We start from the raw sequence: 72089 nt of genomic DNA, 5'->3' as shown, positions 1-72089 counted from the left end.
GGAGCCTTTACATTATCATGTGCTCTTTGTGTACTTAGTGTCTTAACTAAAGGAATACCAAACTCATCATCCCATCTCTCTAAGCCACTAGAATCTCCATTAAATCCCAAATAACTAGCAGATATATCATTACCATCTGATACTTTCTTCTTTCTTTGTCTTTACCTGTAATACTAGTAGATGCACCTAAAGATGTGGGACTACACCTTAGTCTTCTAGACCAAGGACTAACTCTAGATGTAGTACCAGATGATGTTTTTGGTCCACTAAGGCTCCATGATTCTTGCTTTTCTTTCTGCATATAACTATCATCAACATCCAATGCATCACCACTAGATACATACTAATTGTTGATCTCACCAAAAATAACATCCCAGCTCACTTTGAACTCACTACGACACGGTTATAACAATGTATCCTTTTTTTGTCTAAAGAGTATCCAATGAAAATACATTTTTCAACCTTTGGATCTAGCTTCTTTTATAACTCATATAGCACATGAACATATGCAATACAAGCAAATACTTTCAAGTGTGACACATCAGGCTTCTTACCTATAAAGCATTCTTCAAGAGTCATCCCATGAACTGCAACTATGGGTGTTTTGTTTATAATATAGACAACAGTATGAACAGCTTAAAACCAAAAATGTTTTGGAAATTTCTTTTCAACCATTAATGCCAATGTAACTTTTGCAATATGCCTGTGTTTTCTTTCTACAATCCCATTTTGCTATGGAATATACCTACATGTAAATTGTCTCTTTATTCCATGAGACCTTAGAAAGTCACTAAACTCATTGGGGAGGTACTCTCTCTCTCCATTTGACCTCAAGAACTTAATTATCAAGCCTATTTCTGTTTCAACTATAGCCTTGAAAGTTTTAAAATGCTCAAATACATCACTCTTTTCCTTCATGAAAGTCGCCTATTGTTTTCTTAATAAATCATCAATAAATATGATAAAATATTTACCAACACCAAAAGATATGTTTTTTGTAGGCCCCTAAACATATTTATGCAAAACATCAAGTTTATTCCTACTCATATCTCTATTATTCAAAAAGGGTTGTCTTACATGCTTACCAAACTAACATGCTTCACACACTTTATGAAATTATGTAACTCTAAAAGTAAACAACCCTGTAACCAACTCTTGGGACTACACTAATTTTAGTCGTTGCACGTTTGCATGTCCAATATGTTTGTGGTATTCCAATGTTTGCAACCACTCCTTTACGCCTCTTTAGCATACATAGCACCATTCATAGTAGGAATTCTAGCATCTAAAGTAAACATACAGCCAACTCTATTTCCTTTTGTGACTAACCTACACTTATCATTAAAGTCTTCCACAAAACAATCTTTTGCATTAAATGGAACTTGCAGCACTTACCATCTAGCCAACAGACACTAAATTCTTTGTGATAGATGTCACATATAATATATCTTACAAACTCTTTATCTATGGCCATCATGCAAAGACAAGGGAACTTTTCCAATGTGTGAAATTGGGTGGCATGAATCATCACCTATCTACACATAGCCTAGATTGTGTAAATTTTGCATCTCTCCAAACCATTCAACATGGTTGGTCATATGATTAGATGCACCTAAATCAATATACCATACATCATCATGTGTTCTCTTTCCTATAATATCATATGTGACATAATAAATAGACCCTCATCTTTGTCTTCATTTTGTCTTGAGACAATGCATAGTTTCCTTGTGACAATTTACCATTGTAGATATCATCCTTCTTAGCATAACAACAATATGACCTATTTTTCCACAATAATGACAAAAAATGCCAAATTTACTAGAATGTATGTTCTGCCATCCAGCTCTTCCTTTAGAGCTCCCCTTGCCTCTAGAGTTGCCACGACCTCCAGAAACCTACAAACTGTTGATTTAACATGTTTTGTCAATTACCACCTGCATATCCTATGCCACAGTCTCTTGAAGAGGATTAGCTATGTCCCCTTCCTAAACTTGAGTAAAATTCTTGGACCTATTCATCACTTCTTTCAAATGACTCACCCTACATATTGATATCTTCAATGATCATGAGAAAGGCGCACTCATCAGAAATTGGAAACAATTTTCGTACGTATACAAAAGTAACAAGCTATTTTCAAGCCTTCTCATTATTAAGGCCGCCCAAAGTAGATGAAACCAAATCATAATTATTAAACATTGCATCAATAGCTATTAAGGTATTTGCAATGCTTCTCACCTTCAAAACGTACTCATTTACAAACATCTTCCCTTTCTTCAAGGTATTCAGAGTTGAATCTTCTATGTCCTTGCATTTACTGAAAACATATTCCCAAAGCTTGTCCAAGCTATATGTAAAGTTTTTATATTTTTTATATGCCCTAACATAGTGTTATTAATGACTGTAGATAGACAATACATTATATTTTTGTCATTTGCATTCCATTCTTTCCACACCTTTAATTCTTCTACAGTCACAAGATTACTTAGCTCTAGCTTGTTTTTTGCACGTGAAACAAACTCATAGAGGCCTTTTCCAATAAAGAAGTTTGTCACACAAAACTTTCATGATGGGTTGTTGTTCTTGTCTAGCTTCTCAATGATAGGGTTTCCACTATTCTCTACCATTATCACAAAATTGATACAAAACAGCAAGCATGTCTTCTACAACCTTTTACAATAAGTGCATAGCAATACACCAAGTAGCCTCTTTCACTGATTGCTCAATAGTACATGTAATCTATAACTTATTTGCATATAAAACTTGTATTTCTTCTTGCAAACATCTCAAAACTTACAAATTTGAAATTTGTAACCTATACACCCACTTTCAATCGACAAATCTAAAATTGCAATATACCCCGAAACTATTGTTCACAACATTGCAGGTCTAAAGCAAGGCCCGAAACAATCTCAACTGGCACAAAAACTAGCTAGGTATCCTTAAAAGGCTAATCTGCAGAATATATAATGCTCTGCTTGCACACCAAATCTCATAGCAATCTAAGATTTTTGTGCTGCCTTGCATTTGATACCTCCACATATACTATCCACCAAGAGAAAGAGTAGAAGAATGGGAGAGCTTCTTACCCATTGCTTGCTTACTTGAATCCTTGCTTCTCCTCCACTTCAGCCCCTTCAAAACCAGCCTCTCTCAATGGTGCTGCTCTAATACCATGTCATGAATCACATGGTGAGGGACCTTGCTTAAGCTCCTATGCTAAACACACACATTCAAGAACACAAGAAGAGAGATGGAGATTAAAATGTTTTCTTACTACGCTATAACTATGCCAGTTGTAGGTATAAGCAACAACCCAAATATGATAAGTGATAAGTCAGTAGCCATGTGAGGATCATAATGACCATTGATGTGCTAAGTGTAGACATGTGGATCCATCTAACCAAGTGATCCATCATCAATGTCCACATGTGCCATCTTAACATATTTTCAGTATTTTCAAGCCTTATGATGGCTCGAAAAATAAAAAGCTTAGGTGGCTTTTACAAGGTGTCATGCGTATTGTTTTGGCAACTCATAAGTATTCCATTTCTTGCTTTGTTCAACCAAAGCATATATTGATATTTTTCTCAGTTTTCCCCTTCTATTTTATAACATTGAGTCCATTCAAGCTTTCTAGCTTTCATTGTGTGTCCTAGAAAAAGGTAACGCTAGCTAAAGGGTAGCTTGAGATAGCAACATGGAGAGAATGGACTCCTTTTACTCATATTTAACATAATTATTGTGCACCCTTTGATTTTATTAGTCCTTTGACTATGCCATGTTTTCAACTATCTCAAAGTTGCATTGAATCTCCTCATGCCCATATTTTTGTAAATGCAAACATTGGCAAATTATATACTAGCTAATATGGGCATGTGGATTTTTCAATAACAAGATTATCCATGCACATTCATTATTGTGTCACTACGTCCTACAAAATCGGTCAAAACACTTGATTGCATTGATACACTAGTTGTTATATAGAAAAAATGCATAATAGGTTGTGAATAAATTGGCTTCAATGGGTGATTGCATTGACATGATTGTTATTCTCATACAATCCATGTCTATTTTCTCTTGATTAGGTCATAAAAAATAAATTGCATTACCTTGAGAAAATTCACATAGCAATAATCATTATTTACACATTCATAATCACAAGATCATGTTACAAATTAACTTACACATTGATTTAAAATAGGGTTAGCCTTGCTAAGTATTGTCATTGATACATATTTTTCAAGAATCCAAGAAGAAGAACGATTAATTCGGGAATAGGATTAGTTGTTACATTTCTATCTTTTTACTTGTACTTGCAGTAGTCATGGATTCCATGATGCTAAGATTAATGGTAGTCTAGCATTTTCGGTTACATTTCTTGTTTAGTGGCATTAAGTGTCAATTTAATTCAACTAGAGGAGGCCTTCATTACAAAACCATATGCTTTGCAATATAAAGTGCTTTTAAAGGAGATGAGATTTGAGGACACAATTACAATACACATGCATTTAAACATCTCTATCTCTATGGCTTTTGGATGTTGCACTTGTGCAACAATTCCATCTACATTATAAGAGCTCCAATATCACTTGCTTATAGCTATTACCTCCCACTGCCTCCAAATAGCTCTATTGGCTATGGCTAGAACTTCATCACTTACACCTAGATCCCCTCCATTATGCAAGTGGAAGGCTTGTTCAAGACCTCTTTTGGTAAGAATATCTAGTTGATTTTGTGAATTAACATTACCCTTATGTAGAAAACATATACGTGTGGAATTTAAAAACTCGTTCTATGGATAAACTTGCACATTTTATTTATGTATGTAAGTCTATCTTTTTTTATATTCCTATATGTAAGTTTATGTCCCTTGGAGCTAATGAAGTTGGTCCATCAATACAAGAAAATAGATATATTGGCATTGACAATCCATATTAGATTATCTCATTGTAAGATGTGGATATGCTTTCTTTAGTGTCCATAACTTGTTAACATCATGAATATGTATTTCAAGTGGAAAGTTGTTTACAATGGCACCTTGTGCCCCCTTTATACTAACCCCTACAATCCCAAATTACGGGTAATACAAAGATTTGCGAATCAATTTTCTACATTACAAACCATCCTTTCCTTAAAAGCTTTATCCTCAAAGCTAGAGAAACAAAACTATGAGAATTTGCATGTTGTCCTAAAAAAGGATCTATAAGACAAATGGCCATAACTTGTGATATTCTCCTCCAAATGAGGCAAATGAGGTGTCTAAATGTATAAGACACTTCATAGTCCCCATCTAAACCATAAAATCCTAATTTATAGATTTTCACCAATTATTTTTAATGTAGGAAATTATTACAACAAGTTGTATGTATTATGAGGGATATGCGAGTTTTCTAATATGATATTCAGAAAAAAAAGTGTTAGGTTTGCACTTGGACATAGAGCATGAATACCTATTGTATGCATTTTGAAGCTCACATGAACTAGAGCTTCTGAGATCCAATATAGACTTTGGGAGTATACCATAACTATCCTCTATTTGCTCCACAAATGTAACTTTTTGATTGCATATAGACCAACATTGATTGCATGCTCTCACTTTGACATAGATACATGAAGAGAAATTTTACTAGCTTAGACCTTCCATTCTTACATCAAACACTACTAAATTATCAATCATCTAATGATCTGGCATTCCTATGATTGGAGGAGATTAAAAGTTATTATGTTAACAAAAGGTAATTCACCTATAGAGCAAATGCAAGAGACATAGTTATTATGATGTCTAACCAAAAAGGGGTATTATGTATATGTCCTCTTTGTGTAGTCTTTAGTGCTATAGTTGGACTTGCTTGAAATTCCATCAATGCCACTCAAAGCATGAAGCTCTATTAAAGTTCTTGAGTTACAGTTGCCCGTAGTTTGTAGCTCCTACCCATAACATGCCCAATCATTGTAGAGACAACATAGTAGGAGGCTTGCCACAGAAGTGCTAGAGCAAATATCTCAAAGCTACAAATTCAAGAAGTGAGAACATGTCCTTTCTTGGAGGATATATGCTAGCAAGGCAGTTATACCACCCAAGGAATGGCCACTTCAATCATTACATCAAATTGCAATAACAATATGATCATTACAAACAAAGGCATTCACTTGTAGTTGGTTTCTACTACCATATTCATGTTAGAGGAGCATATTTGAGCTAGCATTGTGGGATAATATCCCTAGCTTGTGTCTTTGAAGCTATGAAGAACATTTGTTCTTGAGACAATTAACTCAAACTTGAGCCTTGGTGATTTGGGACAAATAATTTATAGTGAACAAAGGAACAAACTTCAAAGCAACATCTCTCTTTCTGCAAACTATCCATATATTATGTGGACCACTAGTAGTGTGGCATAGAAACAATAGGGTAGTACCTAAGCAAGTGGCAACAACCTCACAAGCACAATCATCAATGTGTATGGTAGGAGTAGAGTATAAGAGATACATGATTGAGAAGGACAACATGGTCTTGTGCTAAATATTGGTGATGGCAACACAAGAGCGTGCATTTTGTTATGCTCTTAAACATATTTGGACATAACAAGAAGTTCAATTTGTCATATCATTTTATTCTATATTAACATGTGTTGGAATGACAACACCACTTATTATATGTCTCTTAGATAATCTTCAAGTAGTTGGTGTTAGATATGATCAATGCCCCACCCTCATTAGGTGCTACCAATGATCCATGGTGCTCAAAGTTGTAAGGCCCCCATTATGAGGAGAAGCCAAATGTGAGCCTAGACATTGGTTGAGTCCTGACTTGTATATCAGATGAGGTCTATGTGACCGGATGGCAAAAAGGTGACTGTTGTGGGTCTAATCTTTGGGTTAGACGGAGTGGTTAAGCTGGTAGCAACTCGAGGAGCATTGCATCGAGCCCGATGGTAAAGGGAATATTCCCTAGAATATTCCCTGGTCGACTAGTGGAGGCTCATATGGTAGGTCGCCGACCTAACGACCTTCGCAGGCTATAAAAGCTAAACCCTTTCACAGCCATCTCTCACTCATCTTTCACTCAGTCAGAGTTGTTGTTCCAGCTAGCATTAAGCTCTTCACCTATCTTCTGTCTAGATCGCCATCTAAGCTTCACACAGTGGAAGCGCACGGGTGGGTAGAGCCATCTTTGTATCAGTTGTTTGAAGTTGAAGAATTTACCGATTCTCCTCTTATCTGTTGTGTACTCTCTATCTCTTTCTCAGATTCTGTTCACTGCGCCGTGTAATATTTTACATGGTATCAGAAACCAGGGGGCTCTAGAGATCGGAGAGCGTGCAAGAGGCAAAGGCTTCAACAGCAAAGAGAAACTATGTCGACTTCCGGAAGTGGTGCAGGAGGTGGTGTTGCTGTACCGGCTATTCAAACACTGAGGATTCGTCCACCAACCTTCAGCGAAGGCAAGTTAGATGGTACAAACTACACCTTGTGGAAGTTCAAAATTACAACTATCCTTGATTCTTATGAGCTCTAGAGAATGTGCTGGGGACTGACGCAGAACCACAACCTACCCCTGACCCATCAAATCCTAGTGTGATGATTCCTCCGAATGCAGATCTTCTACGAGCTTGGAAACGAAGGAATGCAGATGCATTGTGTGCCTTAGTTACAAGCTGTTCTGACAGTGTTTTGACTTTGATTCAGCATACAACCAAAGCGTCAGAGGCTTGGAATGTACTAAGGAGTCAGTATGAAACATGAAACCAAACAAGGATTCAAAACTTAGAGAATCAACTAGTAGCGAAGAAGTTTGCTGAAGGAGAGACCGTTGAAGCATTCATCACTCGGATTAAGAATCTGCGCGACCAGATGGCTGGCGCTGGGATACAAAAGACTAGCGAAGAGCTAGCTCGGAGGTGTCTTCGGATTTGTCCACAAAAGTTTGATGGACTAGTAACTGCCCTTAATACTCAGGTGAGACCTCAAGCTTTGACTTTTGAGGAGTTTTGTGCATTATTAATGGAGGAGGAGTTGAGGCTGAAAGCCCGAGAAGGAACCAACAATGGAGATGCTGCATTCTCTGCCAATGCAAACGGCAAAGGTGTTTCCTCCACCAAAAATGATGGTGACAAAAAGAAGAAGGGCGGCAAGAAGAAGTTTCAAGGAGAGTGTTTCTACTGCAAGAAGAAAGGACATGCAATTGCAGATTGTCGTGTCAAGAAGGCAGATGAAAAGAATGGTACCCTTAAAAGTAAAGGGAAAGAGACAGCCAATACAGCTGAAGCAAAGTTGGAATTATTCATGGTGACCATTGAGGAAGTGTGCTCCTCGGCGCAAGAAGAATCTACCACTGACTCATGGGTGTTGGATAGTGGGGCCTCCCGTCACATGACCAACAAGAAAGGTCTATACAGTTCTATGCAGCCTCTACAAGAATCCATCACTGTGACGGATGGAAATGATGCTAAATGCCCTGTTGTGGGCACATGTACTATTTCTTTTGTTGCTACAAATGGTGAAGTCAAAAAGCTTTCAAATGTGTTGTATGTTCCCGAAATCAGGAGAAATCTCTTATCAGTTGTGCTGCCATAACTGATCTTGGTCATGAAGTGAGGTTCAAGAAGACAGGTGCAGAAATTATTGATAGTGCTGGCACAATTGTTGGCAAAGGATAAAGAAGGAACAACCTGTATGAGCTAAGTGCTCTTACAGCCACCTCTAGAGTGGGCACAAGTAAGCTTTGGCATGAAAGGTTTGGACACATCGGATTTGCAGTATTGAAGGAGATGCAAAAGCAAGGTATGGTTACTCACCTACCTACAATAACTGAATTGAAGGAACCATGTGAAGCTTGTATGATAGGCAAGCAACAGAGAAAGGCATTTCCACAAGAAAGCAAGAATAGAGCACAGGCTCCTCTAGAGTTGGTGCATGCTGACTTGTGTGGTAAGATGCCTACACAGGCCTTGGGGGGATCTTCTTATTTTATGTTGATTGTCGACGACTACAGTAGGAAGATGTGGGTGTACTTCCTTCGTGATAAGGCTCAAGCTTTTGGTAAGTTTAAAAATGGCTAATACTTATTGAGAATGAAACAGGGAAAAGTGTGAAGAAATTTAGAACAGATGGTGGTGGTGAGTTCAACTCAAAGGAGTTTGAAGGCTTTTGCAAGAGCAAAGGGATCAAGCGTCAATTGACGACGCCTCACACGCCTCAGCAGAACGGTGTTGTGGAACGCAGGAATCGCACCATTGTGGAGATGGCAAGATGCATGATAAAGGGCAAGGGATTGCCTAACCATCTTTGGGCTGAAGCTGTTAATACTGCACTCTACATTCTAAATCGGAGCTATACAAAGGCTCTCAAGGGAAAAACACCTCATGAGGCTTACACTGGTAAGAAACCATCTGTCTCACATTTTAGAATTTTTGGATGTGAATGTTATGCACATGTTCCAGATGAGAAGAGAAACAAGTTACAACCAAAAAGCAGAAAATGTATCTTCTTGGGTTATAGTGATGAGCAGAAGGCTTACAAATTATATGACCAAGAGGCAAAGAAGATCATCGCGACTCGTGATGTGGTGTTCAAGGAGGAGCCGCATACAGTGGAGGAGGAGAAGGCAAGTTCTTCCACTTTATCATCAAGCGAAGAAGTAGTCCACTATGAACCTGTCCCAAGAGCTATCCCTATCCTTAAGGAGGAGGAAGCATCATCTTCAGATGATGAGGAAAAAGTTCACCAACCTAACATCACCCCACCGGAAAAGCCATTGCCGCACTGGGTGAAGCAGCTCTATGACCACAATAATCCTATGCCTGCATTTGTTGAGGAGAAGGCAGACGGACCAAGGAGGTCTCAGAGAATAGAGGAGCAAAGGAGGGCTTCTGCTCACATAGTCAATATGGCCTTGATGGTTGAGATTATGAGAGAAGTAAAGGAGCCAACTGATTTAGAAGAAGCACTTCCAGGTCCATCATGGAAGGCTGCTATGCAGGCAGAGTATGACAACATAATGAAGAATGACACTTGGGAGCTAGTGGATCGACCAGCAAAGCGGAAGGTTATTGGCACCAAATGGATCTGGAAGGTAAAGTACAAGGCTGATGGTACTTTAGACAAGTACAAAGCTAGACTAGTTGCCCAAGGATTTTCACAAGTTAAAGGGTTTGATTTTCAAGAGTCGATTGCCCCAATTGCCAAAATGACCACTATTCGCACGGTACTTGCAGTGGCTGCCCACAAGAAGTGGCCAGTGTACCAAATGGATGTTAAGTCAGCGTTCTTAAATGGTGACCTCAAGGAGGAGGTATACGTGGCTCAACCACCAGGGTTTGAGGCCCCCCATTCTGAGAACAAAGTGTGTAAACTGAAGAAGGCATTGTATGGGCTGAAACAAGCCCCCAGAGCATAGTACCAGCGGATAGATAGGTTCTTTTTAAACCTAAACTTCAAAAGATATGCCTCAGATGCTAAGTTGTATGTTTACAGGGATGGTAAAAAGTCTATAGTGATTGTCCTATATGTGGACGACCTTCTTATTACAGGTGACTATGAAGATATGATCAACCAAGCTCAAAAGGCTTTGAGTTCTGAGTTTGAAATGACAGACTTGGGCTTGCTGCGCTATTGTTTGGGGATTGAAGTCTGGCAAGAGCCAGGAAAGATCTTCATCTCTCAGAAGAAGTATGCATGGGAGATCTTGAAGGCATTTGGCATGACCGAGTGCAAGGAGATAGCTACACCTATGGAGGTGAATGCAAAGTTATCCGTCGAGGATACATCAACACTAGCAGACATTGGGAGGTATAGGAGGTTGGATCTACTTGTGTAACACTAGACCAAATATCAGTTTTGCTGTTGGTGTTTTGAGCAGGTTCTCAAACAAACCTCATGAGAGTCATTGGAAGGCTGGGATGCGGGTGCTCAGATACTTGAAAAAAACTCTTGACTATGGTATCACATACAGTTTCGGAACTTCTCTTGTGGGGAACTGTGACTCAGATTGGGCAGGAGACATTGATTCCAGGAAGTCAGTTTCTGGTTATTGTTTCTCTTTGTGTTCAGGAATTTTTTCTTGGATTAGTAAGAAGCAACCAACAGTGGCATTGTAGAGTACAAGGCAGCTTGTTTTGCTGCATGTGAAGCAGTATGGTTGAGAAGGATTCTATGGCATATGGGAGTGTAGGATGAAGAACCAATTGTGCTGAGATGTGACAATCAGAGTTGCATCGCTATTGCCAAAAATCCAGTGTTTCATGCACGCACCAAGCATATAGAGATCCAATATCACTATGTGCGTGATTTGATAGAGGATGGGATAGTGGAATTGGTCTACTATCCAATAGAGGAGAATGGAGCAGATATCTTTACCAAAGCACTTACGAAGGATCTGCTTCAAGTTCATCTTCAGAGACTCGGCATTGGGCCGAGGAGATAGTTCACCTATGGGTGGACATTGAGGGGGGGTGTTAGATATGATCAATGCCCCACCCTCATTAGGTGCTACCAATGATCCATGATGCTCAAAGTTGTAAGGCCCCCATTATGAGGAGAAGCCAAATGTGAGCCCGGACATTGGTTGAGTCCTGACTTGTATATCAGATGAGGTCTATGTGACCGGATGGCAAAAAGGTGACTGTTGTGGGTCTAATCTTTGGGTTAGACGGAGTGGTTAAGCTGGTAGCAACTCGAGGCGCATTGCATCGAGCCCGATGGTAAAGGAAATATTCCTTGGAATATTCCCTGGCCGACTAGTGGAGGCTCATATGGTAGGTCGGCGGTCAGCAGGCCGACCTAACAACCTTCGCAGGCTATAAAAGCTAAACCCCTTCGTAGCCATCTCTCACTCATCTTTCACCCAGTCAGAGTTGTTGTTCCAGCTAGCCTTAAGCTCTTCACCTATCTTCTGTCTAGATCGCCATCTAAGCTTCACACAGTGGAAGCGCACGGGTGGACAGAGCCATCTTTGTATCAGTTGTTTGAAGTTGAAGAATTTACTGATTCTCCTCTTATCTGTTGTGTACTCTCTATCTCTTTCTCAGATTCTGTTCGCTGCACCATGTAATATTTTACAGTTGGAACTATAGTAGGCTATCAAGATTAACAGATGTTGAGATTTGGACATTATGATATATTGTATTTTGGATGTTTAAGGTCCCTACTCCAAGCAAGCACATAGTGTTGGTGGCTACTTTATAAGAAGTTGATTTGAATCCATGGTGAAGCACCTTCAAAATTCAAAATATCAACACCTAGGTGGCAATCAAGATAGGAGAGGGACTAGATAATTGCTTCTAAGAGTGATTAGGTAGTGAGATGCAAGGCATGAACCCTAGCTCAATGTTTAGAAGCTAGACTCGAGGCAAGGGGACCATCTTTAGAGACTTTTATGTAGTGTGGAAGGAGCCATGCACTGTGAGTGTATGCAACATTAATTATTATTGAACATGCTTGTACACGCTAAAAATTCAGGGGGAGTAGCATAGTAACCATAAAGCATATGTTTTGACTTACAGCTTTTTGATCCGATCGTAGCATGAAAGATGGTAATCTCCTGGTTGTTATGTTGTTCTAATGCAAAAAGCTAGGATTTTTCCCGTAGCCAAGTAAAAATCATCACATTTGCTACTAGAGACGGTATGTAATCTATCTCACCATGAATCATTGGCCTTTCACTAGTCTTCCATGCTTTCTGGTATGGTGGGAATCTTACCTTCCAATATTCTTGTACATGCAATTGATGTCGCTTTCAGCCCGCCCTCTTCCCAAACTCCTACCACTTTGGGACCAAGACATCGATGCTCTTGCATACAAGTTTTGCGACACTACACTTCAAAGAGCATTGTGGAATTTGGACTATCTTTGGCATCCATGTTCCATGATAGAGGGCCCGTAAGCATGTTTTGTTGTTGACAAAAGATAGTCCACAATGCATGCAAAAGTAGGTAGTAATGTCATGGAACATAGAGAGAGAGAGAGAGAGAGAGAGAGAGAGCATGCTTTTATTGCCCTTTATTTTAAGTATCTCAATTTGTATGTCCTTGCCTTATAGGCACCTTCACCCAAGCATACATTAATGGCTACAACATACTCTGCCTCTATAGTAGTAGATAGGGCTATGCATTTCTGCACCCTATACATCTAAGAAACATCACCTCCTAGCAAAGGTGAAGACATAGCTAGAGGTGGACTTCCTACTGTCTACATGTGTTGCATAATTAGAGTCATTGTATCCCACAACTCATGTATCTTGGCCACATAATAGATGCACATAGCTATTGTGCCCTTCAAGTACCTCATGATGACCTTGATGACATCCCAATATCGTCTACCATTTATAACCATATAGCATGCCACAAATTCCATTGCAAATGCTATGCTAGAACAAGTGGCTATTGTGGTATATACCAAATTGCCCACTGTGGACGCATAAGGGATCTTGGCCATCTTGGCCTTCCACTCATAAGATTGCAAACAATTGGCCCGAGTAACCTTCAGGGGAAGGTTTTTTTTTGCAACCCCTCTATTCTTGTTCCACATAGTTCACTTATTCCAGCCTTAGATGTACCCATCTCCACTTCCACTTCCACCACCACCGTTGCCACTGTCATTGCCACCACTACCGCCACTAGCTCTACCACCACCACTACCATCATTACCTTTACCACCACCTTCACTCGCTCACACACACACACACACACACACTCTCTCTCTCTCTCTCTCTCTCTCTCTCTCTCTCTCTCTCTCTCTCTCTCTCTCTCTCTCTCTCTCTCTCTCTCTCTCTCTCTCTCTCTCTCTCTCTCTCTCATGTTTGCAATATGGAAACATTTGTACAAGTACTCCAATTTGATAGAACTTATATTACATTGGATTGTGACATGTATTGCAACGAACAATTCTCTCTTTACTAATATATAGAGCTCTCTCTCTCTCTCTCTCTCTCTCTCTCTCTCTCTCTCTCTCTCTCTCTCTCTCTCTCTCTCTCTCTCTCTCTCTCTCTCTCTCTCGTTTGCAATACAAAAGTATTTGTGTGAGTACTCTAGGTTTGATAAAACTTATTTTACATTGGATTATAATATGTGTCATAGCAAATAGTTTGCTCTTTACTTGTAAATAGCTCTCTCTCTCTCTCTCTCTCTCTCTCTCTCTCTCTCTCTCTCTCTCTCTCTCTCTCTCTCTCTCTCTCTCTCTCTCTCTCTCTCTCTCTCTCTCTCTCTCTCTCACACAATACAAAATAATTTCTACAAGCAATCTAGATCTAGATTTATATTGCATTAATCTTTGGCAAGTGTACTATTGTTCCACAAACTCATAGACAATGATAGTAAAATATTATCATAAATTTGATCATAGCTAACCAAGCAAGGTATGTCTGTATTTTCTCAACAAAATAAAATGCATTTACTCTAAGTATTAGCAAAGTCTTTGCTTTGCTAGTCACACTATGGGTGATGTTAAAAAAGTTTTTCTCTTTTCAAATATGAGATGTAAGTTCTCTTCCGTAAGTATGGACTAGTGTATAAACATGTCTATATTTGCATCTATTTCAAATACTCACTAAATATTTTTCTTTATACATGGCTCTAGCAACCTCATTAAACATTGGTTAAAAAATAAAAACTCATTATTAAAGCTTGTACATTTGTGGATTATTTATTATGGTGGCAAGAAGGGATATTGATTGGTGAAAATAAGTATAAATTTAACGCTCAATCAATATGCTTAATGAGAAAGAGTGAGAGAGAGACCATCATCTTAATTTCTCATTGTGCATGTCTTTGCAACCTTGGCATCATGTTGTTGTAATATTACTATTTATAGGCTATAAAATATAGTTATACTTCTTTGAACTAATCATATGTGTGTACATGTGTATGTGCGCGTATTAGGACTTCCAATATACACACATAAATACATGCACACATATATATGTATATATATTAATAAGAGAAAGGGATTGAAAGAGAGATTTTTAGTGATAGTAGTTTTTGGATAAGAGAGAGATATAGAAACAAGTTCTTAATGAGACACACACACTCATGCATGAGTGCACATGCACATACACATAGAGAGACAAATCAAGGTATTTGAATAAGAGAGAGATGTAGAAACAAGTTCTTAATGAGACACACACGTGCGTGCGTGCATACACATGCACATACACATAGAGAGACAAATCAAGGTAGGTTTGTCTATTGTATATTACAAAACTAAAGACATAGCTCTAAATATTATTGCTCATACAAACCCTAATCCACCTTGACTAAGTAATTCATTAATGGTTTCCCTAGTCTTTAAAATAAAAAATACATTCTAGATACTTTGAATGTAAGGAATTTCAATTAGAAGGGTATTAGGACTCAATGGAGAAGAGAGAGAGGAGAAAGAGATAAAAATGACTTTTGGATGAGATATATATATGTATGTATGTATGCATGCATGCATGTATGTGTGTGTGTGTGTGTGTATATACATACATATACATATATCTATATATGTGTATGTACACACACACTCTCTCTCTCTCTCTCTCTCTCTCTCTCTCTCTCTCTCTCTCTCTCTCTCTCTCTCTCTCTCTCGTGGTGTTAAATAATTCTAGTAGCTCTCTCTTGTAATACCACAATACTACCTTTAGACTTCTCCTATATTAATAGCTTTGGACCTTTATCACCACACACACACACATATTGTGTGTGTAGCTTTAAAAAATTCATTAAACTTTCTCTTACAATACTACATTTGGGCCTTTTCTACACATTAATAACTTTGGATCTTTATAAACACACATATACTACCTTTGGACTTATCCTATATTAATAGCTTTGGACCTTTATCACCACACACACACATACTATGTGTGTGTGTGGCTTTAAAAATTTCTTTTAACTTTCTCTTACAATACTACATTTGGGCCTTTTCTACACATTAATAGCTTTGGATCTTTATCAACACACATACATATGCACACTCACTCACTCACACACACACTCTCTCTCTCTCTCTCTCTCTCTCTCTCTCTTTGTGTGTGTGTGTGTGTGTGTGTGTGTGTGTGTGTGTGTGTGTGTTAAAACAATTATAGCAACTCTCTTCTATAATACTACAATACTACCTATGGGTTTCTCTTACATTAATAACTTTGGACCTTTATCAAAATATACACATACACATTCTCTCTCTCTCTCTCTCTCTCTCTCTCTCTCTCTCTCTCTCTCTCTCTAACTTGAGATCAACTTCCTCTATTTAAAAGTCTTTGGCCCACTAAAAAGTTGTATTTTAATTGTAATATCAATAGTATAAAACTTTTTTAAATATTTGATAAAGTCTTTATTTTTCCAAATACACAATGCAAAAGACAATAGCCGTTATATGTTATGTTAATTATTAGTTTTCTATGTTAGAATTAAAAAGTGTTTCAAAAGAGAGGATTGTTTTTTATTCATAAGGTTCAAACATTTCAATATAGTTCACTCAAAAAGTCTCAATCTACTATGTCTCATATTAAAGCATATCATAAATATATACATAATTTGATAATTATTTTTTATATCTTCTCTCTCATCAAACAATATTTTAAAACTTTCCTCTCCTCTTCTCTCTCATAAAAAAATTATATATATATTCTCTCTTTCGCTATTGTCTCTATTGAGTCCTAATGACTCTAAAGAGAGAGAGAGACACACACACACACACACAAAGTTGAAAGAGATACACATAGTGAGAAATGAAGATAAGGGCCATGCACAAACACGTACACATACACACATATATACATAGAGAGAGACACGTACACACATGCACTACTTAATTTATTACTTAGTTAATAACTTAATAATTAATTATTTTCAGTTAATTACTAAATAGAAATATAAAGAGCGGAGGGAGAGAGAGAGAGAGAGAGAGAGAGAGAGAGAGAGGAAGGGAGATTATGTGACTTACTTTGACTTTTTTTTAAATCGAGAAGGGGGTTGCTAGTAACTCGTCAAGAAGAGGGTTGCTTGCAACCCCTTCTCGAGATGATTTTTTTTTTCACAAGTCTCCTCCATCATTTCTTTAAGGGGACTTGTGAAATTTTTTTTTGCCAAACAAGGGCAATCCCTTCTTTCTCGTTTTTTTTTTTTTCACAAGTTCTCTCTATTTTTTTTCACTAAACATAGAGCAGTCAACAACCCCTTCCCAACCAAAAAAAAAATCATGTCTCCTCAGAGAGATGGAGGCAACTTGTGAATTTTTTTCACCAAGAAGGGATTGTCGGCAACCCCTGTCTGGCGACAAAAAAATTCATGTCCCCTTAGAGAGATGATGAAGGGGAGTTGTGATTCAAAGCTCTCTCTCTCTCTCTCTCTCTCTCTCTCTCTCTCTCTCTCTTGCAGAGAAGGGGTTGCCAGCAACCCTTGTTTGGCAAAAAAAAAAGTCATGTTCCCTTAGAGAGATGATGATTAAGACACATAATCTCTCTCTCTCTCTCTCTCTCTCTCTCTCTCTCTCTCTCTCTCTCTCTCTCTCTCTCTCTCTCTCTCTCTCTCTCTCTCTCTCTCTCTCTCTCTCTCTCTCTCTCTCTCTCTCTCTCTCTCTCTCTCTCTCTCTCTATGAGGAAACTACTACAACATTTAGTTGGACAAAGATTTGTTCTTCTCGTTCATATAAGAGTTCACATAGGAGATAAAGAGAATTTCAAACTAGACGATGATATTGAGTCTCAAAGGTCGTGTAAGTTAGCAGCATGGAGGCTTCTCCATAGGCATAACTCGGTATCATTCTATAGAAGTATATTTGCAATGGTATCTTGTCGATGTGTTCTCTATATGTAATAGAACTATGAATTGTAGGTTCATGTGTGGGTAATCAGAGAAGGGGATATTGCAAACTTTGCCAAGAAAATGCATAACTTAGGTGCACCTGAAGGAGGAGTAGCTAATATATAAGGATCATCAGATTGAGCAACAACAAAATGAGGAGGTGTATGAGAGATGTCCTATCTTCCTCGACTACTTACAGGTGAATTCCCCTTCAACGAGAAGGCATTATACTAAAAATACTTGAAGAAAAAAAAGTGTAAAAGACATAAGGCTCCAGATTTCTGTAAGTAATTTCACATGTATTCTTTACAATATGTTACACTTTTATGTCTTCTTCTAAAGAGAATATGGCTGATCATAAGAAAGTGATACCTCAAGTGCATTTATTTTCATAACTCATTCTTCGGTAAGAAGTCAGGGTGAAGCCACAATTTCTAAAATGTTTTGATGATATTGATTGGCTACACTTTAGCCCTACAATGATACTATTTGTGGATAATAGCATAAAAAAGATACAAAGTAAGCCCCCTAACTCCTTTACATATCCATTTACATTTCAAGAAAACCCCATGGATACCATCCTCTTCAAACACATGCTTCCCTACTTGACTGAGGAAAATCCCATCAATACTATTGTCTTGGAATACATGCTTCCATGTTTGATTGAGCTAGCACGTTTTCATAAAGAAGTCTAAGAGTTTGTTAGAGAACACCCATTTCACCCTCCAGCAATGGACATCTGGATTGTAATTTAATGTTTGCAATAAATATATTCATTTTCTTTGCGCATAGTAGTTCACTAACTCGCAAATGCATTTGTGGATTTAGTATATTTTAGTGTATTTTTTATAGTAAGTTCATGCAATATATGTGAAATATATCAATATATTAAAATATTTGATTACTAAAGTCCGGAGTCTAAATGAAGAATTCTTGAAAGGAATAACATCTACAAGTAATAAAGCAATATGGAGCTATATTTATGGAGATTGTGAAGCAATTGCTTGCAAGGGTCTATTGTAAATGAATGCATAACTTTAATCCATATGTAAGCCTAATCAAATGAAGAAGAGAGAGAGCAATGTGCAAGCATAAGTGGATGTGTTTGTAGCTCGTTTGTAGTTTGCTTGTGTGTGCATAATTAAAGTACTAACACATCAAGATGTAATTATAAAATACATGTAAAGAAGGGAGATGTAAATGTATATATAGTGTGATATCTCATATATATGCATAATTGAACCATTAACATTGTGATAATATTATCAAAGTTAAGCACATTAGCTTAATCTAGTTATGCAAATAAGTTAAGGAGAGAGAACTACTAATGCATTGTTAGAGAGAGAGAGATAGTGAATGACAGAGTTGGGGGTGAAAAAGAGAGAAACAGAGAGAGAGAGGAGTCTGTAAGTGTATCTAGTTTTACTCATGTGTACACAATTGAAGTACTAATACATCATGATGTAATTATAACATGTATGCAAATAATTGAGAGAGGGGGATGTGAATGTATTGGTGCGCAGATCAGACGCAGATAGCTCACGTGGTGAATCCCGGAAGGTCCCCAAGAACAAAGTACTCTACTTTTTAGCACAAAAACCCATGTAAAAGCAAGCACGACAAGAGGCAAGAGACAAATTGGGTTCAATCTCCCCCATGCCTTGTGTGAGCGCTTCACAAAGCATGTATTTAATGTATATTTCCAATCTTCATGCTCAATAATAGACCAATTACAAAAATATGACAAGCTTTTAGCTTTTTGAGTTTGCTTTCTATCAAAAATAGGAAAATAAAGCTAATGGACGGTGTCCATAGAGTCTGGCACGCCCAATCTCAATGTCCAAATAGAAATAACATATCCAGGCGCATAAGCGCATACAAAATAATAATAAATAATCGATGTCTCTATAGACATAACAAAATATAGGCGTGGCGCCTATCAAAATATAGTCCAAAGTCGAAAACCCGCTAGACTCCAATGCTTTCCTCCGCCACTGCTGCTATCTCTACACATCAACTGAAGCATTCACAATCGTTAGTAAAATAACACAATTAAACCGACAAAAGTGAATACCTAGCAGTCTTCAGCTACATAAATAAATCAACTGGTTAGAAATAAATCCTAACCTTAATTTATTACGAGTGCGCACTCTAAACTCATAAACGTTTATTAATTTAATATGCATTTTGCGGAATCACCCGCTATGGAATCACCCATGTACACACTAAATTAATGAAACGCCCGAAAAGGACAGGCGTCCCCATCAACTTCTCGCACAAAGAATCCTCTTTGCGTATGAGCCCCGGTCATCTAAGTTTACGGAATCCACCGTAAAACCTCACGGAATCCACCGTAGAATATGCCTCCTGGCATCATACCCCCGGGGTGGGATAGCAATTGACCTCAATTGCTATTAGCTCAATGTGGAGCTAACAGAGTGGGAAAAGCATTTAAGTATCTAGCGTGAATCCATTGTGCTTCCTCTACAGGATGGTTCTTAAATTTCACTAGATATCTAGAATACCTTCGGCCAGTTCTAGTGGTCATGTAGTCAATGTCTATAATGGCTTCTGGTTCAAGTATTTCAGTCTCTTCTTCTAGTAAAGGTGGGTTTTCATAGACAGGGTGGATAGGTAATTGGCCTTTAAATGGTCTCAATAAACTAATATGAAATGTATTATGAATTTTCCAATGAGATGGCAATTCTAACTTGAATGCATTGTCAGTCTACGCTTTTCTATTCTAAGCCAAACATAATCATCAACTTTGAAATTCATGGCTTGTCTTTTCTTGTTGGCTTGTTTGGTATATGATTGTTGGGCTTTAGCAATCATATCCTTTACCTCATCAAAAATAGTGTTATGCATAATAGCAATATCATCAGCACTTTGTATTCTATTAGACAAAGATGCAACAGGTGTAGATAATCTATATCCATAAATAACTTCAAAAGGTGCTTTCTTTGTAGATGTGTGCGGTGTATTGTTATATGCAAACTGTAATAAATGTAAATGAGTATCCCATGTCTGAGGTTTAGAGATAGTGTATGCACGTAAAAGATCTAGAATGGTGCTATTTGTGGCTTCTGTTTGTCCATTTGTTTCTGGATGAAATGCAGATGAGAAATCAATCTTTGTGCCTAAATTTGCAAACAGTGTAATCCAAAAATTATTACAAAATCTAGAATCTCTATCTGAAATAATCACTTTCGGCAATCCATGGTTAGTAAAAACAGTTTTCAAAAATAACTGTGCTGCTTGTGTTGCTGTTAAAGTTTTCTTACATGCAATGAAATATGCTTGCTTACTAAATCTATCTACAATTGTCCAAATCATGTCATGGTTAGATTTAGTATTTGGTAAGCCAGTAATGAAATCCATAGATATATGTTCCCAAGGTTTAGATGGAATAGATAAAGGCATTAATAGTCCATACTATTTACCATGATGTCTCTTTATTCTTTGACAAATCAAACATTCAGAAACAAAATTAGATACATCTGCATCCATATGCGGCCAATAAAAATCTTCAGTTAACATGCGTAATGTAGAGATGATACCTCTATGACCTTGATATGGGGGACAATGAATTTCATTCAAAACAAAAGATCGGAATGGAATAGTAACACATAGTCTCTTTTCAAAAAACATGAATCCATCATTATATGACAATGAATCAACAAGAATGAAATTATTTTGAACTAATTTTTGCCAATCAGAATGAAAAGTAATATCCTGGTGATATGTGTTTTTCATGGCAATCAAAGAATCAAAAGATATGATAGATATATTATGAATTGCAGGTCTTCTACTCAATGCATCAGCAACTACATTTTCTTTTCCAGGTTGGTATTGAATGATAGGATGGAAACTTTGAATGAATGAAGCCCATTTGATATGACGGTCAGAAATTTGGGGTTGGCTAAGTAGATGTCTAATGCTTTGCTGGTCGGTCTTTATCATGAATTCTGAACCCATTAAATAATGCTTCCATTGTTTTAATGCTTGTACAACTGCTAAGAGTTCCTTGTCATAAGTGGAATATTTAAGCTCAGAGGGTTTCAGCTTAGAACTAGAATATGCTATTGGATGGTTGTCTTGCATTAGCACGGCTCCTATTCCTGATCTGCTAGCATCAGTCACAACTAAAAAGAATGGTCTGTTAAAGTCAGGCAATTGTAGAACAGGGGCATTGGTTAATGCACGTTTGAGTAAGTCAAAGGATTTCTGTTGGTTTTCAGTCCATTGATAAACAATGCCTTTCTTAAGAAGTTTGGTCAATGGTAAAGCAAGTAATGAGAAATTACGTACAAACTTCCTATAGAAACTAGCAAGACCAAGGAATGAGCGTAGTTCATGTACATTTTTAGGAACATGCCAATGCAATATTGCATCAATTTTCTTAGGATCAACTTTTATTCCTTCTTTTGATACAATATGACCTAGATATTCTATTTCTGTCTTAAAGAATTCACTCTTGTCAGGATTTGCAAACAATTGATTTTCTTTCAGTAATTGAAAAACTAATGATAAATGCTCATAATGCTCTTTTTCACTTTGACTGAACACTAAAATATCATCAAAGAAAACAATCACACAATATTGATATTTTAGAAAAATACGGTTCATCATTCTACTGAAAGTGGCAGGTGCATTAGTTAATCCAAATGGCATGACTAAGAATTCGTAATGGCCAAACTGTGTCCTGAATGCAGTCTTAAATATGTCGGATCTATCAAGCCTCACCTGATGATATCCAGACTTAAGGTCAATTTTACTAAATATAGAAGATCCTTGCAGTTTGTCCATAAGGTCATCAACTCTAGGTATAGGATACCTATTCTTTACAGTGATCTTGTTTAATGCTCGGTAGTCAATACACATCCGATAAGTATTATTCTTTTTCTTGACTAAGAGCACAGGTGCACCGAATGGAGAACTGCTAGGTCGAATTAAGCCTCTATTTAGTAATTCTTCTACTTGACTCTGGATTTCTTTTTGCTCTATTTGATTGTGCCTATATGGGGCTTTGCAAGGTGGTTGTGTGCCAGGTATTAGGTCAATCTTATGGTCTTCTCGACGTGATGGAGGTAAACCTGGTGGTAGGTCTTTTGCAAAACAGTCCTTAAAATATGCAAGAAATTCCTTATGCCTAGGGTGCATATGATTTTCCTTTGCATGCAATTCATTCACCCAAATGAGATATGATTTAGTGTTCTTGCGTAGTGCACGTTTTGCTTGAGTATGCGAAAGCAGTGGAAAAATATGAGATGCATGCATCCCAAACAATGTAATAGATTTTCCTTGAAAATTAATATTCATTGTGTGCGTGGAATAATCTATATTGGGATTATGTTGGTGTCTCCATGGCATTCCTAGAATAATGTCGCTAGACTGTAATGGGACAACTAAGAAATTTCTTCTTTCAATATATGGACCAATTTGAATTTCTAAATCTTGAACTTCTTGTGTGCCATTGTACCTAGTGCCTAAAAATGCAGCTTTTATGCGATAGTGCGTAAGTACAGTATGCAATTTCAATTCCTTTACCAATTTTGCTGAAATAAAGTCATGGGTACTACCGTCATCATGCAATATAGTTCTTTCTTTTCCATGCACCATACATTTCATAGTCAACAATAAATGTGAAGTAGGCATACCTGGTAAAGTGTCGGAAGTAGTAGTAGGATCATCTTCTTCTTCAGTGAAATCTGGCATATCCTCATGCTCGTCTTCGTCCATAGCTCCAAGGTAGTTGATATGTGCTGGTGGCTTCTTTGAATGACAATTTGCTACGAGATGCCCTGGCTGGTGACACTTGTAGCATACGATGGGCTTGGCTTTGGTCACATTATTTGCAATGGCTGGGAGTCTGGGTATATTTGGATTTGCTTGTGGAATAGGCTTAGGATTTGGATTGACAGTGGATGGTAATGCAGGTGGTTTAGGCCAATTCTTGCGGAAAGATGGTGATGAGAAACGACCTGGATTAAATCTTCTGAAATTGGAATTGAATTGTTTAGATCCATAATTACCATTTGCTTGGAATGGCTGTGGTCGTCGATCTCTTCCACGTAACTTATCTTCAGTGTCGTGAGCTAAGGAGATGGCGTCTTCAAGGGTAACAGGCTTGAACATATTCACCTCAGCATAGTAATGTCCAAGAAGTCCAAACATGTACTTCTGCTTATGTGTCGTCTCTGGTACGTCTTCAAGCATGCGTAGCTATAGGAGTGCATTCCAAAAACGCTCTGTATACTGTGGAATAGGCTCACGATCGTGTTGTTGAAGTAAATCCCATTGCTTGATAGCCTTCTCATGAAATTGCGGTGGTAGGAAATTTTGCATGAACTTCTTCTTGAAATCTTCCCATGTAGCAGGACATTCTATGCTCTTGCGGACTACAGTCCACCAAAGTGATGCTCTGTCTATCAGATGATTAGTAACACACTTGATTTTATCTTTCTTGGGATAAGTTTCCTCATGGAAATAGTCATCAAACTGGCTAATGAATGATAAAACAGTCTTTCCTTCTCTTATGCCATTGAAAGTGCGAAACTTGAAACTTCGTTTACTTATCTTGGATTCCTTGCGAATGGTTTGTGCTTCAAGAGTGGCGTCGATGGTACGGCGAATCAAATCTTCAGCTTGAGGTTCTTCTTTATCAGTGGACGCTCCTTGTAGCTTTGTCAATTGCGCTTGCAAGGCTTGCCTAGCTCTTCGCTCTTCTTCCAATTGCAACATGATAAGATCCAGCTTTTGTTCCATGGTAGGCTCGAGTAGATCGTCTTCAGCCATAGGATCATCCATATGTGGGGTAGTCATCCTGTAAAACTCAACAAACCTTTCTCACTCAAAATCAGTTAGCGGGATGAGCGTAGCTCAAATTTGGGGTTACAAGGCTATGTATTTTTGGGTATTTTTCTTCTTCAATTTTCAGAAATTCTGCAATATTTCTGTCTCCATTTGCTGAAAGTACTTCAACGAACTTGTAGATAGGTAGAACAGCTTGCTGCGAACAACTTTCCAGTTCAGAGTTTTTGCATACGAACAAGTCTTCTATGAGTTTTAAGCACTAGTCAGTTCTGATTTAGTCTGACTTGCAGAGTTGCAGACTTAACAGACTTGCAGAGTTGTTGACTTGCTGGACTTAGGCCGACTTGCAGAACTTGATTCCAAGTGACTTACTGAACTTGACTTCTGGAGCGCAGGACCCGGAGTATATCGACTTCTCTGCCCTGTGTAACTTGCAAAGTATTCTGTGACTTAAGCTTAATGAATTAAGCTTAAGCTTAATAAGCTTAGTAGATTAGGCTTATGAGAGAAGAAGAGTCGACTGAAAACGGCGTGATTCGTGGAGGACGAGAGGAGGTGTTTGATGACGACGCGGATTTTTCGGACGTCCTCAGATACCTCGTGGAGAATTTTTGTGGAGCTTCTTTAATTTCCTAAGTCTTTTAAGCTTGAAGACTAAGCTTTTTGAAGAAATAGATATGGCTTCTTACTGTTTTATCCACGACTTGTTCATGGAGATGAGGGAGTGGTCCTCCGCCTGCTGAGATTGGTCCTTCGCGATCTGACAGTGGAAACAGGGGTTCTTGATCGCGAGAAGTCTGCCTGTATCGACGGTTCGCGATGAGATTGACTGTAGAGGCCGTTTGTTCCTGGAGCTCTACCTTCGCCCGAGATTGGTAGCGATTGGAAGCTCTTGATCTCTGCTCCGCTCTGATACCACTGGTGCGCAGATCGGACGCAGATAGCTCACGTGGTGAATCCCGAAAGGTCCCCAAGAACAAAGTACTCTACTTTTTAGCACAAAAACCCATGTAAAAGCAAGCACGACAAGAGGCAAGAGACAAATTGGGTTCAATCTCCCCCATGCCTTGTGTGAGCGCTTCACAAAGCATGTATTTAATGTATATTTCTAATCTTCATGCTCAATAATAGCCCAATTACAAAAATATGACAAGCTTTTAGCTTTTTGAGTTTGCTTTCTACCAAAAATAGGAAAATAAAGCTAATGGACGGTGCCCATAGAGTCTGGCACGCCCAATCTCAATGTCCAAATAGAAATAACATATCCAGGCGCATAAGCGCATACAAAATAATAATAAATAATCGATGTCTCTATAGACATAACAAAATATAGGCGTGGCGCCTATCAAAATATAGTCCAAAGTCGAAAACCCGCTAGACTCCAATGCTTTCCTCCGCCACTGCTGCTATCTCTACACATCAACTGAAGCATTCACAATCGTTAGTAAAATAACACAATTAAACCGACAAAAGTGAATACCTAGCAGTCTTCAGCTACATAAATAAATCAACTGGTTAGAAATAAATCCTAACCTTAATTTATTACGAGTGCGCACTCTAAACTCATAAACGTTTATTAATTTAATATGCATTTTGCGGAATCACCCACTATGGAATCACCCATGTACACACTAAATTAATGAAACGCCCGAAAAGGACAGGCGTCCCCATCAACTTCTCGCACAAAGAATCCTCTTTGCGTATAAGCCCCGGTCATCTAAGTTTACGAAATCCACCGTGGAATATGCCTCCTGGCATCATGTATACAGAGTGTGATATCACTTGTGCAAATAATCACATAAGCTTAATGTAGTGAATGTAAAGCAATTAAGGAGAGAAAACTACTAGTATTGTGTGTGTGTGTGTGTGTGTGTGTGTGTGTTGGGGGTAAAAAAGAGAAAGAGAGAGAGATAGAGAGTGAGGATTATTGAGGGGGAGGAGGAGAGGAGATGCATATTGTGGGTCTCCAAGAAATGAGAGAGAGAGAGAGAGAGAGAGAGAGAGAGAGAGAGAGAGAGAGAGAGAGAGAGAGAGAGAGAGAGATGTTATTGAGGGGAGTGAGATATTGGTGGTTGTGGTCTCCAACATATGAGGAGAGAGAGAGAGAGAGAGAGAGAGAGAGAGAGAGAGAATTGGTTATGGTTCTGATGAGGAGGAGAGTAAGATGTGGTGGTATAGTGGCAATGCTAGTGGTGGTAATGTTATTGAGGGAAGTGAGATATCCATGGTTGGCTCCCAACATATGAGGAGAGAGAGAGGAGAATTGGTTGTGGTTCTAATGAGGAGAGGGAGAGTAAGATGTAGTGGTGGCAGTGGTTGTGCTAGTGGTGGTGGTGGTGGTAGGGGTGGTGGAGGTGGTGGTGGCAATGGAGGAGCAGCATTGGTGCTTGAATATGCCCAAAAGAAAGAGAGGACCAAGTGGACTATGTGGAATAAAACTTGAGATTGCCAAAAAAAGCTTGCTTCTTGCATGCACTCTAACCTTCACATGACAAGGTAAAGGGCATCCAATAGGCTTAACATCCTATAGATGAAATTCCTCAATGACCTTCTAGATGCACTTATGTGGCAAGTAAAGGAGCCCCTTAGAGTGATCGTGTGTAATGCACATCCCAAGAATGTGTGAGACATGTTTCATGTCCTTCATCTCAAAGCTCTTCTTGAGCTGATCTTTCAAGGCATTCAGCTTATCATCAGCACTCCCAGCAATCATCATATCATCCACATAGAGTATCAAAATCATAAGGCTACCATCATGAGCCTTTTTTGTGTATAGACACGGATCTATATCACTATAGAAATATCCATGTGAATGCATAAAAGCATCAAACTTGTAGTACCATTTACTAGGTGCATGCTAAAGGCCATAAAGACTCTTTCTCAATCGGCACACTAGGTGGTCCTTGTCAAGTTTTGTAAAGCCCTTAGGCTGCTCCATGTAGATCTCATCATATAAGTCCCCATGAAGAAAAGTCGTCTTGACATCCATGTGATAAAGATCCAAGTCAAACTGAGCAACCAAAGCCAATACTAAGCATGGATAGTCATCTTTACAACATGAGAAAAGACTTCATCAAAGTCCACACCATGCTCATGCTTGAAACCCTTAGCAACTAATCTAGCCATGTATGTTGGCTTCAGGTGTCCAAGGGTACTTTTCAACTTGTACACCCACTTGTATGGCAAAGCATGCTTTCCACTAGGCAAAGGAACCAAATCCCATGTATGATTTTTCTACAATGAGTCATACTCTAATTACATAGCCCTCTTCCAAGAGTGACTATCACCTCTGCACATGGCCTCATCGTAAGTGTAAGAGGCTCAATAACATCTATTACTATAACATAATCCATAGAGGGCACAAACCGCTCAGCTATCTCTAGTAGATCACCTCAAAATAGGTAGTGGGGTATGTACATCCTATGGAGCATCAAGGACTTGGGCTATTGGAGCATCAGCCCCATTGTTATAGATTATATAGTTGGTTGTATAGTAGTAGGAGGCTCCTCCTGAAATATCACCCTACGTACCTCAACGATACGCTCAAGCTACTTAAGCATTTTCTCCTCATAGAAAACAACATCATGGTTGCTTATAATGTAGATCCCATAGGTGATAATGTTGAGATATCGAGCTCCACTATATGCCAGGGTGACGTTTGTGCATTTATGTCACCGACGTGTTAGTTGCAGATGCGGTTGGTACACCTCCCATGAATAATAGCTACATGACAGCTATCCTTATTTACTCTAGTTCGTGGCTCAGTTAGTATGCCACCTTAGTTAGTTAAGTTTGGTTTTGAGACCCATATATAGGGTTCTTCTATTTCTTTGTATGAGAGTTCTTTTGGCTTACACAACTAAGAAGAGGAAAACTGTTTTCAGCCTCCACCCTTGTGTGTATTTCCCCATTGTGCAAGCAAGAAAGCTACAAGTGAGACTCCTTCCTTCTCTCCCACAATCTTGACATGGTATCAGAGCCTTGTTCGTGGTAAGGAGCTCAAGAAAGCAAGCCAAGCTCACGGTGTTCTGGTAAGAGGAGCAGTGTTGCTTTCATTTTCTGTTTTGGAAGCAGATCTCTGCAGGTAGCACAGCCGAAAATTGCAAGAGTGCATTGTCTCAGGTTGAGACGCCCTTCGCAGTGAAGCAAGAGGGCAATATATGCTGCGGGAAAAGGGCTTTAGCCCTTGGCGACCCTGTTTTTTTTATTTGAGGCCATTTCGGGGCCTGTTTTGGAGGCGGAAGTTTTCTGCATGCACTCAGGAAAAGGCCCAGTTTTATGCTGTGCAGCCACTGTTCTACAGGTCGGTGAAAAGTTACTGTAGAAATTGCATCGTATGCTTGTGCGCAGAGACATTGGGAGTTATAGAATCATCCTTGTTGCCTGTTGATACAAAATCGTCACTGAAAGTGACTGTGTGGTCAAATACCACTTTCGCCAGTTTTGCAGATTTGCCCTTATGAGGGTAAAGCTGTGTTTTTTGCAGTGACAGAATTTTTTGCAGTATTCTGTAATGACGTCTGATTCTCTTTCACAGATTGTAACTGAAAAGCTTGACAAGAACAACTTCCAAGCATGGAAGTTTAGAATGACGAATTTCCTTATGGGAAAAGGATATTGGAAATTTGTTGCAGGAAATGAAGAAGAACCAGTTCTTCCTGATGTTCCCAATCAACAGCAAATGCAGGCATTCAAAGCATGGCATGAGAGAGCCAGGAAAGTTATGTACTGGCTGTCTATCAGCATTTCAGACTCTATGATTGTGCATATTCAAGATGCAAGTACGCCAAAGGAGGCATGGGATACTTTGTCAAAAATGTATAGCACAAATACGCAAGCCAGGAAAATGCAGCTCAAGCAAGAGTTGCACAATGTGCAAAGAGAAAGTATGAGCATCAATGACTACCACATGAAGGTGAAGAAGATTGCAGATGCACTTGCTTCCATTGGGTCGCAGATGATGATTTAGTCTCAGTGACCTTGAATGGTCTAGGAAAGGATTATGCACAGTTCCGAACATCCATTTCCGTCCGTGAAAGATTTCCTGATTTTGAGGAGTTGATTGCTCTTCTAATTTCTGAGGAGCAGAGAAATGGTGGTGCATCTTCTTCAGGAGGAACTTCAAAAGAAGCTGTCTTCTACTCAAATGCTGGAAGAGGTAGAGGCAGAGGTAGAGGAGGCCAATATAGAGGCCGTGGTAGAAATCAGAATATGCAGCAAACTCAAGAAGACCAGTCCTATGGAGGAGGACGTGGTAACTCTAGAGGCAGGGGGAGCCAAAGAGGTCGTGGTGGATGGCAAAGAGGCCAAAATGCAAACAGTAATGTTGAATGCTACTACTGTGGTAAAATGGGTCATATGGCTAAAGACTGCTATAAAAAGCAGAATGACATCATGAATGGAAAACTGCAACAAGGGAATTATGCATCTTCTAGTAGACAGGGTGATGATAGAAATGAGCATTTGTTTATGGTGCAGCACATGAACAATTCTGTGACAAGTGTAGAAGAAAGCAATGATGTGTGGTATGTTGACTCAGGTGCATCAAACCACATGACAGGTCATGCAGAATGGATGGAGGATGCAAGGAAAATGGAAAAATCAGGATTTGTGGAGACTGGTGATGATACTGCACATCCTATTGTGCAGATTGGAAAAATTCCTTTGTCTATGCAAGATGGGAAAAAGAAATACATGTCCGATGTATTTCATGTCCCGAATATCACCAAGAATCTAGTTTCTGTTGGTCAAATGGTTGAGCAGGGCTTGCAGGTCAGATTTAATCCTCATGGATGCTTTGTTGAGGATATGAAAAATAAAGGTCGCTTGATAGCAAAAGGAAAGAAGAAGGGCAGAATGTTTACGTTGGATGCAGACATGCCTGAATTGAGTGCAATGTTTGCACATGGGACCGGTGTAGTTGCAGATATTGATATCTGGCATAAACGCATTGGTCATGTTAATGTACAGCGACTTAAATCAATGCAGGCCCAAAATATTGTTGCAGGATTGCCTAAATTCAAGGTTGCAGAAATGCATAAGGTATGTGAAGCCTGTCAATTTGGAAAGCAGGCAAGGAAACCATTTCCTAGACATGTTCAAGAGAGTAAGAAGCCATTGGAATTAATCCACTTTGATGTGTGGACTGCTAAAGCTGCATCTCTTGGAGGCTGTCATTATTTTGTCACTTTTATTGATGACTATAGCAGAAAAGTTTGGGTGTATTTTATGAAAAAGAAAAGTGAAGTTTTTGGGCATTTCAAAACTCTTAAAGCTATGGCTGAAAAAGAAACAGGTCTGCAAATAAAATGCCTAAGGTCAGATGGAGGGGGAGAGTACCTCTCAAATGAGTTTGCAAGGTTCCTGCAGGAGCATGGCATAAAGCAGCAATATTCATGCAGTCATACCCCACAACAAAATGGAATTGCAGAAAGGAAAAACAGGCATATTGGAGAGGTATCTCGTGCCATGCTCAATGAAAAAGACCTGCCAGATTTTTATTGGGCTGAAGCAGTTACTACAGCAGTCTATATAATGAACAGGACTCCCACTGCAGCAATACATGGGATGACTCCAGAGGAGAAGTATACTGGTAGGAAACCAGATATTTCTCATTTGAAAATTTTTGGTTGCATTGCCTATGTACATGTGCCAGATGAGCTAAGATCCAAGTTGGATCCAAAGCTGAGAAGTGCATCTTTATTGGTTACTCTCTGCAGCAAAAAGGGTATAGATGCTATAACCCTTCTACTCGTAAGTTTACAGTGAGCAGAGATGTTGTTTTTGATGAGATGAGTAGTTGGTATAAACCAGTAAATGTGATTGATGATGTAGATGCACAAAATGGTAATGCTGCACAGAATTCACAGCAGCAGTCACAAAATATTAGTGGACCTGGAGCGTCCTCTAGCAGTGGTTCACATTCTTCGCCATGGATAGGCAGATTGAGATCAGGATAATCTTCTCAAAGTAATGCAGATAGTGGTATGCAGGTATCACGAAAAGGAAAAGAGAAGGTTGATCAACCCATGTTTGATGTGAATGCAGGTCACTCTTATGTGGATGGTGAATCCAGTGGCTCAGAATAGAGCATTGATGATGAGTTGGGAATTCCTTCTATTGTTACACCTGGAGTAAGGAAGATCAGGGATGTTTTGAGAGCACCTGGGAGTGAACCTACTTTGCGCAGGTCTACCAGAGCTAGGTATCCTGTGGATAGGCTGAAATATGATGGATTTACAGCCATTCACTATGCATATATTGTTAAAGTGATACAGGAACCAGAACTCACTTCTTTTGAGGAAGCCATGGGAAAAGAAAAATGGGAGAAAGCCATGGATGAAGAAATGGATGCCTTGGAAGCAAATGCTACATGGGAATTGGTACCTTTGCCTAAAGGTAAGAATGCAATTGGCTGTAAGTGGGTTTATAAGGTGAAGCACAATGCAGATGGTTCTGTGAACAGATACAAGGCAAGATTAGTAGTCAAGGGGTATGCACAAACATATGGCATTGACTATGAAGAAACATCCAGTCCGGTTGCAAGGATGGCAACCGTAAGAGCAGTCATTGCTATGGCTGCATCAAAGGGATGGTCTTTACATCAGATGGATGTAAAGAATGCCTTCTTGCATGGTGATTTGCAAGAAGAGGTCTATATGGAGCAGCCACCAAGTTATGTGCATGCTGTTCATCCTGAGTTTGTTTGCAGGTTGAAGAAAGCATTGTATGGCTTAAAGCAAGCACCTAGAGCATGGTCTGACAAGATAGGACAGTATCTTGTCACTATTGGCTTTCATATTTCCAAGACAGATTTCTCACTTTATGTGAGAAAAACAGAGAAAGGTATTATGCTGCTTGTCATTTATGTTGATGATTTGATTATCACAGGTGACAGTGATGAAGATATCCTTCATGTGAAAATGCTATTAAAGCAAAAGTTTGAGATGAAGGATTTGGGAGAGCTGCGTTATTTCTTGGGCATTGAGGTGATTAGATCACCAAGTGGGATACAACTCTTGCAGAGGCAGTATGGATTGGACATGCTGTCCAAATATGGGATGACAGGCTGTAAGCCTATTTCAGTTCCTTTGGAGCAGAATGTGAAGCTAAGCACAAATGCAGGTGAGCTTCTGGAAGACCCTACTATGTACAGACGCATAGTAGGAAGTTTGATTTATATGACTATTACCAGGCCAGATTTGAGCTATGCTGTTGGATTGGTAAGTCAGTTTATGCAGGCTCCAAGGAAACCACATTTGGATGCGACTAGACGCATACTCAGGTATGTGAAGTCCACATTGCAGTATGGATTATTTTATGAGACTGAGGTTCAGATACAGTTGCATGGATACACTGATGCTGATTGGGCTGGTAGATGATCTACCAGTGGATATGTGTTCTCTTTTGGGAGTGCTGCAGTCACTTGGAGCAGCAAGAAACAGCCTACAGTTGCCTTGTCGAGCACAGAGGCTGAGTACAGGGGTGCAGCAATGGTTGCATGTGAGGTAGCTTGGTTGCATAAGCTACTTTATGATATGCATCAGTCTACAAATGGGCCAGTTGTCATTTATTGTGACAACATGAGTAGTATACATTTGGCAAATAACCCAGTCTATCATGCTAGAACAAAGCACATTGAGGTGCATTATCACTATGTGCGAGAGAGGGTTTTACTAGGTCTTATTGATCTAGTTTATGTCAGCACAGAGGATCAGGTAGCTGACATATTCACGAAGGCATTGGGCGCAGAGAAGCTGCGCAAGTTCAGAGACCTGCTTGGTGTGCAGGAATTGGGATTGAGCTCGAGGGGGAGTGTTGAGATATCGAGCTCCACTATATGCCAGGGTGACGTTTGTGCATTTATGTCACCGACGTGTTAGTTGCAGATGCGGTTGGTACACCTCCCATGAATAATAGCTACATGACAGCTATCCTTATTTACTCTAGTTCGTGGCTCAGTTAGTATGCCACCTTAGTTAGTTGAGTTTGGTTTTGAGACCCATATATAGGGTTCTTCTATTTCTTTGTATGAGAGTTCTTTTGGCTTACACAACTAAGAAGAGGAAAACTGTTTTCAGCCTCCACCCTTGTGTGTATTTCCCCATTGTGCAAGCAAGAAAGCTACAAGTGAGACTCCTTCCTTCTCTCCCACAATCTTGACAGATATCCCATCTCACTTGCATCTCCATAACCAATAAAGATGTATTTCACAGACTCAGGATCCAACTTATTGCACTTTTCCTTGGGAACATGGAAAAAAGCTTCACAACCAAAAAGATGCAAATGAGCATATGATGGAGGTTTTCTAGACTATACCTCCTTCTCAACTTGATAGTCAAGAGTAGTACATGGGAACCGATTAATCAAGCGTATGACAATGGTAATTGCATTAGCCCGAAAATGTTATGGTAAGCATGTCTAGCTAAGCATACTATAGACTCACTCTTGAATTGTCCTATTCATATGCTTAGTCAAACCATTCTAGGATGGGGTGTACGGGGTGGTCAATTGATGCTCGATACCCCTCTTATCACAAAACTGCTCAAAGGCTTTAGAGACATACCCACCTCCATTATCTAACCTTACATATTTCAGCCTATTGGTTCTCAACCAAAGCAAGCCAATGATGAAATGTAGCCAAGACTTCTAATTTTTGCTTATAGGATATGCCTAGACCTTATGTGTAAAGTCATCAATGAAGATAATGAAATACTTCGCGCCACCTAATGACTTTGTATAGGAAATGGGACTGCATACATCCAAATGAACAAGAGCCAAAGGCTCACCCATGTATGTCATACCAAACTTTTTATGTGTATTATATCTCTTCCTGCCATATAAACAATGATCACAAGACTCAAAGTACCTATAGTCAAGGAGCGGAAGATATTGGAAACGTGCAAAATTTTGTATTTCTTTCAAGGACATGTGCCCAAGGTGACAATGCTAAAGAGGTATATGTGAAATTGCATCCACTCATAACATGGTCAACTGACCTAGATACAAGCAAAGGGTAGTGAGTATTGGACTTAGCACCACATACAATGACAAGATTCCCATTCTATGAGGGGTCACATGAAAGGAAGCCCCCGAATCTATCAATTGACACTAAGTATATCTTGATAAGGCATCAATCAACTATGAAGTATTAAGAGAAGAAGTTATAAGTATGAAATTATCATTAGAATCAGTTTGCATGGCATTAATCTCTTTAATCTTAACATTGGACTTGCTAGGGACAATGTTGCGATCATCGCTTTTGTCCTATATTTTACCCTTGTCCTTTTCTTTGTGCTTGTTCTTATACATTTTATGGCACTATGACCGAATGTTCTGCTTTTCCATGGTAACGACAAGTTGATGAGGACTTATAACCATGGGACTTGTTGTGAGACTATCCACGTGACTAAGAGAATGAGATTGCCGAGAGTCTCTCCCACGGTGGTTATTACCACTCCTACCATTACTGCCTCTAACTGTCAAAGCATGAGAGGTGTGGGAAGTATCAACATTCTTTTTGTTAACCTCTTCATTCAATAGTGCACCCTCTATATCTTGTAACTTTAATCCTTTAGTAGGCATGTTTACACGCATAGTGGTATGAAATGTATCCCATGATTTTGGCAATGTAACTAAGAGGAATAAGGGAGAGAGATTACCCTTGAATTCAATCCCTTGCAAATACAAATGGTTGAGAATGGAATGAAACTCATTTAAGTGGACTAATATGGAAGTGCCCTCCTTCATGCAAAGATCCATGAGTTGCTTCAACCAATACATCTTAGAAGTAGGGCTCTACTTAACATAGACATTGCAAATCTTATCCCATAAGTCCCAGGGGATTGCCCATCAGAGACAATATTATAGAAAACCTACTTAAAGAGGGAAAAAATGATTGTGGACTTACATAGCTCATCCATTTAAGCCCAATTATCTACATCAATACATTTGGGCTTGACATCCTCATATTTCAAAGGCTTAATCTACATTTTCTTCACTAAAACTGGCTAGATTTGGGCCTTTCAATAGTTGTAGTTGGTGTCATTCAACTTGCCATTATTAAAGATAGCACTGTTATGAGAACCACTAGCCATAATGAGACCAAGAAAGTGCACAAAAGGGTAAAACATGTTACTATAGTAACTTGTGAATCACCCCCAAAAACTATCACCAAATCAAGCTAAAAAACAAGGGGTACTACCAAAATAATGAGCTATCTACTACTTGTAGGCAAGAAACTATCAAATCCAAGTGACTACCCTCAAATAGAATACATTAAACTCAAATGAAAGGTTCCTGTAATCAATTGTAGTAATATGCAAACAATCAATTGTGAGCAACCAAGAAAAGAAAGCTAGGAACAACTAGCATGGAAGACTATCATAACTGTAATGTATCTGTAACCATATATACAAGAGGCATAGATGTGATGCATAGGGTAGGTCTCAAGGTAAATGAAGAGAACTACCAAATGCATAACCCACTGAGCAAGGCTCAACACATAACCAAGAAGCATATAAATACCATTGACAATACTCTAACAGATATAAGTGCCAAGTCCAAGACAAAAGATCAAATCAGCCCATGATAGGATAACTGCATCCAATGAGTATCAAGAGAGCATGTACATGCCACAATGAGTTCCATTGTCTCACTATAATGAGCTCAAGCTCAATTGTATAACTAGACGCTCTATAGTATATCCAAGTATCAAGTAGTGGCTCCCATTGGAATAAAAGTTAGAGAGCAAGCAAAGCTCAAAACCTCATGTGATTAGCATCCATAAATCCAAGATACATAGAGTATACATTCGGTAGCATAAAACCCAATATGTACTCTTCAAGCCCTTAATAGCTAGGAGACAAAAGCAATGAAAGCATAAAACTAAGGTACTAAATCATCCAATGTGGCTCAAAATGGAGCCTCCAAAGTCACCATAGACATGTCCAAGCCCATACATTAGTGCCAAGTATATACATTAGAATTTATCGGACCTGAGAAGCATATACACCTTCAATGCATAAAGCTTTCAAGTAAAATACTGGCTATCCACTATATATACAACAAAGAACCTTACTTCAAATTGAGCAAAGAAAGCTCAAACCTATCCAAGAAGCATCTCAAGATATGTACATAGCATGTTAGCATCCATGCATAGGTGTATGAGCATCAATGAAGCTCAAACAGTGAAGTAATGGCTACCCCTATTTGTACCACAACAAAATATCCTAAATGTACAAACAATGATTGAGGTATGCACTTGCAAAGGAGGCTCCAATGGGTCCTAGATAATGCAGGGAGAGATGCTAAACCTTTGTAAGATGCTTTAGGAGCTATAAGAGGTGCCAATGTCTGCAATAGTACTAGGGACACGAGTTGGAAAACTGGTGTAAATCATGTTGATGATGCTATTGGTCTTGTTGCTTGCAATGATTACTATTGAGTACTTACTAAGGCTCAAGCAAGGGTTCTCGAGTTTTGGAACAAGCCTTGAGTGGAGGGAGCAACCGGGGAAGAAGTGGGAGCAAGATTCATATATTGGGAAGAAGAGGGCTTGAATTGCCATGGAACCTTGAAGTTGAAGCTTTTCTTGAGTTGAAGCAAACTGAAGGGAAGAGCTCTTCAATGATGATGCAATTGATTTAATACCAGTTGAAGGGGGTGAGCCTTGAAATGGAAGCATGGAGCAGAAGTAAGAGCTATGGTGAAAGAAGCAAGAGCAAGAGAAAGAGAGAGAGAGAGAGAGAGAGAGAGAGACAAGATGTGGGAACTTCAACAATCACAATGTGTGATCAGTTTTTCCTTTATTCAAATGTCACTGAAAGAATAAAGAATGAAGTGACAATGATAGGTGCTTGCCACCTGTAGGGTATAGGTAAGCGGGTAACTAATACACGATGTGGTTACTGCCAGTTTAACTAATACACAAGCGGCTAGGCATAGGTGCCTTTACCCCCAACAATTGGAGCATTTAGTAAGTTCGAGAGAGTAGAATTGGAGTAGATATGCCAAATATAGGGATTATTCATTATTGAGAATAAGTTAGTAACTCTCATGTAAGAAAATTGGTCATTAATGTATGCTTGGTGCTATTTTGGTTGGGGAAGAACTTGCAAAAGAGGATTCACAAATGTCATGTGTAGATGTAGTAGAAAAGAATCACTAAAGCACCTCTTTTGGGATGGATGTTTTGCACCAAGTGTGTCGCAAAAAATCATTCCTTGACTCTCCATTTGAGGGACTGAATAGGAGAGAATGGAAGCTTGTATTTTTGGGAATTTTATGGTGTATGGAAGGCTCAACAAACTTAGTTGTCAAAGAATTAAGGATTTTGTGTTCAAGCTATTTTTAAGAGGCTAGGATCAAATTGATCGTAAAATCAACTAGGGTTGTTATTAAGTGGGACGATATAGCTTTTAAGACTAAATGATTTTAGGGGATAATATATAAGTTGGGTAAGATCAAAGAGGGGGATTTGGCCAAAATAACGAGAGTATTGGTTCAAATTCTTCTATCTTGCATGTTGTATTCCTTTTGATATTTTAAAATGTCATATGTCTATTTGCATTTGAAGAAAAAGAGTAGAAAGAAAAAAATGAAGAAAAAGAAAGCAAAGAAGATCAATTTCAATTCTTCACTCAAAAAATAAGTTGCACTTAAAGAAAAGACTAAAACTCCAAGAACAAACTCTATAGCATTCCCTATAGGACTCTATAGTCTTGCTTATAGGCAGCCCAGAGATTACATTGAGAGAGGAAGAGAGAATTGTTAAGTCCATCAGATGAGCTCAAGTTAACTCAAAATTTATCGTTTTGCCAACAAGTGCACATCACCCATGACATTCTTGCCACAAGATGAACTCAAGTTAAGTCGATGTGCACATCAACCATGACAATAGTAGTGCCCTTGTGAGCTATGGAGGGGGCCCAATGCCCATGGGAACAATGTCCACATAAACTATTGTTAGATAGAGTACCTATCTAACAAGAAAAGAAATGCCACGCACGCAAATGCAAAAACTATTGGTTGTCCAAAGCGACCAATCTCTTGCAAGGAAAACAGAAGGCGAAGAAAAAACGCTTGTTTGTTTGTTTGCTTGCTTGGTTGGATATAATTACCGAACAACGAAATCGTTCGGCTTACCTCATAACAGCTGAAGAAAGACAGACAGATATGGCTTCTCATTGCTACCGGACGGGATGCGGCTTACCTTGAGTATTTGTTTGCATCAGCTGCCCTAACATCCTTTTTGCTTGCTTAACGATGCGAAGGACAACTCAAGCCATGAAAACTGGTGCCTTCTTCCTCAATTCCTGTACAAGGTTTGACATCCTGACTGCATTCCCTTCCATATTATTGCTGTTCGGTTCCAGCATTACTAAGCTTTTGCACTTTTGTAACAGATTTGCACTTGAAATTGAAGCTGTAGCACAAATTGTAACGTCTTATCAGATTTGCACCGGAAATTCTTTTCTGCTAGAGTAATCTTTTCGTATTTTGTGTACAGGTGAAATAGCCATCGGTAATTGGCATGTGATTTACTCCGTTTAGTGCCATTATATCCTCAGTGCTTCGGAGGAACAAACAAGGCAGCCGTTTTTGCCAGTAGGAAACCGAATCTCTGTGTTACCAGCTATCTTGGTGTAATTAGTCCATGCGATCTTTAGTTTAGCTATCTTACAGCACTTATTGGTCGTACCTTCATAATTTTGGAAGTGGCGATTCGATTTTCAGTTCCATTCATGACTCACATCACTGCATCAAAGGGATTTGTGCCTCCCATTGGCTCCACGTTCTATGTTCCAAAGCATATCATGTTGTCGAGACAGAAGCAGTCAAAGATGTGTATGAGTCTTTTCCATCTGACAGCTCGTCAATTTTCATCATTGGCATGCTCTTCTTGTTCTAAGGAAAATGGGAGTTGGCGACTGCATCACAATTCCCGCATAGTGTCTCATCTTCCTTGTTCTTCGTGTTCAGAGATTCGTAAACCAAATGATCTGCGAGTATCCTGTGTGAGATCTGGAATTTGGCCATCTCGCTTATATCTACCAAAGGTTCTTCCTGCAGACAAATCTTACCTGGGCACAAGGAAGTGTCCTACAGTACATTGCCAGCATGAAGATGTATTTACAAGGACTTCAGATTGGAAGTCTGAAAGTACTGATTGCATCCAGGAGAGGGAAAACATTTCAGCAGTGGCTTCTGTGGTTGAGAAGTTGCAAGCTGACATGTACACTCAACCATCATCTGATTCAGTCCCTGCTTCAAGCCAAAAAGATTCATCTAATAAGCCAGGTCATGCACAAAATGGAAGTCCAAGTCAGCAGGTACATACAAATACTGCAACATTTGCTGGAGCTGCCAAGGAGCTCAGTTTTGAAGAGAGCGCCTTAGAAAAAGAGGCATGGGATCTTCTCAGAAATGCGACAGTTTTTTATTGTGGAAACGCAGTTGGAACTATTGCAGCTAATGATCCATCAGATCCTACCCCATTGAACTATGATCAAGTTTTTATCCGGGATTTTATACCATCAGCCATTGCTTTCCTGCTGAAAGGGGAACCAGAAATTGTGAGAAATTTTATCCTCCACACTCTTCAATTACAGGTACTCAAACAAGAGAGCAAGGGAGTGAGTTGTCTTCGTACTTTGGGTTTCCAAGAAAATAGGGCTGTTTATGCCAAGTATGTGATTGTTTCTAGCGAATTTTTGGCTGCTTTGTGGCATTTATAATGTTTGTGTAAAGTAGAGTCTGTGGAAGGGACTGTGGCAAAATAGTGTATGCGAAGAGAAAATTTGCTTTTCGGGAAATGATATTGGAACATGTCTTTTTGCTGGGGGACTGTATCTAACCTGAACATTTGCATTGCTGGATGGTATTTTGTATAGTAAATTTACTTTTTATTAAAGTAAAATTGAAATTGTTTTTAAAAACATTGATTTAGCTCCAAATAGGTCTGGAAGTCAAAACATAGATTGCTATTTTGCAACAGCAAGCCATTGGCTGAAATGCAGAAGTTTACTTTGTGAATGTGCAATACAGAAGTAGTGAAAGGAACATAGAGAGAAGAAAACCCAAAAGATGATGAAGGAAACCGAATTTCAATCTGAATGAAACGAATAGGAAAGAATGCTCACATAACAGCCCCTGCACATGTTCCTTGGCATGTCAGTGAGGGAACCAAATTCTGAAGGGCAGGAGATGGAGAACTCTGACTGAGGAGAGAGGAGAGAGAAGACTGCTGGCTGGAGATGACCGCGATAGCAGGGAAGGAGGGGGAATCTGCATGCAATAGTGGCACAAAAGAGGGCCAGCCCCTAAAATAGTGAAAGCAGGCCTAAACTGACTGACTGGACCAATATGCTGTTGACCTGCTCCAAGAAATCAGCCAACAGTTCCAAAAGTGGTTACCTGGTCTAAATGCTGCAACTGTGTTCTGCCTGCCCATGAAAAGTGGCCCAGGATTGTCTGTTCAGCAGTAGAAAGTGGCCTGCCCGGCATGCATGAATAGTGGCAACAAGTTCTCTGCTGTATAAGGAAGCCATGAAGGATGAAGACTGTTCTGGAAAAGGCTGAGACTGCCATGAACAAGACAGAGAAACCCTAATCTCCACTTCATGTGCCTGTGATGAAGGTTACCGTCAATGGAGAAAGACTGGCAGTCAGTGTGTCAGAGCCCTAAGACAAAGACATGTCTGCTAACATCCCCTCTTAGATGCTAGGTGTGGCTGAAGGCCAAAGAAGCAGAGAATTGGATGGAAGATGGGAACATGCCAATGTTCATGTATGTCCATTGAAGAAAACCAGCTGAGTAGCATGATGCTATCTCCAGATGAGGAGAAGAAACGGGTGCAAGGACATTCCTATGGGACTAGGAAGGTCTTGAATGAGTCACACAAATGTTTCCAATAAAAAAATGGGTGGGCAAGTCATGCTTGTAACCAGATGAAGCTATCAAAGGTGCTGAAGCACTCGTGATAGAGATGGACATCAGGGACCAAAGGGCTTAGCACAGGAATGCTAGTAGCAAGGCAGGGTGGCTCGAAGAAGAGGAAAAGTAGCCATTGCATGATGTAAAATCCATGTGAAGATGAGAAGCTTGAAAGAGCTCCTCACGATCTTGGGAATCCCCCTTTGAAATTATTATGAGGGCCATGGAATTGACATCTATATCAATGATATTTGTATTGCTCTCTCAAAGGGATAGGGGGTTTGAAGGAACCACTAGAGGAGACGGTGGGGGATGAGAAGGAACTTGTGGGATAGATGGTAGCCTGATGGGTAAGGCAATGGGAAGATGTTGAGGAATTCCTAATGGGTCTTTATGGTGGGGTCATTAGTGACATATAGTAGTTGTGGCCTCATCTTGTGGGTCATCTAATGTGCAAATACCTTGACCTGGTATAGGGCAGATAACTTGGTCTAGACTTTGGAGGCAGTGTGGATATATACGTCTTATATGCACAAGAACTGAGTCGCTACACTTCGAGAAAAGGGAGAATCATGCACAAGAATTGAGAGGGTTGTTGAGTTGGAGGTACTTGAACAAGGATCCACAATAGCTCGGGGATGAGGGACAAACAAAATCTCATAGGTCAATTGTGTCGAGGGTACCCTTGATCTTGCATAACTAGATGGTGTAATTTGTCATATCAAGCTTTTGGTTAGGGGAGAGATTGTGTAGGAAGAGCACTTGCATTTGGGATGTGAGAAGAGTGAAATGTCTCAGTAGTAGGGGAAAGGGGTTCATTAAGAGATGGGGGATGGGAGGGAGTCTAGTTATGATTTGTATGTTGATCCACATCATGATTGTGTTAGTCTTTGATCGATTCTCTCACTTTTGACTTGATTTGAAACAAGCCCCTAGAATCCAACTTGCACACAATATACAACTCAAGCCATGCAGCATGCCCATGCATGTAAACCATGGGGAATGGACATTAGACTCACCTTCCAACCATACAACCAAATTGGCTCACCCCCAAGCATGAGGCTAGTAGGATACTAGGGCACACTTGCGTCATGGTACTTTATTAAGATGACATTGTGAGAACTTGTGCACATAAGACTTGACTAAAGTTTTCATACACAGGTAATAGAAACACTAGCTAACCAAGGGCAAAATTTGGTGCCTGCAAGAGTGTCCAGTGCTTAAATTTTCTTGTAGATATCATCATCAGCGGACACACATAGTTTGCCTCATTGAAGTTGTAAACAATTTTTAATGGGATACATTCCACCATCTTTGTCTTTGTAGCTAGCTTTGATGTCTTGACTGCCAAAGCTTCTCGAGCTACTAGTTCTGTCTTGGACTAATTGCTAGATCCTACCAAAGTGAGAATTTGATTGGTGACCCCCCTTCAAAAAGAAAGAAATCAATTGGGATTTTTGCATAGTATCATGGGATGGGTTTTGGGGATGGGGACGAACACGGGAATGGGGACAAGAATTGCAGTCCCTTGTTACCATGAGAGGGGCCTCTAACATGGGGATAGGACTGAGACGGTATGGGAACGGGATGGGATTGAGGTGGGAAGCTAGAAAATGGCCATCCCCTGTTACTATGGATTTTTGCAATGGACAAAGCATTCACTTCAAGGATTTGTTTAAGGGCTTGGACAACCTATTGGTTGTGCCCTTCTAGCAATAACATTTAAAATTAAACTCCTACACAAGCTTTGTCCATCTCCCCTTGTGGCGATGAAGATCAGTCTAGCTAGAAAGGAATTTTAACAAGTGGTAGTTAGTAATGATGCCATAATTCAAACACATGGATGACCACCAGCCACTAACAATTCTCCCTTGTTTGGTGTAACGCATCTAGGTATTGGTGAGCTTGCAATGGGTTGGCCATCTTGGTATAAGAGAGTTTCTATGGTGCAGTCACTAGCATCCATATGAACTTCGTAAGGTTACTTTGGATCAATGATTTTCAATATTGGTGTAGTTGTGACCAGCTATTTTAATGTTTTAAAATAGATCGAGCTCACATAGATAGTGGATGGACTAATGTGCTTCTTCTTGCTTTGGATATCCTTGAGCAAATGGATGAAGGTTTGACAATTTTAGGATGGTCCTTAATGGACCTATGAAAGGAACCAATGAAACCCAAAACAATTTCACCTACCAATGATTTGAAGCACAGGTTAATTGAGAGATGATATGCCCAAATTATAGAACCTCCATGCAAATCTCGTACTTGGATAGCTTCACAATCAAGTGCTCGTCTCAAGAGATGTAAGATGATGCACAGTAGCACAAGTGATTGAGATGTTTATAACTTCCATAAATGAGTATGTCATTTAGAAAGACAAATATTTACTTTCCCAACTATGGACGAAAGAAATTGTTCCATGTTTGTTAAAAAGCTGTACTAAGTAGCTATCTATGTTTGATGGTATGTGGACCTTGGATTGACTTTGGTGAAGTATTTTGCATCATAGGGTTGATCGATACAATCATCCATCTTGGCTGATGGATATTTTGTTCTTGATGGTCACTTTATTGGGACCTTTGTAGCTTACTAAAAAGCGCATTATGCCATCCTTTTTGGCAAGAAGGACGGGTGCATCACATGGGGCCTTACTTGGCTCAATAAAACCTTTAGTAAGATAACCATGCAACTACCTAGCTATCTTGTCCTCCTCTTTTGGGCTAAACCTGTAGAGTTACTGAGAGACTGGATGTCTATCAAGCAATCTCTATCCTATTTTCTAATGTTCCACAAGATACAGGGATTCTATCAAGTAACTTAGACAAAAAAACATCATTGAACTCATGCCATTATAGATTCACATAAGTATTGAGAGTAGAAGTAGAATTATCAACATTATTATTAGTGGAAGTTTCATTGTAAAGAAGATAATTGAACTTGATCACTAACCCATAAATAAGTTACAACATTTGAATAAAAAGTACACTTATCAATAAAACATTAGTAAGTTACAATATTTGGATAAAAAGTACACTTGATGAATCCCATTGTTGATATGATATTTACATTAGAGTCCATGGTCTCAAAGGGTGGATACTCTTAACCACATACAAACAACCATCAAAGTGAAAAGAGACCAAATGAATTTTATAGTCTACATTAGTAGAGGATGATCTATCTTAAAAACATGGCCAGCCATCAGAATATTGCTAAGGATGGCAATCATTCCTAGAGAGGCAAGTGTTACATCCTTGGACATCGAGGATTGCTGTCGTAGTATCAGTCGATCTTGGGTCATTGAGTTGCTAAATGTGAATGCACCCGTAGACCTGATTAAAAGTATTTTCCTTAGGTGAAAATCTTTAAAGGCTGTTTATCACTGTCGTGCTATCCTCAACCAAATCATTGCATGTTACTACTTCTGCTGCCCAAATCAAATGTGTGTGGAAGAGGGAGATTGAATAGAGGGAGGGGGCAGTGGAGATGAGGGATACTAAAGAAGAAGAGAAAAAAAGGTCGGGGGTGGTGGGAGGGTTGATGGATTTAGGGCTCCTCCCTTCCCATTTAAAAGCACTATCCACACACACCACCACCCCCATCAAAATTGGAATAATGTTCTCATCTACCATTGTATCTATCATTTCTTTGTGTATTTTCATTTCCATCTCTCAGCTCATGCAGGTTCTTATTCCTGACATTGCTGAGAGGGGTGTTGAGTTTTTGTGTGCAGCTCCATATGGGGGCAGGTCTCCATAAATACATAAGGAACCCCACAATCTGTTAATAATGGGGGCATCAAACAGTTCACTGCCATCATGCATAGATAGTTTTTGCTGTAGGTCTGTAAGAGTCATGATAGGTGTGCAATCCTACAACTTGAACCCTCTGACAATCTTTGTGCATACTTACAATGCTGCATAAAAATGCCCTTTGCATTTTGCATAAATCGAATGCCCAAATAAAAGCGCAGCAACCCCATATCTGGCATCTGAAATACAGATCTCAGATCAGTCTTTGATTCTGCAAAGTCTTTTTGCATTATTTAAGTAAATCATGCTTGTTGAAGCTTGCAAGGTTTCTTAGTGTTGTTCACATTTGAATGCATTGACTTTGGGATATAATCTGATGGCTTTAACTAATTATTCTGGGCTGCAGCCAGTGCACTTCTTTAACATTTCAGTTCACTTTCATCTGTTAGTAAATTTGCATTGCAGATGTCTTTGTTTATGTTTCTCCATAATAGGATGTATGATCATCTGATGTGTTAAGAAACTGTCGCAGCCTTCATCCAGTATGCTCTTATCTAATCAAACATTTTTCAACACTTTCATAAGCAGAGCTTTAACTTATTGCAGATGACATTGATTATGTATGTCCTTATCATTTTACTTCCAATCTGTAGAGTTGGGAGAAAACAGTAGACTGTTATAGTCCTGGACAAGGCCTTATGCCTGCCAGTTTCAAAGTTGGCCTTATTCCTCGTGATGGCGATGAAAATATAATGGAAGAAACATTGGACCCAGATTTTGGGGAGGCTGCAATAGGTCGAGTTGCCCCTGTTGATTCTGGTAAAGCTTTTTCCATGTGATGACCTTGAAAATTTACCTGATTTGCGAATCATATCAATGTCAGTAATGTTAATTGTCCTTCTTATTTTCAATGAACTTGGTGAAGTGCTGTGTCATGTAAGCATTTGACTGCCAACACGCAATCTGACATTTGGTTCAGGGCTTTGGTGGATTATCCTGTTAAGAGCTTATGGAAAGTGTACTGGTGATCTTTCCCTGCAAGAACGGGTGGATGTACAAACTGGCATGAAAATGATACTTAAGTTGTGCCTAGCTGATGGTTTTGATATGTTTCCAACTCTATTGGTAACTGATGGGTCATGCATGATTGACCGCAGGATGGGAATTCATGGTCATCCTTTGGAAATTCAAGTGAGTCAATAAGAGTAGGTTATTGAAAACATTATGCAAAACATCTTAACCTGCTGATTTTTTATGGAATGAAATGGTTTGCAGGCCTTGTTCTATTCAGCCCTGCGCTGTGCACGTGAGATGCTTACACCCGAAGATGGTTCTTTGAATCTGATTACTGCCATGATTAATAGGTTGATTGCTTTATCGTTCCACATTAGAGAGTATTATTGGGTTGACATGAAGAAGCTTAATGAGATTTATCGGTACAAGACAGAAGAATACTCATATGATGCAGTGAATAAGTTCAATATTTATCCAGATCAGATATCTCCTTGGCTGGTAGAATGGATGCCTGACCGTGGTGGATACCTTATAGGTAATTTACAGCCTGCACACATGGATTTCAGGTTCTTTTCATTGGGAAATTTATGGTCAATAGTTGGGTCCTTGGCTACTCCGGAGCAATCTGATGCTATTTTGGACTTGATTGAGGTCAAGTGGTCAGATCTGGTGGGACGAATGCCTTTAAAAATATGCTATCCTGCACTTGAGGGTGAAGAATGGAGGATCATTACTGGAAGTGACCCCAAGAACACGTAAGCTTCCTCTCAAAATCTGTATGTTTTCTATGTGCACCTCTCATGTCTACACACACATGTGCGTGTGTGCGTGCACACACATGCACGCACGCACACAGAGAGAGAGAGAGAGAGAGAGAGAGAGAGAGAGAGAGAGAGAGAGAGAGAGAGATTTAATGAATAAAAAAAGAGAGATTTTAGTGACAATTTCTCTCACACACACACACACACACACACACACACACACAGAGAAGATATATGAGGGTTTGAACTTTGCAGAAAAACACTTAAAGAGTGTGTGAACATGAGTAGTGCACCACACACTTTGAACCAACTACAACACAAAGGGAGTAGAAGAATATGACGAATGAATGAATGCAGTAATGAATTAAGGATGAAAAGGATCATGGATGAAATACGGATGTGGGAGGTCAAGGAGCGGAGGCTGGCTAACAACCACTCAAACTCATCAGAGCCGGCTGAGGGAGAGAGTTGGAGAGTAACATCCTCCGTGAACAGATTCAAAACACAGCAGTTCGTAGGGCTGGAATGTCCAGCCTGGTAGTAGTTTTTGTTTGAGGAAGGACAGTCAGCTGAAAATGTAGCAATCTAGGGGGTGTGCCACAGTTGGCAGCAGCACCAGCAAAGAAAAAGGCAATAAGAGTGCCACATGGCAGGCTAATGCAGGCAACAGTAGGAGGTGGTGAAAAAGCAGTTACCTGATGTGTACAGCACCAAGGTGGAATCAGCTGGAGGCTGGTGGCAGCAGAAATGGAACCACTAGCAGATGGGTGGCAGCGCCAAAGGTAGGGTCGCAGCTCCAGAAGATGAGAGGGGCAGCAGTTGGAGAGGAAGAATAATGATGATGAAGGTGATGGAAGGAGTGAATAAGGGATAAGGATGAATGCCCACATGTCCTTATGTAGGGGATTTTGAGCATTTGTCCTATGGCCAAAATAAAGTGTCATTTTGAGTACTTTTTTGGGGCCCTTTTTGTGGAGTTAAATTAGGCTGAAATGCTTTGTGTTAATCGAGGCCTTTAATTTTGGTTGTTCAACACCCTCTCTTAGGTCCAAAAAGGTACCCAAGGGAAGGGAGAGTATAACACTAGCCCGTGTACCCAGAAGGTCCCATCCCAAAGAGGCCAAGGCATGAGACTAAGGGTACCATGATGGTTTGCCCATGGGCTTACCAGGATTGTAGAGACCATGGATCCCTTCTTTTGAGTAGCCCAAAAGAATGGGACCTAGGTTTCATGAATTTAAAAAAAATGCAATAAATATGGTAATAGGAAACCCTATTAAAGAAGAGCCATGTGGCTAGGGTGTTGACGACAAATTATGAAGAGGTACAAGGGGTAGATGAAGATCATTGTTGTATGAAATAGTTGCTCAAGATCTTGGGCAAGCGAGGAGTGCTCAAGAATGCTTTGCTGGATTAGGTGAAGAAGATGGATTTTCCTTTCCTCCAAACCTAACAACATGAACTGTTTGCTGTAAACTGAGAATTACCAATAGTAAATACATGCTTCATTTCATCAAGAGGCGAGTACGCAGATTAGTGCATTTACTCTTGTGTTTGTGATAAAATGGCTGCAACTTCTTCCAGTTTAGACATCAAGAGTTTGATGGAGATCAAACGGTTTGATGGTCATGGCTTTGACCTTTGGAAAGACCGTATGCAGGGCATTTTGTTCTTAAAGGATTGTGAGGATGCTTTGCAGGAAGATAAACCCGCACTAATGTCTGATGCAGACTGGGCGAGAGTAAATAAGAGGGCTGTGGCTTACATAAAGATGGGTGTCACTGATGACATTTTGACAGACACTAAGGGTCTAGATACAGGTTATGCAATATGGGAGAAGCTGAAAACTACTTATGAGATCACCATACCTGTTAATTAGGTGCATTTAATGCGCAAGTTGGTGAATATGCGACTGGATGAGTCAAAGCCTGCAGCTGAGCACTTGAGTGCATTTACAGGGATTCTAAATCAGCTCAAAGATGCAAATTTGGACTTTGATGATAAGTTGAGGGCGATCTTTTTGATCATGACATTGCCTGACTCTTGGGAGACCTTGGTGGTTTCACTCAGCAATAACCCCAATCTCTCATATGATGGGGTGAGGGGTTCTATCTTGAATGAAGAAATTAGACGTATGCCTAGTGGAGAAGGCAACAACTCAGCTTACAATATAAGAGGTAGGGCTGAAAAGATAAATGCAAATGCAAGACACAGAAACATGAGCAAGAGCAAAGGAAAGGAAAAGAGTGACATTACTTGCTATCACTGTGGTCGGAAGGGCCACAAGAAACCTGATTGCAAGTAGTACAAGAAGGAACAAGAGAGAAATAAAAATGTAGGAGATAAAAAGAAGAAAGAAAAGACGGATGCATTGGAGACAACCAAAGGCAAAGAAAAGGCCAATGTGGCCTCTAGTGTGGTCATAGAGGAGCGTTCAGATACAGAGGTTGATGTATTATGTGCAGTTGATTATGATGCCCTTGTATGTCACATGCAGGATATGCAGATTACCAAGGCTGATGTGATTGATGCACTCTTGTCAATTGATGATGGTGTCACTCAGACTTGGATTGTAGACTCCGGTGTCTCTTTTCATGTAACTCCTTGCTTGGAGTGTTTTGCTATGTTCAATGTATGCAGTTATGGAAAGGTGTATCTTGGAAATAACCATGCTTGCAGCATTGATGGGATTGACGCAGTATACTTGTCTCTAGACAATGGTCAAGAGCTTGTGTTGAAAGATGTCGGATATGTGCGTGGCATTAAAAAGAGTTTACTATTTGTTGGTCAGCTTGACTTGCATGGCTACACTACACTGTTTGGTGGTGGTTTGTGGAAAGTGAAAAAGGGTTCCATGCTGATTGCAAAAGGAATCAAGAAGGGCACTTTGTATTGCTTGCACTGTAAAGCCTTGAATGGCAAGTTTCTTGTAGTTGCTGAAATTTGCAGCCACTTGGAGTTATGGCATAAGAGATTAGGCCATATGAGCCAAAAAGGACTTGATGTCCTTACCTCTCTGAAGAGAGTTGATGGAAAAGGCTCTAAACTTGACTTTTGTAATGAGTGTCAATTTGGAAAGCAAATAAAAAATTCCTTTTACTCTGATGTCTCTCGTAAGTCCAATGTCTTGGACTTAGTGCATTTTGATGTGTGTAGTATGCTTGTGAAATCATTGGGTGGTGCTGCATATTTTGTCTCCTTTATAGATGATTGTTCCAAGAAAATTTGGGTGTACTTGTTGAAAAAGAAAAGTGAACTATTTACTGTTTTTAAAACTTTTCATGCATTTGTGACCACTCAGACATGTAGAAAGCTGAAATGCTTGAGAATTGATAACGAGGGTGAGTTCACATCGATTAAATTCAAGTCCTTTTGTGACTTGCATGGTATTAAGAGGGAGCTTACAGCCCCTTACGGCCCTTCTTCAAATGGGGTGACTGAAAGATATAATAGGACTTTATGTGAAAGAGTGTGATATATGCTGTCCACTGCTAATCTCTCTCATGCATTTTGGGGAGAGGCACTTAAAACCGTGGTTCACATTTGCAACCGCTCTCCAAACAGGTCCTTAAATAATGGCATCCTTGAGGAGTTTTGGTTTGGCAAATCGGCCTCATATGACCATTTATGCATATTTGGCTGTGATGCTTTTGTGCATGTTAGGGAAGAGCTGAGAAACAAACTTGACCCAAAATCTACCAAAGGCATTTTCATGGGCTATGGTGATGAGGGTGAATTTGGCTACAGAGTGTGGTTACCTCAGTCCAAGAAAATTATTAGCAGCCGTAGTGTTGTGTTTAATGAGGCAAAATTGCTGAAAGGCACTTTAGCCTCTAATGAAGATTTGAAAAAGGTGAAGTTTCAGAGTTTGCAGCCACCTATTACTTCAGAAAATGAGCCTCATGGTGCTGTACCATAGGCTAAAACTGATGATCAACTGGTTATTTTTGAGCCAGATAATGATGGACAGCAAATAGAAGCACAAGGAGTTCATGGACAGCAAGATAGACTTGTTGATTATGAAAATGTAGGTACTGGAAATGAAAATGAAGGTGCTATACAATATGAAACAGCATGCTGAAAATGGATTACAGCAGCCAATAAATGCTGAAAATAATATACCTCCAGATGTAGACCCAATTCTTGAAAATGTTAATCATTGGGTACGCAGGTCTACACGCGTAAGAAGGCAACCACATAGGTTTGACCCCTCCTTGCATTATGTGATGCTTATAGATGAGGGTGAGCCTTACATACAAAGAGGCCAAGTTATGTGAGTTCAGCAGTAAGTGGGAGCTAGCTATGCAGGAAGAGATTAAATCTCTATATGCGAATGATACTTGGGATCTTGTGTCATTGCCCAAGGGAAGCAAGCCACTTCTAAACAAATGGGTATACAAAGTAAAGATAGTTGATGGGAAACCCAAGTACAAGGCAAGACTGGTTGCCAAAGGGTATGCACAGAAGGAAGGGATTGACTTCCAAGAGGTCTTCACACATGTTGTGAAGATGACCGCTCTATGTGTGCTTTTTGCTCTCATTGTTGTATTGGACTTAGAGCTGTATCAAATGGATGTAAAAACAACTTTCTCGCATGGTGACATTGATGAGGAAATCTACATGAAACAGCCCAAGGGCTTTGTAGTTTCTAGAAAAGAGCAAATGGTTTGTAAACTAAAACGCAGTCTGTATGGGCTGAAGCAAGCACCACGGTAGTGGTACAAAAAGTTTGACACTTTTATGCTATCTCATGAGTTTACACGCAGCCATGCATATCATTGCTTGTACATGAAAAAGGATACAAATGACAGCCCCATCATACTTGTTTGGTATGTGGATGATATGTTACTAGCTGGGAAAAGAAAGACTAGCTTGGATGCTCTCCAAAATTAGCTAAAATCAGCCTTCTCCATGAAAGATTTGGGGAATGTAGAGCATATTTTAGGCATGAAGATTCGTAGAGATAGAATGCAGAAATTGCTGTTTTTATCTCAAGAAAAGTACATTGGAAAGGTATTGGACAGATTTAACATGGCTGAAGCTAAGCCTTTTGGGCTACCTTTACCTTCTTATCTCAAGCTTAGCAAAGCCAACAGCCCGAAAGATGACGTGGAAGCAAATGCTATGAAGGGAGTTCCTTATGCAACATCAACTTGTGGCTCTCTTATGTATGCTATGGTTGCTACGCGTCTAGATTTTGCTTATGCAATGGGAGTTGTTAGCAAGTTTATGTTAAATCCTGGCAAAGCACATTGGGAGCTTATAAAGTGTATTCTTCGATACCTTAAGGGTACACAAAGAAAAAGTATTTGCTATGGGCAGGGTGCACTTAGTTTGCAGGGTAACTGTGATGCATACATGGCAGGTGACTTGGACACTCGTAGGTCCACTAGTGGGTATGTCTTCACAGTTGCTGGTGGAGCTGTTTCTTGGTGTTCCAGCTTGCAGAACATCGTTGCATTGAGTACCACTGAAGCTGAATACATATCAGCTACTGAAGCTTCTAAGGAAGCTATATGGTTGAGCAGACTTGCAAATGATCTCGGCATGTCTATGGGTACTGCAGTTTTGGGATGTGATGGTCAGAGTGCTGTGTATTTGGCTAAGAATGCCATGTATCATTCACGCATAAAGTATATAGATGTGCGATATCACTTCATCAGATAGATTCTGGAAAATGGTCAAATCACATTGACCAAGATTAAAACACAAGATAATCCTGCAGTTGTTCTCACTAAAAGTCTAAGCAAAGCTCAGTACGAGCATTGCATTTGACTAGTGGGAGTTGGTTAGCTAGAGGTTCACCTCGGACCTTTAAGTGGGAGGTTGTTGGGATAAAGGCCCGGTAACCCCCTTGTATAGTATACGCACATTGTACACGTGAATGCACCCTTTATGTGCCCTAAGTATAAATACATTTTATTCTTTGTATACCAACACATTGTTGGTACACTCTAATCAATTCGTACTTTCACTCTGCTCACTCACTCTTCAGTTGTCACACACTCTCTCTCTCGCTCACTCCTGCTCGACTTCCATCCCTCTCAGCTTTGCTCTTGTTTCAACACCAATTGAGCAGAGAGTTTTGCTGCTGTTCGCATGTGATCCTTGAAGCTATCATCGAGCTCTTCAGCCTCTTGATGCATAAGAGTGCCAACATTTGGGTCATTTCCCACATTTTCAGCTTGTTGTCCATGTTGAGAACCATGTCCAATGTCCGTCATTGCATTTTCCTCTTCACCACGTGAATGACCAAGGAGTAATGCATCCTCTCCACTCGATCTCATATCATTGTGTGAAGACATGCTTGCTGTAATTCACTGCTAAGAGTAATTTCAGTAAGATTGCAATGATCTCAAGTTGCAATCAAGTTCCACGGGCCCACCAATTCAAAGGATTTGATGGTATCCTGGCAATGGAACCATGAAACTAGCCTTCCTTCATTGGATGGGTGGTAATTCCTTGATTACAACTAGGCTAGTTCATCTCTCGATTGTCCCTGTGCCATTTTTGACCATCACATTGGTGTTAAGTACCACTAAATGACATATCTCTAGTGTCAACAATTGACACTTATGGCCAAATAAATGACTTAGGCTAATAACTGACACAAGATGCCACCAAGTATCTGTGCGAATAACTAATTGTAACTTTGCCTTTGACATGCATTGATTCCCTCAGGTCTCGGGCTCATTTATTTGCACTAACCTGAGTTGCACCTCACATGTGCAATATTTACTTAAACATGGGATTTAAAATTAATCCACATGTTATGTGAGGCTTGCAAAAATACATGTCTTCATGAGACCCATCCTTGTCTTGCAGGTTTCAATCATTAGCTCTCTTCCACTAGCTGTCTAGCCCCCAACGATTGTTGCTACATGGTCTACAACTGCTGCCTAGTCTTCCACTGCTGTCGGTGATCAATTGCCATCATCTTCAATAGGTCGTTTTTGTGTTTTCAGCACTTTTTTCCATCAGCATTAGCTCCCGACTGGTGGTTATTGCACTCGGGATCCATCTATGATGGACAACACACATGGACACCTCTCTTAGCTTGCTTCCACAACAAGATTCATAGGCTGTTGGATATCTCTATCCTTAAGGATTCTGTATATTCTCTCATTCATTTATAGCATTAATTCATTCACTTCAGACTTTTACTTACTTATATTTGTGTTTGTGTTTTTGTGTTTAGGGTTTGAGTTTTGCATGCCATTGTTTGAGTCTTTGTGTTTCAGTTATGGCTGTACTTTTTGTGTTTCCTTAGTGTAAACCCTAGCATATCTTCACACTCATCATGCTTGCCATGACAACATGTCATAGAAAAGTCTCACACCCTGTCTCTTGTCAACTGAGAAGCCAAGTTTCATTTAGAAAAGATCTACTATTTATTTTCAGCAAACAAGCCCCTATTTACACATTGCCATTTCTAAGCACAAATTGGGGGCTTTTCATTGAATCCACCCAATCTAGTCCCAGTTCCCCAAAAGAGTTTAGGGGTTTTTATTAAATAAATTCTTCAAATTTTATCATCGATTTGCCAAAATTTTGTCATTGGTGGCTGCAAATTTTGGGGATTTTTGCCTTACACCTTCAATTCTTAGAAAGACCCATTAGTGACACCTCAAAGAAATCCTCGCTGAGGCAAAATACAAAGTATAAGCAACTCTCATGCGTGTTCTATGAGTTGATTTACCTTCAAAAATCCGAGTTCACCTTGTGTTCCACACGAGTTGTTTGAAAGAACGATTGATAAGGTGATTACCTTTGAAAATTCGAGTTCACCTTGTGTTCCATGTAAGTTGTTTGAAAGAACGATTGATTTGGTGAATAGATTGTCCCGATTGAGGAAGTCCCGCACTTGATGATATTGCTCATTATGTTCCACTCAAACTTGAACTGGTTCTTGACCTTTGGACTAAATGGTCCGGTTGGATTGTTTAATTAGAGTGTTTGGTCTATTGCAAAAACTACCTGGAGGCGAAGGCTACTTGGGAGTCGTTACGTTCATTGAAGAGTCATTTTCATCTCTTTATCCCTGAGGATATTGAGGAGAACAATCATTCAAAAGTGACTTAGTGCAAATGCACTAAGGCCACTTTAGGGTTAGGGCAACGGAATCCTATTTAGATGGATTGAAGGCCCTATTGTGCACATTCATTGTGTGATCACCACTCTTTGGACTCTTGGCTTGCATACACCAGGATGGTGTGATCATTCATTGAAGGCCCTATTGTGCACATTCATTGTGTGATCACCACTCTTCGGACTCTTGGCTTGCATACACCAGGATGGTGTGGGTTGGTGGTATGGGAATGCCGACCCTTGGGATGTGATCGTGGTCGGAAGTGCTACTAGCTCCTAGGCTCGGGGGTGAGCCTGTTTGGCTCTATGGCTAGGAGGTGAGTTTGATGTCCAGTCCCTTTCATTGTGAGTATGGCTTGCGTTGTGTCTTCTATGTAAGTTGGATCCTAGGGGGAAGTTTAAGGTGATGTAGGTGCAAGGCGAAGGAGAATCTGAAAATTCGAGATGGACTAAGTGGACAGGCTGGCTCTTGTTATAGATGAGTGAATCCTTTCAAATTAGGGTTTGGCTTATGGGATGTAGACACATTCTAGGAAGGCTTTGTATGTACTATAGTTTAAAGTAGGCTCTATGGACTTGGTGTGCTTGCATCCATACTCATTTATTGCATCTTGGCTTCCAGAATAGCCTTATAATGACATTAGGGATTTGACCCCAAAGCTTGATCATGATCATGGGGTCACTTAGGGTAAGTCCAAAATTCATCATGGTGTACATTAGATCATCTGAGAGGAAAACACAAGCTGTATAATATGCAAGTCCAAAATTCATCATTGAAGCTATGCTAACAAGCTCACTATTGGAGCGAAAATTTTGATACTGAATCCTCTAGTAAGGATGAATCATGAATTGTTGTAGCAATGGCATTGCGATGGAATATGGAACTTGATGTCAATTTGAGATCAGCTAAACTAGCCTTTGAAAGGGGCCTCTGCAATGTGGTCAAATAGATTTGTGAAAGTAAGGAAGGTTGATTTAGCCACAAAAAAGGTATACCTTTTCCATGACAAATCTTGGTCTTCTTCACTATTACTTGGGTATCCAATTTGCCACTATTGAGTGGGACATCATCATGACATAGTCCTAGTATATTGGACATTTTTTTTAGTGCTTTTAGTTTGAGGATTGCAAGCTGGTGTCTAGTCCCTTGGAGCCTAGTTTCATATTTACTTCTGATGATTGTAGCGGGTCCTTTGATACTACTATTGGATGGTTGTTGGATGCGTGATCTATCTATGTCACACGAGGCCAGATATTCAGTTTGCCGTCTCCTAGTTGAGCAGACTCATGCACACCCTTGAATACTTCATTGGCAAGTAGTGAAGTGTATCTTTTGATATAAAGGCACCCAAGATTTGCCCTTTGATATATTAAAGGCATCCAAGATCTTGGTCTTTTTTACAAGGTTGATTCTTAACTCTCTTTGGATGTTCAAATAGTGATTGGGTTGGATGTTCAAAGTAGTAATTGGGCTCAACATTTAGATTCCCATGTCTCTCATAGTAATTGTATTTTCTTGGGTACATCTCTTGTTTCTTGGTTTAGTAAGAAGCAAACTATAGTTTTTACTACAACTATAAGGTTGAGTACAGAGTAGCGTTCATAGCCATAGTGGAGTGTAGTTGGCTTGGCAAACTACTTATAGATCTCCATGTACACTAGATGTCTTGGACACTTATCTACATTGACAGCCAAAGTGCTTTAGCCATTGTGCAAAACCCAATGTTCATGCGTGCATAGAGCATATATAAGTTTATTACCATTATATTCGTGAGCGGATGTCACTTCGAGATATATTGTTGTCTTATGTACCCATTGAAAACAATTTGGCAGACCTCTTCTCACGAAAGCTCTTTCGTGACCAAAGTTCTAGGCTTTTTGGCAAGCTTTGAACTCGAATCTAAATGTTTCATAATGTAACATAATCTGTACTATCATAGGTTGCTCTATATCTACTTGGACGAATTTGTGCAACCAACTCCACATTGATGTCCTTTAATCAATGTTTTGGGCTCCCTAGGTATTTATTTTTCCATTAAATAGTTGTTATCCCTTGTGCTCAAGGACCCTAGTGATACTAGGGTTAGGGCTTCTTATGATGGTTAAGCCCTTTAGGGTTAGGTTTTCAAAAAAAGCATACTTTGTGCAACCCTAGTACATTAATTTTGGCATTATTTTGTGGTTTGAGCGTTGTACTCACCACTTAGCATTAAATAAGTGTCAAAGGGTCAGCTACACATATTAGCCTTATATTCAGGCCCCATCACTTGTACCTCATGTATCGCAACTATCATTATCAATCTTTCTTTCAGTTTGTGTGTACTTGCAAGAGTTTTCTCTCTCTCTCTCTCTCTCTCTCTCTCTCTCTCTCTCTCCATCGAGTTCCATCCACCATAGCCTGCTGGTCATGTGCGCGAGCTCCATACCCAACACTCATCATTCATCCATTAATACATTGGCTTTCATTTGTGATTGAGTATCATTGTGCATCAATTAGTTCTCTCATTATCTTTCATTCTCTATGAGACAATTGCACAATGACTACACATCTGGGCTAATGGAGCGGAGACCGTCCAATGACCACTCTGAGACTCTCTCTTGGGAGCAGGCTGAGGGGGAGTGCCAGAGGGTGTTGTCGTCCTCAAATGAATCTAAAGTGTGACAAACCACCAATGTTGGAGTAGAGGGCTAATGTAGAGGCACTTTAATTGTATATTCATTTAAAGACAATAGTGACAACATTAGGGCAGCACACTGGATTTTGAAATGTAGCTGTCTTTGGGGCTGGAATGACCAAATGCAGAAGTGTTCTGGCTGCTCTTTGACACTTGGGGTGGTAATATGTTCCAAAAATTAGACTTATCACCCATTAAAGTAGTACATGTAACAATACTTGTTTGAGGAAGGACAGCTGGCTGAAAATGCGAGAGTCCAGGAGGTATCCCAGAGTTGGTAGCAGCACCAGGTAGAGAAAAATGCAGCAGGAGTACTGTGTGGCAGACTGTAGGTGACATCAGGAGGTGAAAGTGCAGCTGTCTGATATGTACAGCAGCAGGGCAGAATTAGCTAAAGGCTGCGGGCAGCACTGACAGCAGGGGCAGAACCACTAGTAGATGGGCAGGGGTTTAGGGGGCTGAGGCTGAAGCTCTAGGGGTCGGGGCAGCAGCTCTAGATGAGGAGAGAGGCAGCTGGTGGAGAGAAAGAATGATGATTGTGAAGGTGATGGAAGGCTGGTACAATGTGAGAATAAGGTTTAAGGGTGGATGCCCACACCACGTCCTTATATACAGATTTTTGGGGCATTTATCCTACTGCCAAAATAAAGGCATAATGCATTTTCCATGAATAATTCTTTTTGGGGTTGTTTTTATGGAGCTTCAGTAGGCTGAAATGCATGATAATTTTGTGTTAAATTGAGGCTCTTAATTTTGGTTCGTCCACACATGCGCGCATGTGTGCACACACGCACTCATGCACATGTGTGTGTACATGTATACTACTCCCTTTGATTGCATTAACAAGGATCACACTCATGCACGTGTGTGTATACATATATACTACTCCCTTTGATTGCATTAACAAGGATCGGTACTCCGTTACTCAACTTGTTCTTCACATTTTAGTGCATTGGCAAGAATCTGCAATTTTTGCCATGCACTAGTAGTCCCTTACTAGTATTGAGCTTCATCAGCTTGGCCATGATTTGTTTGTCTATTATGTTTGATTGTTTATTGCTTTGAAGTTCGCTTCCTATCTGCATTAATAAAATAAAACCATTGTAAGTGTGTTTTGTTTATGCAATACTGGCAGCTCTGACAGGCTGGATGTAAAATTTACTGATCTAGCTTTGCACCAACCTGCTCGTTCCAACACATGCATTGGTTGGGTTTAATCTGTGCTAATGTATTCTGTATGATGATTGCCAGGCCCTGGTCATATCACAATGGAGGTTCTTGGCCCACTCTTCTATGGCAGGTGAGAAAAAATTGACACTTCACATCCCAGCTCAAGTCCAAGAAGAATTTTACTGATTATTGCATGTGTTGGTGCAGCTCGCTGTTGCTTGTATAAAGATGAAAAGGCCAGAAATAGCAAAGAGGGCAATAGAAGTAGCAGAAGCAAGGATCTCAAAGGATAGATGGCCAGAATATTATGATCTTAAAACAGGCAAGTTCATTGGCAAACAGGCTCGGCTCTATCAAACTTGGTCCATTGCAGGTTATCTTGTTGCGAAATTGCTCCTCCGAAACCCAGAGGCTGCTCAGATTCTGACATGTGAAGAAGATTTCACTCTTCTTGAAGCCAGATCACTGCTGGAAGCCAGCCCAAAGAGGAAGCGGACCCGCAAGGGTGTCAGGAAACCTTTCCTTGTCTAACTGATCCCGGAGGTGGAGCATACATTGTACATTATCATCCCATTGGTGGGCATTCTATATATCACATTTTTCTTTAGCAAAAGGAACTTAGTCACCTTGATAATATTCATGGGAACTGAAGTATCACAGCAGCATAAACTTAGGATATGGCAGCAATTGCACATAAGAATAAGCGCCTTCAGACAGCAGGAGAAAGAACAGATAACGATACCTCCATTTAACTTTTTCCTGTGAGGAAGGCAGCTCAAAGGTTGATTTCCAGATGCCGTCATTTTAAGGAGAGGCATCTTGTACGCAAGTGACACCATTACATCTTGTATACAGAACCAACTCTTTTTACTGACAGTTGGTGATGGGTGTTAAATATGCATAATTGCAAACACGCACTCGATGGTTTGCGCCATTTATACGTATACGTGGCCTGGCTGAAATTTGTATTTGTGCATTGAAAAAAGCAAGTCCGTCTCTCCCACATGTCGTGACTCATGATAGAGGTGTAAATATTATCAATTATAAACTTGCAGAGAGTCTTCGATGGAAGGAAAGGTAGCCTTAAGGATGTTTGAATAATCTACACCACTTGAGAATTGAAACAAATCTCCGAGCCTCTCTCCGACCCTTCATTGCAGAAAACCATTCAATCCGAACCAAAACTAAACAAATAAACAATATCTGTCGAAAAACAATAATCAAAAGTTTAGAATTTACTTGGAGATTTATATAGTGTCGGTTTATCACGTCCTATCTTTGATATTAGTAGCGCTCTACACTAGGACCCGCGCCATTAGGATGCTTGTAAAATGATAATGCAACATCCTCTCGTTATTTTCCACAACAACATAATACATGTTTGCGAGAGAGTAGGGCAAATATTGAATTTTCCTTTCAAATTATCTACACATAAAGGCAAGGAAAAGCAGATCTAAGTACCATTGAGAAGAGCTCTCAAACTCTTGTAAGGTTGCCTAAAAAGGAGTTTTAAATCTTTTGTGTTGAGTAAGAGCTCAAGATCTATGTGCTACACCAATGCATGCTTGGGTGTCAAGGTCCCTAAAAGGCAAGGACATACAATTGAGATACTTAAAATAAAGGGCACTAAAAGCATGCTCGCTCTCTCTCTCTCTCTCTCTCTATATATATATATATATGTGGGCCATGACATGGCTGCCTACTTTTGCATGCATTGTGGACTATCTTTTGTCAACAACATAGGATGGTTGTTTATACTGACAGTACATGGCTCCTTACACACTACATAAAAGTCTCTAAAGATGGTCCCCTTGCCTCAAGTCTAGCTTCAAAACATTGAGCTAGGGTTCATGCCTTGCAACTCACTGCCTAATCACTCTTAGAAGCAATTATCAAGTCCCTCTCCTATCTTGATTGCCACCTAGGTGTTGATATTTTGAATTACGAAGGTGCTTCACCATGGATTCAAATCAACTTCTTATAAAGTAGCCACCAACACTATGTGCTTGCTTGGAGTAGGGACCTTAAACATCCAAAATATAGTATATCATAATGTCTAAATCTTAGCATCGATTAATTTCCATAGCCTACTATAGTTCCAATTGCTTGAAGATTATCTAAGAGATCTGTGATAAGTGATGTTGTCGGTCCAACACGTGCTAATATTATGGGCATATTATGGGTAGGAGCTATAGACTATGGGCTATTGTAACTCAAGAACTTTAATAGAGCTTCATGCTTTGAGTAGCATTGATGGACACAATTACAATACCCATGCATCTAAACATCTCTATTTTTATGGCTTTTGGATGTTGCGGTTGTGGAACAATTCCATCTACATTATAAGAGCTCCAATGTCACATGCTTATAGCTCTTACCTCCCACTGCCTCCAAGTAGCTCTATTTGCTATGGCTAGAACTCCATCACTTACACCTAGATCCCCTCCATTGTGCAAGTGGAAGGCTTGTTCAAGACCTCTTTTAGTAAGAATATCTAGTTGATTTTGTGAATTAACATTACCCTTATGTAGAAAACATATATATGTGGAATTTAAAAACTCATTCTATAGATAAACTTGCACATTTTATTTATATATGTAAGTTTATCTTTTTTATATTCCTATATGTAAGTTTATGTCCCTGAGCACATGGTAATGTAAAGGCTCCACTAAGTGATCCAGTGGTATGCAAGTCTAGTGAGGTCAGATACCTTGTTAAAATATTTGGTTTTGAAGGTTATGCAACTCACCATTGTGGTTATATGATAAAGGTGGTTAAGGATGTTGAGCCCACTTGTTTTGAAGATGTTGTTCATCATGCTCTTTGGGATGCAACAATGGATAAGGAGATGGCTACTTTAGAGGCCAATAAGACTTGGGATCTAGTATCATGCCCTAAGGGTAAGAAAGCTATTGGCTATTGAGAGTGGATTTTCGGAGCCAATTTAATGTGCAAAAGTCCTCGATACATTTTGATGTCCGAAATCCAATGCAAATGTCCATTTGTCAATCGAAGGCCATTTGATCTCCCATTTAATCCCCATAAGGTTTGGCATTATGAAGAAACTACTAGATCTAGGAGTTGGAAAGTGCATGTCAAAGGCCGAGTCACAGATTTAGATGACAAAAAGTTGCCCGTCCAGTTGGATCACGATTTCGAGCTCTTTTGCAAGGATTGCGAGATTTTGGAAAAATTGAGGATTTTACGAGTTTTCATGGTTCTTTTGGTGTTCATATGGGGTCATATGGAGAATAATACTGGTTCTTGGTTCATGCAAGTTCTACATGTTTGAAAATAAGAAAAACCAATAATAAATAATAATATAAATTAAAAAAATCAAGAAAAATCAAAATATATTTTACATAGAAAATTACAAAAAATTATAAATATGTCCATGAATATATGGTGGGCCTAGGGCATGAGGTTTAGTCTTGACTTTATCCCCATTCTTTATGTTATAGTACATATTTATCACTTTTTATATACTAAAAACACAAAAAAAATTCTTTACACCTACCAACGAATGCAAATCATAAACGGTAGGGGAAAAGGATTGTGGAGAGTTAAGAATCCATTGAAATCTGATTTTATGCATATCTTAAAATATAGGATTTGTTCGTTTTAAGTCCAAGAAAGACAGTAGCATGAATTACTTCAGTGCTACCTTAGCAACAATACACTGCGTTATAGTGAAGACCTGAAAATAATTGTTTGTGCACAATCCACACTATTTGATCTATAAGTTGACTTGTTTGTGTACTTCATGGCATTCACTTTATATCCACATTTTATACATGGTATCATGAGAATCATCTCTTGATGCATATCACTTGTTTGCAAATATTCGACCCATGTTGAGTGCGAGGTTCCCTAAGTCATAGGTTTAGATGACCATTTTCCTTTGGGCCCTGATTTGGTAAGAATTGAATTATCTCTAGAATGAATATTAAAAGAGAGGAGTATGTTTCACATGTGCTTTATGTTGAAATGGCGCATCTTGGGGCTAATCCTCCCTGGGGTGTAGGAGAGTTGTAGTGGGCCATAGCAATCAGCTTGGGGGTGCTCTTTGTGTATGTGATACGAGGTGCTAGAAACTGTTATGTTTGGATACTCCAATTACTTGGAGTCGGGAAGGGCAACACATTGGACTATGCTTTAGAAATAATATCTACAAACACATTCTTTTGTTAAATTAGTTCATAGTGTCTATATACTCTTGGCCACGAGGCCGTGAGGTTGTTTAGGTGAGTTTAGGAGGCCCGACCCCGACTAGAGCCCTAGAGCTAGTGTCAACCAGGCCCATTTTTGGTCCCTGAGAACCGCCAATAAGTTGTAGTTTTTGAACCTTGGTCAAAAAGGGACTTAAAATTTATAGCCTTATTCATTAGGGGTGCACTAAAGTATTTGTAAAATGGGGCTTGCCCATGGTTTCAAACACTTGGCTTGCCCTATTCAAAATCTCCTAATGGACCTAATCAATTATATAGAGATTGAATCCTCTACGAGGGATGATCTATGTGTTCTAAAAAGTAAGAATTTAGTTGTTAGTTTGTCCTCTAGCACGATGGCATCACCTTGGTGTGGTCTTTATTCAAGAAACAATGTGCACAACCAGCCATTCTCTTAGAGGATATGCGACAAGTGTTTTGGAACTCGTGGCAGTCATGGCATCGACTAATGATTATGCTAAAGTCGTAATGCCATGGAAAAGTAGCGACACACAATGGAATCTTGTTGTAGTTGAAATGTCGCATGTGGTGGGTCACCATGCTAAAATATTAGGCCTCATAAGGACATTGGAAGCCATAGTTTGTTAAGGGGAAATCATTGCTCAAGAGGCATGACTGCTAAGGTCTAAATAATCTAGATGTATTTGTTTTAGGTAAGGGGCAAAGTTGCAACCTAAATTTATTAGGGAATTGCCTATGGATGGTCAAGGGATAGAAGATCCTCTAAGAAAGAATCAGAATGATGTGTTGAAAGTTATAGGACTCCCTAGACCACTCTGTGAGTTGGCAGAAAGGAAAGTCCATGGAGCAAGTAACCTTCTTACGCTAGTACAGATAAAAATGGAAGAGATTAGAGATCCCGAGATGTTGGGATTGGTTCAAGATGAATATAAAGATCTAGAGGACCCAATATTGATCCTGAAGAAGAGAACTGAATGCCCTCCTCCTTACAGGGATCTCCCAGTGTTTTATGGGCTATTAGATGAGGATCCAATGCTACATAGAGTATGGTCTAACTTGCCTTGTGAGTAGTTTTGATGATATACATAAAATTCATCCTTCCTAGTTTCGCATGTCGGATTTTTATGTATTAAATTTTATTCCCAATTTTGATGCTTTTTTATCATTTTTTTCTATGCAAACGAGTCTTATCCCTATTGGAACTGTGTTCTGAGGTGACAAGCCAGTCCTCCACATCCTCGGTGCTCTTTGTCCTTTTTCCCGCCCTTTAGTTTGACCGATAAAACTATCGATATTAATTTTCGTGTGTGTTTTCAGGCCCAATTTTTACATTTTTTCCATGTGAACGCCCTTAATTGTCACCAGACCTTTGTTTCATTTTCTTGCCCTCTTCCTCTCATCCTTTGTCCTATTTTTTCTTTTTGTCGTTCATCCATTTTGTGCTCGATTTACTTGTTATTAATTTTTTCGTAATTTTCATTTTCACATTTGGTGTGTTTCTACGCGAACGCCCGCGTTTCGTGATTTTTTGCGCATGGCTGTGTCTGTGCCGATGTCCTTTTCCTACATGAACACTCCAGTTGCCGTAATGCCTTTGTCGTCGCAAAATTTTTTTAACCCCCCGCTTGTGTTCATATATGCGAGACAGATCCTTTCTCTACTACTCGACAATTGTTCTTTAATGATGAGGATATTCTCAAGTTGTTACAGAAGTAGACCCATCAGGATGTGTTGGACCCTAAGAGGGCTATTACTACTTTACACATTGTGTCCCCATGATATCTAATCGTGTCTGGAAGCAGTTATGCCAATTCCTTTAGGACAGGTTTATGCCTGCCAAAACACCTTCTAACTACCTTTCGAAGGAGTTATTCACAGCTTTCCGAATGGTGTTAAAAGGAATTACTATTTGATTGAAGTTTCTATCTCATGTCAAAGATGGATCAACATTTTGTTAGAGCCACAAGGGGTAATGTGACTAATGTCACATTTGGTTCTTGCCTTTTTGTTTTCTTGGCATATGCTGCCTCTCCAAAGGAAGTTCCTACCTTACCACTTGATCCTCTAGAGGTTCCTCTTCCTCCTACTAAAAGCACTGATGTTGTCATTGAGGATCTTAATCCCTTCCCACGTGTGGTAATTCAGAGGAAGTGACTTAAACGCGTGGCTAAATCAGCCCCAACTCCTCCTCGAGTCTCCATTCCTGTTCAGTCTAGCAGTCAATTGGAAGCTTTTCTTACAATACCGAATCTTTTCAGAGCAGATCAAGATGGTACTCTGGATATTTCCATCCCTCTATACAACGCTTCATGACTGGAGACACAATTCCTTTGTTATGCAAAGATATTCGGAGCTCTATTCAACTCTTGATGACTGCTTGTATCTAACAGCTCTATTCTTCTTGTTGTGAAGAAGTTCAACATACCAAAGAAGAGTTGAATAAAGCGAATGATGAGCTCGCTTCTACTCAAGAAAGGTTTTCTGATCTTTGTACCTGGATGGAGTAACAGACTAAGATTATTGATGCTCAAAAATTGGAGATTTTTGGTTTGAAAATTTATTTGATTGACACTAAATCCCAAGTGGTTACTGCGATTGAGGAGCGGGATGGATTGCTGCAAGAATCTCAAGAGCTTAAAGCTTTGATAACTGCCCAAACAGAAGAGCTTAAATCAACTAATATCACCCTAGAACATAGCAACATTTAGATTCAACAACTTACAGAACAGTTGGCTCAATCCCATTCTACTTTGCAGAGTCCTATTGTACAGGTAGTTCCTTCCTTATCCCCTATGGATTTTGCGATCCTTCAAAGGAATGCTACCTTATGCCTCTTATTTTCCAAGCTAAGGTGGAAAGACTTAAGCCTAGAATGGATTTATTGTGGTCTTCATTTGAGTAGTTTCAGGAGTTTGTTTCTCCAAACCACTCTCTCTTTGTTTAGTATCAGCAACACAAGCTGGCCTTCTATATCAAGCTTTCAACGATGGATTTGCCTCTTTCAGAGGATGGTTGGAGTGGAGCTTGGTTTGCTGATTTATTGACTAAAGTGTCTAGAATGGCTTTTGAAGACTACATACACTATGTTGATGTCTTATATGTACTTGAGAGGTGATTTATTAATTCCAAATGATAAAGATTAAGCTTGGTATGTAGGGGATGTGGTACTACAAGCTACATTATATGTTAGATATTTGGAGTTGCAGATTGATCAGATGTTCAAGGCCTACTCTTCTAAAGTGGTTGATTGCCTTGAAACCTCTTGGCATAAAATGATTGACTTTGTGATCCTGAATCAACGACAAAACAAAGCCTCTGTTCATGTGCAGAAGTGGACCTCTTAGCCTACCTTTCAAAATAATCTCCATTTGATTTATCATTTTTTGATGCTTACCATCATCGATCCATCTTAGGTCTATCAGTTCCTATCTTATCTTATTATAAGCAGATGGCCCATAGATATGATACTTATCTTTCCCTTTATAAATCTAACTCCAGTTATTTTATCTCTTCATTTTCAACATTAAGGTGCTCCTCAAATTCCTAATTTCACTTAGTATTCTTTTATTGAGAATCAAGTATTTTCCCCTCCTCCTTCTTGTCCTTCGCCATCTATAAATATTCCTTCCACTTTTTCAGCCTATTTATTAATATCCTTTTTAACAAATTCTCCTAAGTTCTCAGCCAATCCCTCTTAAGCACATTCTTCGTTTTATGATTTTTCTTATCCATCTCTTCATCCTCTTTCCCTGGTTCCTCTTCCCTCTCCTACTACTTCTATCCCTCAGCCCCCTCAGTTGGTTAGTGCATATGCAGGCTTTGATCAAAAGATTCCTAGAAGATGCGGATGGAGTGCAGGATATTTACTTACTGGACCTCAGATCAATTGGCCATTGATTCCAGGAGAATAGATGATTTCTAGCCAAGTTTTCCAGAACTATCTTTATTTTTCTCAACACCATTTAACACCATATTGGAGAATATGGGAATTTCCTATAAGTTTGGGACACGTGGTCAAATCTTTGGATTTGTCGTAACTTGATCGAATGCTCTATAGCTCAATAGATTCCATTTTTCAAGCACTTTCCAATGATAGGTCATAACATATGGTTTTGAGAAACTTATGGGCATGTTATCTGGTGCCACCGTTTTAGTATTCAAAAAATGGGAATTGGGAGATTCCCAAACTCACTAATATTGTGTTATTTACAGTCTTCAGATCCTTCAGTGAGATTGATTGCTCACTTATTAGCTTAGTATTTGGCATATATGCATAGACATTCACATAATGATCAAAAGTCGATACCAAAGCTATGCATGAATGTGAATGTGACTATTGATCCTCAACAGTTGGATATCTTATACTTTCGTGCTCTTTTTTTACCTAGCAGATGCCTTGTCTTGGTGGAGAGGATGTGTTGTTTGCAATTTTTCCAAAATCCTCCCAAAACTTTTGTAGATGAATCCTTCTCTATGGATCACTTTCGTAATAACCACCAAGCCTTCATAAGGGATCATCTTCATTGCTACCCATGAATGTAATTTTTGATGATTCATAATGATATATCTCTTTTGGAGGTGCCATTCAATGGTTGTTTTGTGTAAGCGTGTGTGTGATGGTTATTTTGTTTTATGATTGGGTTGTGGTGGTTGGAGACTTGACACTGTTCAAAAAGATATTTTTTTTGAAGATTCATGGTGATGATGATGCTGAATGGATAGTTCAAGATGAAAAGATGCAGAATCTCTTATATCCTTTAACAGTTTGTTATGTTTTTATGTTTCCAAGTTGAGATAATGGATAAATGTGTTTTCCTTTTGTTGCAATTCTTCATTAGATACATGTTCTGAGTTGGGGTCATGCTTGGATGGTGTTTTTTGAAGAATCTAAAGAAGATCGAGATGAGCTATATTTCAAACTTATATTCTCTTTTTTCTAGGTCATGAGGATGCTCCCTGATTAAGTTTGGAGATATGTTGAGGGCTAAAATGATTTGGTTTTTTGGGTTGATTTTTGTTGTTTTTGTGGATTGAATGGTTGATTTGTGATGGATTTTGTATGATGTTTAGTTGTTTTGGAAGTGTTTGGGAGTATTATGAGTTTGATTATGTTTTGGAAGCTCATGATATTTTATAGTGGAGATATGATATTCTATTGATGTCATGTTAGTATCTAATTGATTATGTTTGGATATGTCGACCTTCTATTTTGTTCTGTTTTAATTCTGTATGAGGGGTTGGAGTAAGGATTGATAAAGTTTGAGATTGTTTGGAAGCTTATAGGTTGATTCTTGACGATTTTGAGTGATTTAAGTGAGCTAAAGGCTTCCTGATGCCTTTTGTAGACCCTCTACTGAGCTTTTGTAGAGCCTTTGTCTCTGTTTTGTTTTATTCAATATGCTCAACCCATCAACCATTTTAATGGTAGCAAAATAAAGAAATACTATCCATTTGGATGTCCTTTCCATGAATCACCCATGGTGAATGATGATAATGCTATGTTGTGTATAGAACATACCTTTTATGAATAGATTGAGCAAACCACATCAATATACTCATGAACCACACTTTTGACCAGATCCATCATACCCAATTACAAATTTTTGAGATGTTACCATTAGCAAATTGGAAATGGAAGATTCCCCTTATTTTGGTATGATTGCTATGGAGTCCGTCATCGCATTGGCAAATTTAACATACAATGCATCAAATGATAGATACCAACTAGATGAGAATGATTATAAGATATTTAATGACTTTCTCAAGGAGTAATCATTTTCATGCTCAAAGTAAGTGATTTTAATCTATGATAATGTTTGTATTGCCTTTCTAAATAAGGTCATTATCTTTATTGTAGTGTCTTCTTTCTTGTAGGTAATGGACGTTCAAGCTAGAACTTGGCAAGGTTGGGGTATACTCTTTCCAGGTGGAGTATTGCAACCGAAGAGTTCTTTTGAGATATCTTCAAACTAGTCATATGGCAATGTGCTACATTGATAGAAGTATATTTTTGCAGTTGAAGTATTAAGGTGATGTATCACTGTTGCATCATGGTTGAAATATGGTGCATATATTGTAAGTAATATCTAATCTTTTTCTTTTGATTTTGGTTATGCTATATACTTTGCATGCACTATTGATGTGTGAGTGCTTCGTGAGAGGGAATTTGTTTTTGTTTTGATTTTAGACCAATTTTGTGGCATTTTGATCTTTTGGGATTCTCAAGCAGCATAATGCATGGAGATGACTAGTCATGAAAGCAATGAAGTCAACAAACTTATGTATTATTCTTTTTTATAATATACAGTCTTTATCATACTACATAATCCAAATGTATAAGACATGCTTTGAACATGTGGATCTTGGAGTCTTTTGTGTATAGCTCTATGTTGTAGTGCTATTGTAAAAGTTTCATAACATTAACATCGTGTTTAGATATCCATCTTGGATCATTGTGAGAATTCCATGGCAAAATACTGTAGTATCATGTTTTAATTTGAATTGTACAAAAGGGGCCATGAAAATGCACATTCAATTCGATTTTTAGATTTACAGAGGGGGTATAACTATTGCCTTCAAAATTCACAAAAGGGGTATACAAAATGGTGAAATTTTTCTAAAAATGGGTTTTTAAAGTATCCTTTGAGTGCAGGTTATATAGAGGGCTTCTATAAGGTGACCCCCCCCACCCCCCCCCCCCCCCCCCCCCCCCCCCCCCCTCGAGATTGAGTCATGCTTCTTTAGTTGAGTTTGAAGCTCTTGCACCTACTTTTCTTGAAGATGTTTGAGTACCATGCCATGATTCTTTAGTTAACTTTAGAGATCATGCTAAGTCATGCTCCTTCAGTTGATTCTAAAACTTCTACTCTTGCTTTTTCTTGTATGTCCTTTAGCACCTTATTGCAATCCTAGAGTTGAGTTTGAAGCTCCTCAACCTACTTTTCAGATTCTATCGAGAAATTTTTGCATTCATCTTGTGTCCTCTACCCTAGAGCTCTTGGTTGCCCTTGAGTGCATTAGCTTTGTCTTCTTTAAGGTCTTCACACATCTGCTCAAGGGCTTCTATTCTTCCTATTGTACTCTACTTCTTGCAAGATTCTTGAGCATTCTTTGTGGTATGTGCTGGGTGAGAGCTCTTTTCTAGATTAGTTACAGTGACTTCAAGTATGGTTCTTGCTTTTTCCAACTCACTAATCTATTCCTAATTATCCTTATTTGAGTCATCAACTCATAGTGTGTTGCAGAGTTAGTTATTAGTTCTTTTGCCACCTTCTCCCTCCCTCTACTAGAGTTGCTTTTTCCTTTTTGGCCTATAAAATTTGCCACTTAGTGTGAGATTCTTTGATCCCTTGTTGTGCATGGACACTTCCACATATGCTTTGATAGCCATTTCATACTCTTCCTGAGACTACCTCATTCTAGCTTCTAGTTTTCTCCATTCCTTCTTTGACATCTTTTTAATAACACGAATTCATGTCTCCTTCATCGATGTCCTCCAAGGACGAGCTTACTTCTTCCTCTTTTCTCTGGTCTTCTTTTTCTTGCTTATATCATCAATATGGTTGGGGTTTCCTACCTCTCTATTCACCTCTCTTCTATTTCTATAGTATCCTCTAATGAATCCTTTGATAGTTTAGATGGCTCTGTGTATGGTGGTAGGATCTTAAGGAGGGGTATACCCATAATGATACCAATGATACGAGTAAGTTTGCTGCCATAGTTAATGATATTGTGGTTGGCCTCCTTGCAATTAAGCTTTACTTTAGGATTCTTTGGAGTGACCCTTTGTGCTTTGCTAAGGATTCAATGGCATGTTTTAGCTATGGAGCATTTAAGTCCTACTTAACCAAGTTTCTTGTCATTATAACCTCTTGGAGCCATTTAGGGATCTCGGTTGGGCTAGTCAAAAGTTTTGTTGTATAGAATATGAAGAGATGATTCAATAGCTATGTTATCACCCTCGACTCTCCTTCTAGGTTTTCTCTCAGGAGAAAAGCCCACATATTTTTACCTTTACTTGAGGTTAATGATTACTTGTTTGTGAACCAATTCTCAATTTCTTGATTTCTCTTGGATTCTTGAAGGTATCTAAAGGCCTAACTTTCCAATATCTTGGAGCTAATCTCTTAGTCTTTAAGGCTTAGTATTGGCAATTTGGTCTTGCCTTCCTTCCCTTTACAAAATTGGATTGAGCTTCCTAGCTTGAGAGTATAGATCATAACATGTGTGGGTAGTTTTATGTTTTAGTAGTTTTATTATTATTTACAAAGAAGATTGGTTATTTTATTTATGCACAATAAAGAGGGTTTGTGAAGTCACTAGTTGTAGAAGTCAAGGTTGTACTCCAATTTAACCAAAGTCAAGATTTGTGAAGTGGTGAATAAAGATGTGGTCTCATAGTATGTGGGATCATATTTGAGAAGATTGACAATCTAGTGTTATCTGGCCATGGTGACAACTTAATGTCATGCAATAGTGGCTTCAAAGAGGATGGTAATACCATTGTCATTTGAGAAAGTGAGTAGTCATGCTAAAATAGTGGTGTAGCCTATCAATTGTGAAAAGGACTCTAAGAAGTATTGCCTCTATAAATGAGGGAAATATTCAGCAAGCTTTCAACTACTACTTTGGGATCTTTGTGATCCAACTAGTCTTACATGGGAATACTTTTGTGAAACAAATTTATTTTCTCCTCCTAAGTGGGGTGCGACTAGAAAGCAAGCATGATGCTATCTACATCAACCAATCCGAGATGTATCATTGCAAATATTTTGGCAAAGGTTCCAACAAATTTAGAATGAGCACTAAAAAATATTTTGACAATGGATTTCTTGCTTGGATGGATAAGCCTTCAGCCATTTTGTAGATTGAACAACATTGACATGGTTTTTTCAATGCGGATCT

The 72089-nt window shown here is 39.3% G+C and overlaps 1 protein-coding gene across 2 annotated transcripts; it reads left to right on the top strand.

The window, feature by feature from the left end:
- Positions 1-38641: 38641 nt before the first annotated feature.
- On the top strand, positions 38642-60029 carry LOC148035712 (neutral/alkaline invertase 3, chloroplastic-like). Of its 2 annotated transcripts, XM_087677716.1 has the most exons (8): positions 38646-38923; positions 39109-39446; positions 39582-40210; positions 45941-46106; positions 46267-46478; positions 46563-47056; positions 59077-59125; positions 59203-60025. In XM_087677716.1, the coding sequence occupies exons 3-8, from the start codon at positions 39833-39835 to the stop codon at positions 59524-59526; spliced, it is 1623 nt and encodes a 540-aa protein (XP_087533842.1). In that variant the 5' UTR covers positions 38646-38923; positions 39109-39446; positions 39582-39832; the 3' UTR covers positions 59527-60025. The 2 variants fall into 2 exon arrangements, with proteins under 2 accessions (XP_087533841.1, XP_087533842.1); XM_087677715.1 differs by having other exon boundaries at positions 38642-38923; positions 39109-40210; positions 59203-60029.
- The last annotated feature ends 12060 nt before the right edge of the window (positions 60030-72089 follow it).

This window comes from Lygodium microphyllum, chromosome 5, assembly GCF_053477565.2.
Source record: "Lygodium microphyllum isolate KBCC chromosome 5, Lygodium_microphyllum_v1.1.10, whole genome shotgun sequence".
NCBI lineage: Eukaryota > Viridiplantae > Streptophyta > Polypodiopsida > Schizaeales > Lygodiaceae > Lygodium > Lygodium microphyllum.
Note: the sequence above shows the minus strand (reverse complement) of the source record. Positions and strands in the feature narration are given on the sequence as shown.

Coding starts and splice junctions, on each gene's coding strand:
- LOC148035712 (XM_087677715.1), top strand. CDS start 39,344: ATGACTCACATCACTGCATCAAAGGGATTTGTGCCTCCCATTGGCTCC. Junction 46,479..46,562: donor GTCATCCTTTGGAAATTCAA/GTGAGTCAATAA, acceptor AATGGTTTGCAG/GCCTTGTTCTATTCAGCCCT. Junction 47,057..59,076: donor GGAAGTGACCCCAAGAACAC/GTAAGCTTCCTC, acceptor GATGATTGCCAG/GCCCTGGTCATATCACAATG.